The sequence below is a fragment of the Lineus longissimus genome, chromosome 10 (genome assembly GCF_910592395.1).
Source record: "Lineus longissimus chromosome 10, tnLinLong1.2, whole genome shotgun sequence".
In the NCBI taxonomy this organism is placed as follows: Eukaryota; Metazoa; Nemertea; class Pilidiophora; order Heteronemertea; family Lineidae; genus Lineus; species Lineus longissimus.
Window position 1 is genome coordinate 14295457 of NC_088317.1, and position 72089 is coordinate 14367545.

The 72089-nt window shown below is 41.0% G+C and overlaps 1 protein-coding gene and 1 long non-coding RNA gene across 3 annotated transcripts; one reads left to right on the forward strand and one right to left on the reverse strand.

The window, feature by feature from the left end:
- Window positions 1-6069: 6069 nt before the first annotated feature.
- Window positions 6070-33837, reverse strand: LOC135494880 (uncharacterized). Of its 2 annotated transcripts, none has more exons than XR_010448480.1 (5): window positions 33727-33837; window positions 26936-27074; window positions 24863-25051; window positions 23753-23854; window positions 6070-7156 (listed from the first exon to the last, which is right to left on the reverse strand). It is a non-coding gene; the product is annotated as an uncharacterized LOC135494880 (long non-coding RNA). The 2 variants fall into 2 exon arrangements; XR_010448479.1 differs by lacking the exon at window positions 6070-7156 and adding an exon at window positions 21583-23218.
- Window positions 33838-64727: 30890 nt separating this feature from the next.
- On the forward strand, window positions 64728-71965 carry LOC135494833 (monocarboxylate transporter 13-like). The gene is made up of 3 exons (XM_064783120.1): window positions 64728-65027; window positions 66689-66832; window positions 69204-71965. The coding sequence occupies exons 1-3, from the start codon at window positions 64820-64822 to the stop codon at window positions 70799-70801; spliced, it is 1950 nt and encodes a 649-aa protein (XP_064639190.1). The 5' UTR covers window positions 64728-64819; the 3' UTR covers window positions 70802-71965.
- The last annotated feature ends 124 nt before the right edge of the window (window positions 71966-72089 follow it).

Genomic DNA, 72089 nt, shown 5'->3' on the forward strand with positions numbered 1-72089 from the left:
CTTCGATTTGTAAAAGTCTATGACCATGTGTTCAATACATTCATGGTTGAAACTACTTCTAGAATAAATGCCAACTGCTTCTAGAGCTAATGTGGTGAATGGTTGAAAAATGAATCAAGCTTGTTGGTGTTGTCTTTCTACAGCTTATTGAGAAACGAAAAAGGCAAGTGTGGATAAAATCACCGACGGCGTGATACAAATAGATTGGGATCGTCTTCATAGGACGATATCTCTATATGGATAGATACCATTGCCGCTAAAGCCACATAATGAGCCACTCTTTCCATGAGGTTTTGAATTATTACACAAGTCCGTGTTACACTCGACAACATAGTTCAGAAATTTGTATCAGAAATAAGTAGAAGCTTACAGATAAATTCAAACTGTGAACTCAAAATTCGAGTCCACGAGTGAACTCAAAATTCCATGAAGAGCTATACTGTTGTAAAATCGGGCGTATAGGAATACTAGCCACTTGGCGCGGCGCTGCTTAGCTGGTAATCCGACAGGTGGCGCTGCGTCAGGTGATGACGCCGATGGCGGAAGTTAGTTCGTTTACAGCGATGTAGCTGGTCTCTTCAGGCAAATCGGTTGTTCTCTCGACAGGTATATTTTTGGTCCTTCTCCTTTCGTGTCTCGTGGCATAAGCAACCCTCAGTCTCAGCCCCTCCCCAACCCCTGACACCCTGATGCAATAGCCCATGTTCAAGGGTGACTAAACGGCCCCTACTCACCCAGACAATACCTAAATTACATATATACATAACTTCATCCTAAATGCCCAGTCAAACTATGTACACTACACCGTGTACCAAACATGTATTACATACAAAGTGAATGGCTTATAATCCCCAAATAATCCCATAATAGCAGAAATATACGTTCCCTCACCAAACTACATGTATTTAGCTGTGGATCATCCCAGAATGAGTATAATAAAATCAACCCAAGGAAACACTGCATATTGCACTGAATATGCATATATTTCCACATTTCCACATTTTTTCCACACTGACTAAAACATTCGAATATTTCTCAATCAGTACTGTTGTATAAATACTGTGATGTCGCATGAATGTCTCACATCCAAGGGTATTATCATCACCCATGTCTGACCCTCTGATCTAAGTTCTGTGCAAGTAATTCTTTATTTTTCATAGTTACATGCTGATAAATCTTACTGAAATCAAACCTCCCACTCGCCATGCATGTATAAGGCATGATTAATCCAGGTACATTTCAGCCTGTAAATAGCTCTGTGGCAAATATCAGCCGACCCGTACAGAAGACCTAGTCATACACCTTTGTACTTCACATGCATAATGTGGCCCTCCTTTGGCCAAATCATGAATGTGACGCCATACCAATATCTCTCATCATCGCAGTCAGAAATTGATTACACTTGTATCTGTGGCCTTCCCCAGGCTAAATCATGAATGTGACCCCACACCAATATATCTCATTATCGCAGACAGTATTGTTAACACTAGTATCTGTGGCCTGCCCTTGGCTTAATTTATGAATGTGGCGCCACACCAAGCATCTATCATTATAGCAGTCAAAACTGTAACACTTGTATCTATGGCCTTTCTTGGGGGCTAAATCACGTATGTGACGCCATATCAATATCTCTCTTTATCGTAGCCAACAATGTAGCAATCGTAACGTTTCTCCGACCTGCCCCTTTAACTTTTGAAACTTTTTTTTCCTTCTAGCGACCCAACTAAACTCTTCTCATCGGCTATTAAAAACTTCAAACCAACTCATAAGATCTTTGGCCTTCTTGGCCCATCCTCAGCACGATTCCTTTTTGACTCTCATTAGCCAAAACTGCTACCAGTACCATCAGCCAACACCTATTCAGCACCCCCAGTTGTCACCCTGATAGAAACTATCTCGAACCCAGCAGCCACTAATTCCACACAATTCTATATCATTATAGATATCGTCTCCTATTCACTATACATTACCACAGGACCTCACCATTCATTCATTTTATCCTCCAAAAATAAGCACATCCTACCTCAACCACAATTACATGTACCAATTCCATGTTTACCAAAAACATGCTCTATCATCATTGTTCAACTTATCCGTCATCACAATCAATTTCATCCCACCACAACATTAAAATCGTTATCCATTTAATCCACCCGACAAGGCCTACCGGCCCACTCACCACGATCACTTTCGCCACTCATAAACTGTCTCGCCCTATACAGGGCTATGCTTAGACGCTCTGCTTTCTACTTCTTCGTTTTTTTTGTCATTCATGCACCAATGCACCACACTTCATCCAGGCACGCGCCTGAAGCTAACCGTTTTAACCCCTTCTCAATCCAGTCCTACATCACCCTCCAACAAATATCGTTTTCGTTCATCTCTTCGAAACGCAACATCAAGGCACTATCCTTAAAACTAAATGGAAAATTGAGCACAAACAGGTGTAACACATCCCCTGACACCATGCCCTCGTACATTCTGTATATATTACTCCTAGCTTCGCTAGCTTTCTCCGTACATTGCATTCTACTCGCCATCACTTCTCCATCGGAACATGCTGGGACTAGCGTCACGACAATCCCAACCACACACTTCAACTTTTCAAATCTAATCCTCTTATCAGGAGACGTGGAATTAAATCCCGGGCCCAAACTTTTCTCTATCAACATCAACAGCCTACGCAACAAAATTGACAACCTCTACGCGGAACTTCCACCTGACATCGACATATTATGCATATCCGAAACCAGACTAGACAACTCCATCACAGACCAGGATATCCTAGTACCAAGCTTCCATGACGTATTCCGAAAGGATCTGACCATTGCAAGTGGTGGAGTCTGCCTCCAGCTTTCCGACACCCTCATCGGCGAACGCCTAGATCACCTCGAAGAACCAGAACTGGAACTGCTATGGGTCAAGGTGACCCACCAAACGGGCCACCTGATCATCGGTGTGGGCTACAGAAATCCGGCACTCCCCGTCGCCTACTGGGACAAACTTTATGCTAACGTTTCAAACGTCGTCGGCTTGTTTGGTCAGCAAAAGGTTATGCTCGTTGGAGACTTCAACCAAAACCTACTGAAAGACAACCCAGGTCACCTATCACTCCTCATAGACTCCCTCAACATGTTCCAACTCGTCAATGCTCCGACCCACTTCACTTCTCACAACCAATCCCTCATTGATCCAATAATTGTAGGTCAGCCCGACTTCTTCTCCGATGTAAACGTCCTCCCTCAGGGCATCAGCGACCATTGTCCCGTGGTAGTCGACATACCCCAAACCAACCCCAAAGCAGCATTCAAGCGCCCGATCTGGCAGTTCAGCAAGGCAAACTGGAATGACCTCAAACAAGAAATGTCAAGCGTGGATTGGGACAACCTTCTACACACGGCCAACCTCAATGTAGCGGTAGAAGTCTTCACCACCACCCTACTTGAGACAAGTAAAAGATTCATCCCCTTCCAGCGGATCAAATTCTCTTCAAACGATAAGAACTGGATAACCGCCGAGATCAAAATAGAAATCAACAAAAGAAACAAGCTCTTTGGAAAAGCAAAGAAATCCGGTTCTAACATCGATTATGATATTTTCAAAAAACAACGAAACCACGTTATCTCACTGATCAAGAAGGCAAAGGATTCCCACCTTTCGTCGATAACGGACAAATTGAAAAATGGAAGAAAGGATAAAGACTGGTGGAAACTCGCCAAAAGCATCTGCGGTCAAAGCAAAAACAACACAACTCCTTCACTAAATGTCAATGGTTTATCCGTAGACGACCCTACAACCAAGGCCAACATCCTCAACGCTCACTTTGCCAAAATCTGCAACGTAGATGAGACAAACATACCCGCCCAAGGAGAACTCCCAAACCTCACCAACAACGAGCTCAACGACATCATAATCACAGAGCAGGATATCGCCGATCAAATCGCCATCATGGACACTAACAAGGCCATCGGCCCAGACGGCATCAGCCCTCGCATAGTTCATTCATTGACGCTCCAATTGACCAAACCGCTCCACATCCTCTTCAACAGATCCCTGAATGAAAACATATTCCCAGAAACATGGAAAAAAGCAAACATTACCCCCATATTCAAGAAAGGTGACAGGCATGATAAATCCAACTACAGACCCATTTCCCTCCTCAGTGTCATAGGAAAACTTTTCGAAAAAATTGTCCACAGAAATGTCTACAACCATCTCCGTTTGCTCATCTCGAAGAACCAATCTGGATTCCTGGCTAACCACTCTGCAGTTACCCAACTCCTTGAAATAAACCATCAATTACTAATGGACCTCGACGAACAGAAGGAAGTTTTCTCACTATTCTGTGACATTTCCAAAGCTTTTGACAAGACTTCTCATAAAGGCATCGCATCGAAACTTTACCAGTTTGGCATCAGAGGAAACCTGCTATCATGGTTCAAGAGCTACCTCCAAGACAGGAAACAACGGGTTGTAATCAACGGAAAATCCTCAGAGTGGCTTCGAGTCAACGCTGGCGTCCCCCAAGGATCTATCCTAGGCCCACTGATGTTCCTGGTCTACATAAACGACGTCACGGAGGAAACCAACGGCAGAACGAGACTGTTTGCCGACGACACTTCAAACGCATTCGCATCACGAAACCTCTTAGCATGCACGCCCGAAATCCAGCAGGATATAAACAAACTTTACGCATGGGCAATGAAATGGGCCATCACCTACAACGCAACAAAAACGCTGTATCTGATTATGAGCAGGCGGAGACAACCCTCTGTTATCCACTGTCATCTCAACAACGTCGCAATTGATCAAGCCAAGTCACACAAGCACCTCGGATTAACTTTCAACGACAAAGGAACCTGGGAAGACCATATCCAGTCAATCGTTACGACTGCAAACCGCAGACTTGGCATACTACAAAACATCAAATACAAACGGATAAACAAACTTTACTAACGCTCTACAAGACATTTGTCAGAAGCAAGCTCGAATACGCAGACGTAGTATGGGACGGACTCCCCCAGAACTTAGCAGCAAAACTGGAAAAAACTCAAATCAATGCAATGCGATGTATAACAGGATTAACAATCAGCTCTCACCACCGCGACCTTTACAGAGAATCTGGCCTTCTACCACTCGAAAAGCGCAGGAAATTCCATCGCCTCGTAATGTTCTACAAAATTTTAAACGGACTTGCACCAACCTACCTCAAAGACCTCATCCCAGAACTAACCGTCGATAGTCACTACCATAACACACGTTTAGCTACAAACAACAATATAACACCTTTCCTTTGCCGCACAAATAGCCTCTACTCAAGCTTCTTCCCTTCTACAATCCGTGACTGGAATGCTCTCGACCTTTCTGTACGTGCGAAACCAACTCTAAACTCTTACAAATACTCCCTAACCAAACTGCCAGAATTCTCTATCAAACCAATCCCCTCCTGGCTAGACATCGGCCCTCGCCCACTTAACATCATTCTCACACGTATGCGAAACAACTGCAGCGGACTAACATCTGACCTATACCTAAACCACGTTTCGGAAACCCCCACTTGCCTCATGTGCCCAATGCATGTTCCAGAAACCTCTTCACACTTTCTTCTCGACTGTCCTAAGTACGAAAACCAACGCAACTCCCTAATCGCCAATACCCTCCAAATAACACACATCCATAATGCAACTCTAAACTCAAACATCCTTCTCAACGGCCATCCATCTTTCTCCAACCTCGAAAATGCTCTCCTTATCAAATCAACCCTAAAATTCATTTCATCCACAAATCGTTTTCCAATCTAACTCAAAGAAAAATATCTGACCCCCCCCCCCCCCTCTTTTCCGTTTCCGCCAACCCCAAACTCGTATGATCATTCCTAACTCTTGCACCCCCGCCCCCCTGCACTTTCCAAACTATCTATCCTTTTTTTTTTCTCTTGTTTGCGAAATTCACTACATATCAACTTCACATGTTTCTCAATTATATATTCTGTATATCTCTTCAAATTATCTTTAAAAAACTTATGTCACTATTCGTATCTTCATAAACTTATGTAACTATTTGCATATATTTTTATTTTGCAGTAGTTTAAGCCTTCGGCTTTTAACTGTAAAATACATGTACAATATAAACCGAATAAACTCTTTGTAAAAAAAATAAAAATATGCAGATATATTTTAGTTAATACTTTTAACCCCACAACAATACAAAGGAAATACCGTGTATACATTGGTAGAAAACCGTTAAAAACAAGTAATATTCAACAATAATGCTGTATGAAGTGAATATATATGCTGCCTAAAGAGAAATAAAACAATAGGGATGTATGAAGTGAATAGATCCGAAGACCCAGGTGTAAAAAACCTCGATGTGACCTCAACCTTGACCCCATGGCGAGATTTCAAAATAAGTTACATAATATGGTTCTGAATAAACACATTGCCGTTAGTCCCGCAACTAACATCGATCCAAAAAGATCGGACATAACATTTATGAATGGACTATAGTATCAATTTCAACCCAAACCTCGGTTTTTCCCTACAAACTCGTGGTGTTTGCATGGTGAGACATCCAATATGTCTAATTCGGTATCAGTATTTCTTTAATCACAAATAAAATTGTTTTGCGCTAACATGATTACTTACCTTTGCATAAAGCACAATTCAATGGCTTTGTCTGGATATGCAGTGTATATTTAGAATATTGCAAATCACACGTAGTTTGTTTTATGTAGTTTAAAACATTTCTAAAAAAGACCCATTGTAGATGCAGCATTCTGCAGTTATTGTACGGTGGCAATTGGGTGCCCGAACCGATTTTTGCCACGAAATGAAAATGAAATTAAATAGCACGGTCGAAAAATATTTTAAAACAAATATTCGCTGTAACGAATCACCAACTTTCTTCTGAAAAATTGTTCCACTTGGTCCTTCTATCAGAAAGGGTACACACATGTACAAACTAGGAACATAAAAAATTCGAAAATTGGAAAACTAAACATTAAGTTTAGTGTTTGACAGTCCCTTTCGACGTTTGTACAAAATGGCTGTAGGCACTATCATGAGGCTGTCAGTTTGCCCTCGCATGCGTCCTTAAGAATTGCCATACTGTCCAAACTGAATTTTCTCGTCGCTTGAACTTGGAAATCTCTCAAGGTCTGAAATCCCAAAATATACACATGCATGAGGTACATACGAGGTGTAAGTTAATGCATTGTGTTAACTATGTCGTCAATGTGTACCGTCGGCTAATTTTCTAGAAACGTGTAACATTTTCAATACTTTCACTAAATTATATATTTTGCGTTATGGTATTTTATTGTAGGTACGTGTACCAGGCCTTCGATGACCGGCTCTCATTTGAAAAAAGGTCTCTCAAAATACAGTCCCAATGCAAGCAACCGCGCCTCTGATTATTCCATGGAACTGAACCGAAACAAATAACAATTTATAGATTTGTAGAAGTTATCAAGTGTAAAAAGTTATTCTATAGATGATGAGGATGATTGCCTCTGCCCTCGTTGGTTGGCCACAAATATGTATTTGTCATGTAGAAATAGTAGTGACACCTAGCGGCCAAAAGGACGGGTCATAGTTTACATGCCCTCGTAACTTGTAACTGTCCTAATGATAATAAATTAAAAACAATGACTGAAAGATGTTTTGGCAGTGTCTTATAAAAAAAAAATTACCTTGGACAATGCAGCATTGACATTCCTGGGTCGTTGGTAGGTATTTATCTGATGGCCATTTTACCGTTTTCGAAGTTTTGGGATTTGAATGCCAACAACACCCTGAAAAATATTCATTACATTTGATGCAGTAAATACACCTGGAAGCTTGAAGTGTGTTTGTCGCCGTAAGTTCATGATTGAGTCGTAAAGCCTTTATCTTTAGACAAGGACCAGAACAGATGGATCGAGGCCACGAACCCATGTCGGTGTGGGAGAATGGGTTAATGTCTTTAATAGTTGTGCTGCCCATTCCAGATGACAGCACAAGCTGGTCTTGCCTTTTTCAATACACTAGTTTTAATGCTCTTTAATACCTTTAATCATTACATAATATATATACTTATACCTATTTAAGTGAATGTTTGGTGTGGCCCAGTGCCATTCCTTGAGTTTATCACTCTACTATAACATTATTCCTTGCTTATCCTTAATTCTATGTGCTTGCAGGTATGTACATATTCGTGTTCTGTAAATTGTAAATATATTCCGTCATTCCGTCATTAAAAGCCATTCCTTGAGTTTATCACTCTACTATAACATTATTCCTTGCTTATCCTTAATTCTATGTGCTTGCAGGTGCCTGTATGCCTGCTAATTTGGCCACTGGCCGGAAATATCGGCCACATTTGTGTGATTTTGTATTGCAATGGTTGAGCGTATATACAGTGAGTACTTAGTTAACTGGTGCTGGTCTAAAATTTTCTAAGTCCATAATAGGTCATTATAATATGCATTTTAGGCCCAGATGGGTTGTGCAGGGCCTACATTCCTTTTGAGAAGCATGAATGGGCTAATAATGACAACTTGAGCCTACTGCACATGTCGGCATTGATACCTATTGACTATGATCACTTTCATCAAGTACTCAGAAAGTTTTAATAGCTTGAAATCCGACATGCAGAAAGTCCATCCAAGACTACGATCACTGGCCAGTGCTTTTCATGGAAAATGAATGTCGTTACAAGCTTTTTACAGGGTAAACCCTAAAAAAAGTGGCATTTGAATCAGGGAGGGGATGTGAGATTTTTGCCCAAAAGTTTAACTTGGGGGGTAAAGTAACTAACACTTACATAACCGATGCCATTAACAACATTTACTTATTCACTACTTTGCACTACAACTGTTTTACAATTCCAAGTTGTCGTCAAAATTTAAGTTATCATCATCATTATCGGAGTCTGACAATTCGTTTTCACCAAGCAACAAATCATCTGCAACATCATCACGATAATGACCATCTGGTTGAGGTGTTAAGCCAGCCACTTGAAATGACTTAGCCGCAGACTCAGGAGCTACATCATTCCATGCTCTACTTATAATGCCGAGTACATCCTGTAATGTAATTTTGCGGCAATTTCCGTCAGCCTCAGTTGCATCACATTTCCATAACTTCCAATACTTTCGCATTATAGCTTTAAATCCCCTCATAATAGTGAGATCTAACGGCTGAGCCAGCGATGTACACCTAGCAGGAATATTGTCTAACAGTATGCCTGCTTCAACCATTGGGTAACAGAAATCCTCTGCTTGATGCGGTCGGAATCTGTCCAAAAGCAGAAGGATGTCATTAAAGTCAAAATCGCCAATGTAAGGGAAAAGAACATTGTCCAACCAATGTTGCAGTGTCTCTCCATTCTCCCAACCAGACCTCGAGGATGTGACCCGTACGTTATCTGGAATGTTGTTCAAATCTCTAATCTGACGCACGAAGCCCGGCTGCCTGAAAACAACATGAGCAGGCGTTTTTTCTCCGTTGGAGCCAACTGTCAATCCAACGGTGCACCCGAGTTTGGCATTTCCTCGCGATGTTTTCACATTTACATCTACTGTACCTCTGGTCTCAGCTGTATACATCGGAGGGAAGTCCAACTGAGCAAACGTTTCGTTAAAGTTCAAGAGCGTGTGGACATGGTTGTCAGCTACAGTTTGCCTAACGCCAGTCTGAAATTCTCTCACTCTCTGTGGTGCATCAGCCGGTACAGTGGTGGAATCTTTCGTTTTACGGCGGAAAACAATCTTTTTCCGTTTCACAAAATTTGTAACCCAACCCACTGATGCAGAAAACTGGGACCTTTCGGGGCGACGTGCTGCAATGTCCTCAAGTTCATTGTGTGGGAGTTGGCCCCACCAGTTCTGAAATTCAATCGTTGCATCATTAACAATGTCCGACCGAGAAACGGGCAGGGCAATATTCCTCCGTTCTTGAAAATGCTGGTGCACGATATTCTCAACTTCCGGCCAACAACCATCATGGTCGGTTCTGACTCGCCGGCGTTCTGCATTTTCCTCCACTTGATCCGTCATTTCATCGATGTTCTGTATCCATCTCCTGAGCGTTGTTGGGGATAGTCGATAGCGCCTAGCATACTCATTGACATTTAGAATGCGGCCATGTTCAATTGCTGTTTGGCAATCCAAGGCATGTCGCAGCCTGGCTTCAACAGTGTAACTGTTACATCGTCGAGGGAGACCAACTGCTGCAGCACCATTCTGCTGATCGGCATCATCATCATCATCATCGTCATCATTGCCAGCATCCATCATAGACTGACACATGACAAAGAGCGAAAGCATCTGCAGTAACAACAACGTTGTGTTCCTCATGATTTGAACTTTCTACAGGAATGACCAATATGATTGTTAGGGTAAAGGGCCTAGGAAATTACACAACTGCAATTGCCTTTCATACCAACCATTGATTGATAAAATTGGCCACAGAAGACCAGATCAAGAAATGAACATGTAATCAAAACTCTGTCATTTTCTTCATTGAAATGTGATTAGTATAGGCCCTACATGGTCGTAAATCGACAATATCCCATTCTGGGCCTCTATTAGTGACTTAGAAAATTTTAGACCAAGCACCAGTTAACTAAGTAGTCACTGTATGTATATACTGTATACGTTGCATTTGCTGGCCACCACAAGAAGACCAGAATAGGCCTATATTACCCCTTATACATGTTTTAGGCCTTCATAGATCAACTGCATTGTTCAGGGAATTAGGCCTAGGCCTGTGGGAAAAACTGACATAATAACACATTGATTTGAACACACGGGGCTTTATTGGAGAGCATTACCCTATCAATCTCACTCATCTAAATCTTCAAGAAAATGAAGATCATATTTGGGATTATCAGCATCAACTTCAAAGTGTTCCTCATCATTTTGATGAGGCGGATTTTCTTGATTGCCTTCAAGCCCACTCACTCACCATGCTGTATTGACTGCTGCTTCTGGGGCAATTCTCTCCCAGGCAGTTGATACCATCTGAATTACAGCATCCCTGGTGATTTGTGGGGAACGACCATGAATGTCATTGTTCTCAATTTTCCACTCCTTCCATAGGCGTCTCATTGTACATTTGAAGCTGCGGATGATGGTCAGATCCAAAGGTTGTACCAGTGAGGTACATCTCCCTGGTATCAGCCCTATGAACCCGGGAGCGTCCTCTACATGGTCACGCACTTGTTGATGCCGGTGCGCTGGGAACATGTCCCAAATTAAGAGGAATGGAAAGTTGTCTCCCACAAACGGTATGAGGCAATCATTTACCCAAGCAATCAGTGTCTGCCAACTTGCCCAGCCTGTTTGCGAGCCCGTTACCCGCACACCATTGGGGGCAGTTGCCCGAAGTCGAGCGATTTCTGGACCATCATCGCGCAGACCCTTGAAAATTATACTTGCAGGGAGTTTTCTCCCACACGCAGTCATCGCTAAAGTCACCGTACACCCTAATTTTGCATTTCCTCGCGAAGTTCGTATGTCCACTTGTTTCAAACCTTGCAAAGAGTACGTGTACGTGGGTGCGATGTCCCAAAGAACAAAAGTTTCATCCATGTTGACGATAATCTGTATTCCATTATCATTGATAATGTTTCGGACCTCATTTTGAAATGCCGTTACCAACTCTGCGGCATTGAGCGGTATTGATGTAGAGTCTTTGCAAGTCTTCCTGTAGCTAATACCATGACGAGTCAAGAAACCTTGTAACCATCCACTTGATGCTGAAAATGGTATGAGATGAGGGCGCAGTTCCATCCAATGTTTTCTCTGTTCCTCAGGAAGATCGTGCCACCAAATGTTGAAGAACCGTTCACCCTGGAACATCAGGTCACTCCCAGCTATTGGAAGACCATGTTCTCGACGCTGTAGGAACCAATCATTTAAGAGTCTCTCTGCCTCTGGCCATCTACCTGAAATGAGAGAGGAAAATCGTAAGGGCCACATCACCTGCGGGCCTACCAGCCCCCACCTACATTTCACCTCATTCACCTGATTCATTTCCCCGATGCACCAAGGTCACCAGGATAACTAACCTGTGCCATCAATTCCATGTTGCCTTAGCCTTTGCATCTGTCGCAATATGTATGTGGATTCTCGGTGTCTCTCGCGCAATTCATCCTCCTGTATCCATCGCGCAATGGTCCTTCGGGGAATGCCATGTAGCTGTCCATATTTTGAAGGAGTAATCCCATTTGACCTTGCAATGTTCAGCTCATGGTTCTCATCAAGTCGCCTGATACGAATATCTAATGAGTAGGCGTTCAGTCTGCGAGGAATTACGACGTTTTCATTATCACCAACAGCATCATTTTCATTACGGTCCTCCTCAGCTCCATTCCCATTGTCCATGCACCAAAGACGGTGCAAAATCAGGAGAAAAAGAATTGTCCTTACAAGCATGCTGACAACATCAACTGCCTTGGCCTCAACATCTTGCTAATCAATATTGCATAAGATTGTTTTCAAAGGCCTAACTTTCATTGACAGTTAATGTCAGTGTGCCAGCAGACTGCTGACAGGGCAATCCGTAGCTTCCAAAATTATTATACAACATTTCAGTGAATGGTGACAAATGGAACTCTCCTCGTGGCCTTAAACATGTATAAGGAGTAATATAGGCCTATTCTGGTCTTCTTGTGGTGGCCAGCAAATGCAACGTATACAGTATATATATATAATGTGAGTCGAATTTTGTTTATGACTTCTTCGCCCCAAAGATGAAGAAACTTGGCTACCAAGGCGTATACAAGAAGCGGACACATGAGAAGGTAAATGGCCAAACAGTAATTTGTTTGAGGCCCACGAGCATTTCTGCGGTTAATGCTATGTAAAAGTGTGTTCTCTTTTCCATTAATATATATCACTTATCATAGCCGCCATCATCATTAATCACCTCGTCACTCACTCGTCATTATTGCCATATTATCATATTGTTGCACTACCTGCAATCTTATTCACTGACCTGACTCACGCCAACCTTTATTAAACTAAATTTCGGAACCTTTATTAAACTAAATTTCGGGAGAAATTTCTATAAGTAGGGGAGGGGGTGTATGTAGGAGAATGGGTTAATGTCTTTAATAGTTGTGCTGCCCATTCCAGATGGCAGCACAAGCTGGTCTTGCCTTTTTCAATACACTAGTTTTAATGCTCTTTAATACCTTTAATCATTACATAATATATATACTTATACCTATTTAAGTGAATGCTTGGTGTGGCCCAGAGCCATTCCTTGAGTTTATCACGCTACTATAACATTATTCCTTGCTTATCTTTAATTCTATGTGCTTGCAGGTATGTACATATTCGTGTTCTGTAAATTGTAAATATATTCCGTCATTCCGTCATTAAAAGCCATTCCTTGAGTTTATCACTCTACTATAACATTATTCCTTGCTTATCCTTAATTCTATGTGCTTGCAGGTGCCTGTATGCCTGCTAATTTGGCCACTGGCCGGAAATATCGGCCACATCGGTATCAAGTCGATTGTTGTTACTCACTCGTTGTGGGGCCCGGGATCGTATCGTAGCAGTAAGTTATGCCAGTTTCGTAAGTTACCGCCTGTGCCGCGCCCATACGCGCATAACAAAGATAACAGTATTTGTTTGGTTGCTTGTGATCATCAGCAGGCTACGGGAACCTAATGAATGGACTCTCCAACTAACTTTTACAGTAAAAGCTCAGTTTATATGTCTCTGGTTATTGCATTATAGCTGATTATTGTCTTTTGCCATGGTTCGAAGGATTCAATGCATTGTCAATGGAACCTGACATAAATACATGAATAAATGACTATTGATGACGTTGGACTGTACATGTTTTAGACCATCTTTTCAATGGCAAAAAATATCGTAATGGGCTCAATCATCCATATGGGAGAGAGTCTTTCCACATCGGCGTATCCGGATGGACGTGGCACAGCTAGAGACGCCTGATCAGGCTAAAACAAAAGACATGGCGAATTGTGAAATCACCATGGGATTGAAATCAACAAGGACATGGTCGAGCAGCTGTGCGCTTTTTATGCGAACAACCTTTTTCACGGATTATGTTTCGTTGTCGAGTTGTCGCCCGAATTGGCGAGACCACTCGTAAAGCAGGAATCTTTACCAAACTGGTGAAGGGCGAATTAGCTCAATCGGGTTACCACCAACCCCTGTCTTACTGTCTGGGGTGCATATTTATGTATCGCTGTCAGTGATTCGGTTAAACGAACAAATTAAATACTCGAAAAATCAGATGTTAAAGTTTTTGATAATTATTGCTGAAGAAGAGTACAGTGACGTCAACAAATGCACGTTTCTTCAGCGAATCTTATATCAAAAGTGGTACAAACCTTTTCTCCTGAAGAAACAAACAGTCACGGTGACAGTTAAAACGCTAAACACCACAATGGTAGTAAGTGCCACTGGTAACAAGATAGATGCTGCAGTGTCTGCCTCTTCGTCCATGATGCCATTGCTGCTACTGTAATTCACGGTTGCCAGGGACAATGTTGTCGTCGTTGACGGGTTTTGTTTATAACCTAAACATGTGAAACCGGATAATGCGTTGAACTTTAGTGCCGAAGGGAGATTTTGGAATTGAAGTGTTTGATCTCCATAATTGAATGAAGAGAATAAGTTCAGCTGCAGTCCTTCCAGAAAGTCAATGTCCACAGGTTTTTAAAAATATCACAGAGATAGAATAAGCTAATGGAATTGGTTTTCGGCAGGGAATGGTATATCTAATTGGCCATGTATCTGTTGGATTAGGGTTTAGCTAATCCTGCCTCTTTATTATGTAACAGGCAATTTAAAAATGTCCGAAAAGTCACTTTTTTATTTTATCACATTTTCGTTCTTTTTCACAATGTATGGGTGAACTATGATGCAACAAAGGTTTTTTTTGCTTTCATTACTAGAACATTCCTGCAAAATTCTTTCATTTTCAAGATTGTAGGTCGCTGCGGGTGATTGTTTTTTTCAGACAGCTGGTGACCTTTGAGAACACCCCCTCATAGTCAGCAATGCAGTCAGTCAGAGAGACTAGGCATGATGCCAGTCTCTCTTAAAGCACAGTCAATAAAAAATGTAGTTTCAGTATTAGGTCTTTCATTGCAGCAATGCGAAAATGTAAGCAATTTTGGTTAGGTCCGTCATAACATGGAGTCACTCAACCACTCTATTGATTACAGCGGCCGCCTCAGCGCCACCACGCGGGGCCTAAAGGTATTGACTGACACTGATTGACAGATGCCAAGGTGATAGTGAAGGTCACATTGCGCTGCACTAACATTGAATTGTTGACATGCTGTTTTGAATTTGACAATTCTCGCATTAATTGCGGCCGATCTCTTAGTTTTTTTGCAGAGTTGTTGATGCAATACCATAAGGTTACTCTTGAAAATGAAATCGGTTAATCTATCGCTGATAAAATACTTGTCGAAGAGTGGTTCACCTTTTGGGACACCCGATATATGAACTGAAACATCATCGAGTCCTACGTTAAAACCGCCGCTGACTATACATTGAATACACGCGGCTCAAGATAAAAATTAACAGCTAAGGTAGCAAACATCAATATAATAATTGGTGAGAAATAGCTAATGTTAATGCCCAAATCTTCCAGACAATATTCCTTTTAGCAGCGTCCCTCAAAATCACACTTGTTGCGTTATCAAGATTATTTGAGTTCCGAATTGTTTAAAAATTCTTTGGGGCAAACGTTTGGATATTGTGAAGGAAACCTCTAAATACCAAAGCAATCCAATAAAAATCCAACAAGTAAAAAAATGCAATTAAAAACAAAACGGTATCTGCCTCATTTCAACCTACCAAATTTATCCAGTTGACAGCCCATTACTTTGCAAACAGCTTCACTGAGACTGCACGGTATCTTGCACGATCTACAGCTCTCTATGGCTGCTTCGTAATACTGACCTTCCTTGCACGGCATTGTACTTTATTAAAATAGCTGAAAATGACAAAACCGAGGTTAAGCACATTTGTCTACTTCTTCTTCTTCACGTTAACCTCAATCACACGGTCAGTCTTGTTCGTCGCATGTACTCAGTCGTCCTCCGCAATCACGCCCATACAGTTGATCCTGTATGTTAGCACCATTTGGCCAGATTTATTGTCTGCTGTTGGTTTTCTTTGTGCAGAGGGCAGTCTGGTGGTCGTTGTCATCGGTCAAGTATTGCAAGAGCATTGGTTGGTGTCTCCTACTCTGTACTTGTGGAATAGGTGGTACCGCATCCTATTATGCCCGCTTCTTATGTTGCGTTTACATTGTCAAAGATTTTTCAGTTCAATTTAAGTGAACCGTGCTCGAACCGGACCGTCTGAAAATGGTAAGCACATTTGCAAAAAGGCTTAAATGATAGCTAGGCCGTACATCTATTACCTTTTTTGCCGTTACTGGCTTAGGCCGACCAACCCCCCCCCCCCCCCCCCCCCCATGAAACATATTTCACGAGGTTCGGTATCATCAAGCTTTGCCCCTTTGACCCACAAACGCGTATCAAGTTTGTGAATTGTCCATAATGCGACTCCTTTACAACCTCATAAATGGTTTTGAAGGATTCTTTCACACTTAAATCCTATGTCAGGCCACCAAAATTGTCAGTCGATAGTAAAATGGACAGACTTATGGCCAATAAAATAGTTGGGGGAGGGGGACAGGGGACTCAGTGGTGGCTATCTTCGATTTCCCCTGATTTAATTCCCCAACCACCTCATAATTAGTGTTGCAGAACCGATAGCTGGACACTAACATATATTTATCATAATGTCAAAAATAAACCGCGATATAGCCAAAAAATATGATGAGGCGGCCATCTCGTTTTTGACGTCTCATTTTGACCGTTTCCGGGGCCTAAATGTTCCTAAACGTTTGATATGTTGTTCACAAGACCCAATACTACCACGACTACACAGAAGCACCATAAAACGTTTTGTATAAATGTTTTCAGGGTTATGTGCCCTTTTGACCCTAAAATATCTTCTTTCTGCCCGCCCATGCCAAATTGCAACATTCTGCTGCGATGCTCATTTGGGAACTATACTGGTATGTAAAAGTAAAGTTTGTTTATTACAGTGTCAACCCTAATGAAAGGGCCAGCCAGCTTTTTGGCTTATGAGACACTCTTTACTTCCAAACTCTTATCTCTAATGCCAGGCGCCTGGCGAGAAGGCAGTTTGTTTAACTAGCTGGCGGCTAACCAACCGGCCGCATCGGAAAGAGGTTTCCAGCGGGCCTCGAACCTTCGACCTTACCATTCACGAGGCGGACACCTTAACCACTAGGCCATCGAGATCGGTTGATGTGTATCGAAAAGCTTTTTTTCAATTCAAATTGCCGAGAAGTGATGATGTTCAACAATTGTGTAAGGTAAACTAGGTACACGTTGTGAAAGAGTTGGCAAATTAAATAAGCTGGGATATCTTGTCTTCGTTTCTACCATTATGTTTTCTTTAATCGTAATATGAAAAGTTCCGCTGTAGAACCATGACTATTCGTGACTATTACACCCCTGGCTGCGAAAGGCCTACGATTGTGTGCGGCTGTTTATACGCTACCCATCGTGGCGGAGGTACAAATCGGGTATTGAAGGGCTTAGAATCTTATTGGTGAGTGGATCCAGTAATATTGTTCTGTGTTTTTATTAGCACTATTTTTGTGGCGAGTGGAAAGTGGCACTGTGATTTGCCTTGTTCGTGCGGAGCAATAGATATTCCCAATCGAGTGCATTGATCTCCCATTGTATAAGGTGTAGCCGATGATGTCTTACTTATAGGTTGTGTGTGGGGGGGGGGGGGGGGGGGGAGGGATCAACAGAAGAACGTCGTTGACCCGTCACATATTTCTGCTATTGCGACAGATAAACAACTTTTACTGCGACGTCTGTGCTGACAACATAATGCAATCTATTTTTAATATAAAGGTATAGACACTCATTTAAAAAATGTCCTAGTGACCTGCTTTCTTTGTCCCGGTGTAAAAGAAGAAAATGTCCCCCTGGAAAAAGTGTCCGGCCCTATTGTATTCCGCTATCTGGTTCTATAGAGGCCATGACCGCCAATAGCTCAGAGATTAAAGCGCATAATATAATCCATTGTTTCCCGGACATTCTATCCCAGGACATTTTAAACTTCTACACCGGGTGTGACTATGCACAAATAAGGTGTCAAGGAACCGTCCGATCTTTTCACCACTTTCTGCAAACTTTGAACAGATTTTTGCCGGAAATTTCAATGACTAACAGATGAAGACGTCGCTTCGTATGGACATGTTCATTGAGAAAAAAATGGTTAAGAAGACACAAGTCGATGTATCTGAGTCTTTTACCTCCCTCTTAACGGTTATTCTAACTTTTTCCTAATTCATCCGAAAAGAGTTCCACACTGTCCGACCTATCCCTATTATTTTCTTTACTGTTTTTGTCATTTTTCTCATTCTATGTAATTAATCGAGCTTAAGATACATTTTTTTACGCTTTGTGTAATACTGTACATACAGCTTTAAAGAAATGTCACGGTAAAGGGACAAGGAAGTACGGTAAGGCTACTTCAGACGACGTATATCATTATTTTTCAAAGCGAGGTTTCACTGAAATGTAGTGCGCTATAAAAGTACTTTTTTATCATCATTTTTTAAATTATCATTTTTAGAAACTAGGTCAACATGTTCTAACGAGAGGTCCTCTTTCTTGTTGAGAATTTAAGAGGTCGCTCTTTCGATAAGCTTATAGAGCACATTGCTGTGCATCACTGATTTTCTTTGGACTGAGTGGCCAATGTTTATTTTACTAATGGTTCCATTGCTGCGAAATGTATTGAAATAGTTGCGAAATAGTAGCCCCTGTTACCCTGTTATATAGACATATTGCGTTTTAAATTTGCGGTAACCACAATGTGTCTTTATTAGCGTGTCTGTGATGTTATGTACACTTCTGTCCTGAATAATCACAGGTCCATTATGGTTTATCAAGAGTTGGCGACGTTTACTTTCATATCACGTCTGTTTATCTGTTCACCAGTAAACTTTTCTTTTCTTAAAGTGCTTGAATATGTTTTAAGTTTCGACCTATTTTTACCACAAGACCTGTGTTTTGTATCATATATCGCAGTTTGTTCTTTCGTAAAAGATTCCCTACAGCTTCTTACCCAAGACGAGTCCCAAAAATCATCATGGGTGTTGGTAATCAGCTTAAGGGTTGACCATAGGTATCGCAAATTTGGCTGACATCAAAATCCTAAAGCAATTAAAACTCTTTTCAAGTGAATTGAATGCTCATTTAAAACCCAAGAGTCAGTCCTATGGAAAACAAATGAAATGGCCAGGGCCATTGTGCTCACCTCATGTGGAGGAAAGATGGATAAAGAGCATGGTATTGTGTCATGTAGTGTTAGGTTTGATGTAGGTCCAAGCAATTACAATTTCCCCAAAATGGCCAATTTACAGTTCATTCGACCTCTGTGACCTTGAAAAGTAGGTCAAATCAAAGAAGACCCGGGTGACACATTGAATGGTTGTTAGAATTAGATGTACCTATGATATAAAATTGGTGCCAATCGGGCAAGTCATTACTGGGAATAATGGCATTTTGAAGAATTTAGGATTTGGCCCCCTCCCTGGAGGCCAAACGGCAAATCAGATCGCACCAAACTTCGGTACCTGAGATCACCTGACCAAGGGGTACATGTGTACTTAATTTGTGATCAATAGTCATTGCAGTTAAGAAACGTGCCATAGTTACGGCCTGACAGCGAATTTACGCCATTTGACCTTTGTGACCTTGACAAGAAGGTCAAATTAAAAACATGTGTGACATATACTGTATGGTGGTCAGATGTACCCATGATATCAAATTGGTGGCAATCGGGCAAGAAGTTAAGGAATAATCACATTTTTAAGGTTTTTGGATTTTGCCCCCTGGTGGTCAAGTGGTGAATCATATTGGACCAAACTTCGGTCCCTGAGATCACCTGACTAAGGGGTAAATGTGTACCAAATTTGGTATCAATAGTCATTGCAGTTTAGAAACGTGCCATCGTTACATCCTAACGGCCAATTTACACCATTTGACCTCTGTGACCTTGAAAAGGAGGTCAAATCAAAAACCCTTAGGATATATGATGCACCTTTGCTAGAAGTACCTACCATATTTTTTTCAAAATTTCCCGACTACAATTAAGGGAGATATTGCATATTTTCACTTTTAACGTTTGGCCCCCTGGTGGCCAAACCATGAAACAAATCGGATTGAAACTTAGTCTCCAAGGTGTCATTACATAAGGGTACATGTGTACAAAGTTTCAACTCAATAGCTCTAACAGTTACGAAACGTGCCCTGCTAACGGACGACGGACGACGACGGACGACGACGACGACGACGAAGACGACGACGGACGACGGACGCCACGGTATTGGATAAGCTCACCTCTGCTAAGAGGTGAGCTAAAAACAGCCTTCCGCCTTTGAAATGAGTATTCACTCTGTTTTGAAAAAATGGCGGTTCCTAAGGTCAACCGTTAACAGGACAGTCATAATGCTATATGTTAACTCAACTCAGGTTAAAACGAGCATCTCTGGTAGCCCAATAGGCTGTTCAGCGATATTTGGTGCAGAGGGGTTTTAGTTGTCAATGCATCTCGACAATGTTTTACGAACATGTTGCTCTCTACTACCTCAAGAGCCTTTTAGGCCTCAACTATACCCAGGAATTTCTAGTTTCTCGTTTTCCAAACGAGATCATCCGCAATCTCCCAAGGTTCTAATCGGAGTCAATTCGTACCATCTCCCAGATCTCCATTATTCGTGAACCTGACACTCTAACCCTCGAACATATTATCTCCGAACCAGTCTTCTTTAACCCGGATATTCTCACTAACTTCTCTCCAGTAAACTCGCTCTTAGCCAAGGCTGGTGTAACTCTACTTAGGCATCTTCTCCAGTCGGATCTGTCCTTCAGGAATATTGATGAAATTCATCGAACTGTACCTGGCAACTCCAAACGACTCCTTTCAAAGGAACTAAAGGCCCTAGTTGAGTCCCTTCCTAGGAAATGGGTAGATTTCCCCCCCCCTCCAACTTCAAATGTGAGCTCCTTTGATAAGCCTCAGCTGAGGGATGTTCTAGTTACAGTTCCAAGGATTCACGAGAAGGGTGATGATGTCTCCCTTAACGGGGACAACCTCCCCTTCGCCTCCATAACGGTCAAAGGCATATAAGGTCCGCTGTCTGACTGCCTATCAGGAGAAGTATTTCAGAAGGCCTGGCCACAGGTGGGATGATGTTTTTGGCCGAGTCTGATGTTGCTCCCATCTTCACCTCTACGTTTTCAAAGCCTACCAAGGACGACCACGCGTTCATTCATTTTAGACTTCTACATGGTGCAATGCCCACTGGTTTGTTCAGATTTAACGCAGGTTTTGTAAACAACCCCCATTGTCTGTTTTTTGGGAGTCACGACGACCTACTACATTCCTTTGTACAATGTCATCATCTTACCCCTCTAGCTCAATGCGGAGCAAGCTTAGTGCTGAAAGTCAACAACGAATACTCTTTCTCGATAAAGGACTATATATCTTTATTACCCCTCACCTCTCTCGCAAACAGGTACATCAATTACATTTTTGTCACCGCCCAAGCAGCAGCCTACTAGGCCCTTGTGCATAAAATCTTTGGTGAAGGAGCCACCGATCCGCTAGAGATCTTTAGATCATTTCTAAAATACCGTATCAACATAGACTACCTCTATTACAAACTAGAAGATGAAATCATGGTATTTGACAATATGTGGTGCAGGAATGGCGCATTCTGCACCATCAATGATGCAGAAGAATTGATCTGGAACTTCTGATTTTCACATCTGCGTTTTACAATCTACCATTTTAGATGTTATCACTTTCGTTTCAGAAAATTCCCTCTAACACTTAATTAGGTAACGTCTTTTTTTTAGCAGACAATGTCTTTTTCTAACCGCTTTTAATGGACTTTTCAATATCTAGACCTCAAAATCAATATCAACAAAGGCCAACCAATTGTTATTCACTCCATGCAACACCACTCCCTGGAGAGGTGCCGCAGCCTAAATGTACGTACCTTGCATTATATTAGTTCAGGAGTGCTTGGATAGGACTGTATTTATCAGTAGAGGTCATGAAGTCATTATCTAATTGTCTAATTATGTATATGAAATGTACCAACTTCTCGTTTGGTTAACAACATCTTAACTTTGCTTTATACATTCACTATGCTAAACAAAATATGAACATGAACATCAGACATAAATTTATATTCACAAAATACAACATGGCACAGTAGGGATAGTAAATAGGCTAAAGCCTTTAAACAAATGCCCTTAAAAGACAACAATAGCGTTAATATCACCCTTTATACATTCACTATGCTAAACAAAATATGAACATGAACATCAGACATACATTTATATTCACAAAATACAACATGGCACAGTAGGGATAGTAAATAGGCTAAAGCCTTTAAATAAATGCCCTTAAAAGACAACAATAGCGTTAATATCACCCGTTATACATTCACCATGCTAAACAAAATATGAACATGAACATGAAACAAGAAATCAGAAATAAGTAGAAACTTACAGATAAATTCAAACTGTGAATGGAAATTCGAGTCCACGAGTAAACTTACCGTGTATACAAAACCGTTAAAAACAAATAATGTTCATACAAATAAGTTACATAATATGGTTCTGAATAAACACATTGCCGGTAGTCCCGCAACTGACATAGATCCAAAAAGATCGGACATAACATTTATGAATAGACTACAGTATCAATTTCCTCGTCGCTTGCACTTGGGCTCATAAGCCAAAAGCTGTCTATGAGGCACCTATTCCATAGAGCTATACCCTATACTATACTATACGCGAACAATAGTTTCATGGTCATGCACCCTTTGTGAAGCCATTGTTCGCGTATAGTGTAGTATACCGTATACCTCTATGGGGAAGGTGCCTATACGCGAACAATGGCTTCACAAAGGGTGCATGACCATGAAACTATTGTTCGCGTATAGTATAGTATAGGGTATAGCTCTATGGAATAGGTGCCTAATAAACAAACTTTACTTTACAAAACGACTGTAGGCAATATCATTAGGCTATCAGTTTGTACGGAGTCTATACGGTCCATACTGAAGTTCCTCGTCGCTTGAACTTGGGCTCTCAAGGTCTGAAATCCCAAAATATATGAGGTACATACGAGGTGTAAGTTAATGCATTATGTTATGTACTGTCGTCTACGTGTACCGTCGGCTAATTTTCTAGAAACGTGTAACATTTTCAACACTTTCACTAAATTTTATATCTAGCGTTATGGTATTTTATTGTAGGAACGTGTACCAGGCCTTCGATGACCGGCTCTCATTTGAAAAAAGGTCTCTCAAAATACAGTCCTAATGCAAGCAACCGCACCTCTGATCAATCCATGGAACTGGACCGAAACAAATAACAATTTATAGATTTGTAGAAGTTATCAAGTGTAAAAAGTTATTCTATTTGTGATGAGGATGATTGCCTCTGCCCTCGTTGGTTGGCCACAAAAATGTATTTGTCATGTAGAAATAGTAGTGACACCTAGCGGCCAAAAGGACGGGTCATAGTTTACATGCCCTCGTAACTTGTAACTGTCCTCTATTGCTAATGATAATAAATTTAAAAGAATGACTGAAAGAGGTTCTGGCAGTGTCTTATAAAAAAAAATTACCTTGGACAATGCAGCATTGACATTCCTGGGTTGTTGGTAGGTATTTATCTGATGGCCATTTTACCGTTTTCGAAGTTTTGGGATTTGAATGCCAACAACACCCTGAAAAATATTCATTACATTTGATACAGTAAATACACCTGTAAGCTTGAAGTGTTTTCGTTGCCGTAAGTTCATGATTGAATCGTAAAGCCTTTATCTTTAGACAAGGACCAGAACAGATGGATCGAAGCCACGAACCCATGTCGGTATCAAGTCGATTGTTTTTACTCACTCGTTGTGAGGCCCGGGATCGAATCGTAGCAGTAAGTTATGCCAGTTTCGTAAGTTGCCGCCTGTGCCACGCCCATACGCGCATAACAAAGATAACAGTATTTGTTTGGTTGCTTGTGATCATCAGCAGGCTACAGAAAACTAATGAATGGACTCTCCAACTAACTTTTACAGTAAAAGCTCAGTTTATGTGTCTCGGGTTTCTGCATTATAGCTGATTATTGTCTTTTTGCCATGGTTCGATGGATCCAATGCATTGTCAATGGAATCTGACATAAATACATGAATAAATGACTATTAATGACGTTGGACTGTACATGTTTTAGATCATCTTTTCAATGGCAAAAAATATCGTAATGGGCTCAATCATCCATGTGGGAGAGAGTCTTTCCACATCGGCGTATCCGGATGGACGTGGCACAGCTAGAGACGCCTAATCAGGCTAAAACAAAAGACATGGCGAATTGGGAAATCACCATGGGATTGAAATCAACAAGGACATGGTCGAGCAGCTGTGCGCTTTTTATGCGAACAACCTTTTTCACGGATTATGTTTCGTTGTCGAGTTGTCGCCCGAATTGGCGAGACGACTCGTAAAGCAGGAATCTTTACCAAACTGGTGAAGGGCGAATTAGCTCAATCGGGCTACCATCAACCTCTGTCTTACTGTCTGAGGTGCATAATTATGTATCGCTGTCAGTAATTCGGTTAAACGAACAAATTAAATACTCGAAAAATCAGATGTAAAAGTGTTTGATAATTATTGCTGAAGAAGAGTACAAAGACGTCAACAAATGCACGTTTCTTCAGCGAGTCTTATATCAAAGTGGTACAAACCTTTTTTCTTGAAGAAACAAACAATCGCGGTGACAATGAAAAGGCTTAGCATCACAACGATAGCAGCTGTCAATGGTATCAAGATGGATGCTGAAGTGTCTGCCTCTTCGTCCATAATGCCATTGCCGCTACTGCTATTCAGGGTTACCAGGGACGATGTTGTCGTCGCTGACGGGTTTGTTTGGTAACCTAAACATGTGAAACCGGATAATGCGTTGTACTTTAGTGCCGAAGGAAGATTTTGGAATGGAAGTGTTTGATCGCCATAATAGAATGAAGAGAATCAGTTCAGGTACAGTCCTTCCAGAAAGTCAATTTCCACAGGTTTTTTTTAAAATATCACAGAGATAGAATAAGATAATTCAATTGAATTGGTTTTCGGCAGAGAATGGTATATCTAGTTGGCCATGTATCTGTTGTATTAAGGCTTAGCTAATCCTGCCTCTTCATTATGTAACAGGCAATTTAAAAATGTCCAAAAAGTCACTTTTTTATTTTATTACATTTTCGTTCTTTTTCACAATGTATGGGTGAACTATGATGCAACAAAGGTTTTTTGCTTTCATTACTAGAAAATTCCTGCTAAATTCTTTCATTTTGAGGATTGGTTTTAGGTCGCTGCAGGTGATTGTTTTTTTCAGACAGCTGGTGACCTTTGAGAACACCCCCTCATAAACAGCAATGTAGTCAGTCAGGGTCTTTATCGCCAGCTCGGCTCATACATGAAGGATTGGGGGTCTTTATCAAAGGTTATGGAAGAGATTTTAAAAAATAACATAAAAATCCTAAGCAAAAGTGTGCATTTGTCATGACAAACGAACACACTGTATGGAACTGCAAGTGCCAAAAAATGATGATCATAAAGCACAGTTCATTGGCTCATTTGAATTTTTGAAAAGGCACATGAAAAAAAGGTGATTTTTGGACCTTTTTTTAAATGTTTGTTACATAATGAAGGGATGGAATTAGGTGCATCCAAATATAACAGATAGTTGCACCCGAAAGTAAAATATTGTTTGACTGTTCCATGAGTTGCTCCGTTGACATGGTGTCACTTGACTGCAGGAACAACAAGACAGGTTTAAAAGGGGCGTTCTCGTGAAAAGCAATATTCTCTACATTCCTGACACCCAGAATTATAAGGTAGCAGGAAGGGGTGGGCGTTTGTGGTTTGAGGGGGTTAGTGGTGTCTGTTGACTGTGCTTTAAGAGAGACTAGGCATGATGCCAGTCACTCTTAAAACACAGGAATGTAAAATGCAAAATGCGAAAAATGTGAAATGCGAAAATGTAAGCAAAATGCAAAAATGATGTGTAAACGTGATAATGACGTGAAAATGATGTGTAAACGATGTGTAAATGCGAAAATGTAAGCAATTGTGGTTAGGTCCGTCATAACATAAAGTGACACAACCACTCTCTTGATTACAGCGGCCGCCTCAGCGCCACCACACGGGGCCTTATGGTATTGACTGGCACTGATTGACAGATGCCAAGGTGATAATGAAGGTCACATTGCGCTGCACCGACATTGAATTGTTGACATGCTGTTTTGAATTTGAGAATTCTCGCATAAATTGCGATCGATCTTTTAGATAGTTTGCAGAGTTGTTGATGGAATACCATAAGGTTACTCTTGAAAATGAGATCGGTTAATCTATCGTTGATAAAATACTTGTCGAAAAGTGGTTCACTTTTTGGGACACCCGATATATGAACTGAAACATCATCGAGTCCTACATTGAATCCCCCTGACTATACATTGAATACACGCGGCTCAGGATAAAAATTAACAGCTGATGTAGCAAACATCAATATAATAATTGGTGCGAAACAGCTAATTTTAATGCCCAATCTTTTAGACAATATTCCTTTTAACAGCGTCCCTCAAAATCACTCTTGTTGACGTGCGTTATCAAGATTATTTGAATTCCGAATTGTTTGAAAATTCTTTGGGGCAAATTTTGGGATATTGTGAAGGAAACCTTTAAATACCAAAGCAATCCAATAAAAATTCAACTAGTACAAAAATGCATTTAAAAACAAAAACGGTATCTGCCTTATTTCAACTTACCAAATTCACGTGGTAGGCAGCCTACCGCTTTGCAAACAGCTTCACTTAAACTGCATGGTATCGTGCACGATCTACAGCTTTTTATGGCTGCTTCGTAATACTGACCTTCCTTGCACGGCATTGAACTTTATCAAAAGAGCTGAAAATGACAAAACCGAGATTAAGCACATTTGTCTACTTCTTCTTCATCACGTTATCCTCAATCACACAGTCAATCTTGTTCGTCGCATGTACTCAGTCATCCTCCGCAATCACGCCCGTACAGTTGATCCTATATGTTAGCACCATTTGGCCAGATTTATTGTCTGCTTTTAGTTTTCTTTGTGCAGAGGGCAGTCCAGTGGTCGTTGTCATCGGTCTCGTATTGCAAGAGCATTGGTTGGTGTCTCCTACTCTGTACTTGTGGAATAGGTGGTACCGCATCCTGCTATGCCCGCTTCTTAAGCTGCGTTTACATTGTCAAAGATTTTTCAGTTCAATTTAAGTGAACCGTGCTCGGACCGGACCGTCTGAAAAGGGTAAGCATCTTTGCAAAAAGGCTTAAATGATAGTTAAGCCGTACATCTATTACCTTTTTTGCCGTTACTGGCTTAGGCCGACCGACCCCCCATGAAACATATTTCACGAGGTTCGGTATCATCAAGCTTTGCCCCTTTGACCCACAAACGCGTATCAAGTTTGTGAATTGTCCATAATGCGACTCCTTTACAACCTCATAAATGGTTTTGAAGGATTCCTTCACACTTAAATCCTATGTCAGGCCACCAAAATTGTCAGTCGATAGTAATATGGACAGACTTATGGCCAATAAAATAGTTGGGGGAGGGGGACAGGGGACTCAGTGGTGGCTATCTTCGATTTCCCCTGATTTAATTCCCCAAACATCTCATAATTAGTGTTGTAGAACCACTAGCTGGACACCAACATATTTATCATAATAGAGAGGTTGCGGACCGTCCCCACTCCCACTCCCACTCCGAGGTGATTCCGTTTTGGCGTATTACGTCATCACTTCACGAGGGATTTCCCTGTCTTGCTCCATGAACTCGGACGATTTTACGAGTTGGAGGCCGCGAACTCGTAAGTGTTCTCCCACTTGCATTATCTTAGCTTTTAGACATCTAAATCAAGTGACAATGAAGAAGCAATATCTCTTACACACTGTTCTAGCACGTCACCTAAGTTGTAACAAGATTTTTTTGTGTAAAAGACGTTGAAAACTTGTTGTTTTTGAAGTGTTCAAAATTGTGTAGAACGGCCGTGTACTGACTGTGCGTGTACATGTACACATGTACATTACGTGTTGGTTTGTTTGAAACTCTGTTCCCGTCTGTACTTTTTGGATCTAGTTATCTTAGGACTGAAGTAATTCGTAGTTTTACAATAGAAATACGCACATGTTACAGAGGAAACGGCTTTTTACTAGCTGTAAATCACCAAAATTGTAGAATATTTCGTCTGCTTTTTTTACTTTTTTTCTCGTACGTCGTTAATTTGGTTGATTTCCAGTTTGGCCGTATGACTCGCAGGCTGGCTGAATGACGTCTCTCAACTCGGTTCCCGTTGGTGCGCGTAACCTACTTTTCGACGTCACGAGTTCCGAGAACGACTCGAGTAGAACTCGGAGTGGGAGTGGGAGTCGGGACGGTTCGCAACCTCTCTAATGTCAAAAATAAACCGCGATATAGCCAAAAATATGATGAGGCGGCCATCTCGTTTTTGACGTCTCATTTTGACCGTTTCCGGGGCCTAAATGTTCCTAAACGTTTGATATGTTGTTCACAATACTACCATGACTACACAGAAACACGAGATCGGTTGATATGTATCGAAAAGTTTTTTTTCAATTCAAATTGACGGAGAAGTGATGATGTTCAACAGTTGTTTAAGGTAATCTAGGTACGCGTTGTAAAAGAGCGGTGCGGGCAATCAAACTTGGGCGCAGTGATAGTAGCGGCCCTACATTGACTGCTTGAATTGGCCTTTGTTGAAATTTCAATGTGCTATGGCTAGGATCGTTCGATCGCTCATCCACGTAACAAACAGGCTTTCTGTGCCTTTATTTTATTTTAGAATGTCGAAAAAGGCTGTTGAAGTCTACTCCAAGTCTTTGTCCGATACATATCATATATAACACATGTATAATCCACTCACCAATAAGATCCCAAGCCCGACAAAACCCGATTTCTACTACCGCCTCGATTGGTACTAGAGTCTAAACAACCGGGCATAATAGTCGGCAAATTAAATAAGCTGGGATATCTTGTCTTTGTTTCTACCATTATTCTTTAATTGTAATATTATGAAAAGTTCCGCTGTAGAACCATGACTATTCATGACGATTACGTTGTTAACTCTTAAATAGATATCCCACCCCTTTTATGGCTGCGAAAGGCCTACTGTTGTCTTCGGCTGTTTATACGCTACCCATCGTGGCGGAGGTACAAATCGGGTATTGAAGGGCTTAGAATCTTATTGGTGAGTGGATCCAGTAATATTGTTCTGTGTTTTTATTAGCACTATTTTTGTGGCGAGTGGAAAGTGGCACTGTGATTTGCCTTGTTCGTGCGGAGCAATAGATATTCCCAATCGAGTGCATTGATCTCCCATTGTATAACGTGTAGACGATGATGTCTTACTTATAAGTTATGTGTGCGTGTGTGTGGGGGGGGGGGGGGGTCAGCAGAAGAACTTCGTTGACCAGTCACATATTTCTGCTATTGCGACAGATAAACAACTTTTACTGCGACGTCTGTGCTGACAACATAATGCAATCTATTTTTAATATAAAGGTATAGACACTCATTTAAAAAATGTCCTAGTGACCTGCTTTCTGTAAAAGAAGAAAATGTCCCCCTGGAAAAAGTGTCCGGCCCTATTGTATTCCGCTATCTGGTTCTATAGAGGCCATGACCGCCAATAGCTCAGAGATTAAAGCGCATAATATAATCCATTGTTTCCCGGACATTCTATCCCAGGACATTTTAAACTTCTACACCGGGTGTGACTATGCACAAATAAGGTGTCAAGGAACCGTCCGATCTTTTCACCACTTTCTGCAAACTTTGAACAGATTTTGCCGGAAATTTCCAGGACTAACAGATGAAGACGTCGCTTCGTATGGACATGTTCATTGAGAAAAAAAAGGTTAAGAAGACACAAGTTGATGTATCTGAGACTTTTACCTCCCTCTTAACGGTTATTCTAACTTTTTCCTAATTCATCCGAAAAAAGTCCCACACTCAGTCCAACCTATCCCTGTTTTTTTATACTGTTTTTGTCATTTTTCTCATTCAATCTTATCAATCAAGCCAAAGGTACATTTTTTACGCTTTGTGTAATATATACAGCTTGTCACGGTATAGGTTCAAGGAAGTTCATTATATTTAGAACAGTCAACATGTTCAAAGGAGATGTCCTTTATTCTTGTTGAGAATTCAAGCGGTTGCTCTAGATGAGTTTATAGAGTAGATGTTTACAATTTAAGTTTCACATTGCAGTGCAGCATTGATATTCTTTTGACCGAGTTGCCAATGGTTATATTGCTTATCGTTCTGTATTGTTGCGAAAGGTTTTTCTGATTAGCGGCCTCTAATATCGACATAATACTTGGCGTTTTAAATTTTCGGTAACCACAATGATCCTTTACTTGGGTGTATGTGATGTTATGTACACATCTGTATTGAATAATCACATTTCCATTATGGTTTATCAAGAGTTGGCGACGTTTACTTTCATATCACGTCTGTTTATCTGTTCACCAGTAAACTTTTCTTTTCTTAAAGTGCTTGAATATGTTTTAAGTTTCGACCTATTTTTACCACAAGACCTGTGTTTTGTATCATATATCGCAGTTTGTTCTTTCGTAAAAGATTCCCTACAGCTTCTCACTCAAGACGAGTCCCAAAAATCATCATGGGTGTTGGTAATCAGCTTAAGGGTTGACCACAGGTATCGCAAATTTGGCTGACATCAAAATCCTAAAGCAATTAAAACTCTTTTTAAATGAATTGAATGCTCATTTAAAACCCAAGAGTCAGTCCTATGGAAAACAAAAAACAACCTCACGCCTTTGAAATGAGTATTCACTATATTTTGAAAAAATGGCGGTACAAAGGTCAACCGTTAACAGGACAGTCATAATACTATATGTTAACTCAGCTCAGGTTAAAACGAGCATCTCTGGGCTACCAGAGATGCTCCAATAGGCTGTTCAGCGATATTTGGTGCAGAGGGGTTTTAGTTGTCAATGCATCTCGACAATGTTTTACGAACATGTTGCTCTCTACTACCTCAAGAGCCTTTTAGGCCTCAACTATACCCAGAAATGTCTAGTTTCTCGTTTTCCAAACGAGATCATCCGCGCTCTCCCAAGTTTCTAATCGGGGTCAATTCGTACCATCTCCCAGATCTCCATTATTCGTGAACCTGACACTTTAACCCTCGAACATATTATCTCCGAACCAGTCTTCTTTAACCCGGATATTCTCCCCAACTTCTCTCCAGTAAACTCGCTCTTAGCCAAGGCTGGTGTAACTCTACTTAAGCATCTTCTCCAGTCGGATCTGTCCTTCAGGAATATTGATGAAATTCATCGAGCTGTACCTGGCAACTCCAAACGACTCCTTTCAAAGGAACTAAAGGCCCTAGTTGAGTCAACAATATCAACAAAAGCCAACCAATTGTTAATCACGCCATGCAACACCACTCCCTGGAGAGGTGCCGCAGCCTAAATGTACGTACCTTGCATTATATTAGTTCAGGAGTGCTTGGATAGGGCTGTATTTATCAGTAGAGGTCATGAAGTCATTATCTAATTGTCTAATTATGTATATGAAATGTACCAACTTCTCGTTTGGTTAACAACATCTTTACTTTTATTTACCTAACAACTTTCTTTAACCCTCCTAACTAACCCAAACAGAAATGAGGAGAATGTACTGACTGCACAAGACAGTCCAAATAGTACTACATACTGATCTGTTAATATCCTCTCTTTCTCTCTCTTTCTCTTTCTCTTTCTCCTTCTCTTTCTGTTCTCTTTCTCCTTCTCTTTCTCTTTCTCTTTCTCTTTATCTTTCTCAATGAGATGGACGCCCTGCGGTCTGGTTTGTATTATAAGCCCCCCTCTTAGGAGGGGCTCTTAAGACACACGTGTGTGCGGGAGTACATAATTTAAATGAATGATGAGAAATAAAGAGAGTAACTATTGTATATCCTACAAACAATTTTTTTTGGTATTTTTCTGAATTAACTCCGTTGAGTTTACGATTTCTCCGCGATCTTCCGGTGGTGGTTGCTATCCCATTGGTTGAAATTAATTTAAATTAAATTTAAATTAATTTAAATCTTCATGGGAATTCGCTACATCATATGCCTAAGAAATTGGCCAATTATATTAATATTTTTATTAGAGAAATATCCGTCCTAAATAATTACAGAAAAGGGTGGTTTATTTCAATTTTGTGTCGACATGGTCGAGGTCACGTGACATAAAAACAAAACAATCGCACACACCCGTCCAAAAAAGGCACTTTAAGAAAAACAAATACGTTTTTCCAGCTTAAAACCACACTGACGACTAAGTTATATTGGTCTACTGCCCAAATCTGAAGTATCAAAATGAATCACAAACTAGAACTAGCTCTATTTAGCTATAGTTGCGTGAAAAATTCGGGTGAGCGACGTACATTCTGTACCCTAGCGGCCAATAATTAAACTACTTTCAGCCGTCTGCTCCGGTCTCGTTAGGGAGTTTTTCCCAAATGTACGCGATGATGACGTGCCCCATTAACAGGACGTAACATCTATTTTAAAATGCGTTTCGAAAGTGAATGCATGAGGACAACCCATTTACCGTGAATAAGGACAATCACAATGTATTACATTACCAAAACAAAAATGTGTCGGAAGGAACTATGGATGGTCCCAACATGGGGGGTTGGGGGGGGGGGGGGGGGTTCCCCTCCATTGTACTGGGTAAAAACGTTACGCTATCGTAGGGGGGTTTTGGGGTGCTCCCCCGACCTAAAGGGGGGCTCACCAAGTCCTTGACTTTACATATTAGGCCCTATAAAGGTCAGCCAATGATAGCCGGGTCACATGATGTTTACGGTTGCGGGGGACTCGTGGCAGGATGCCCGGACTCAACCAACAACTCCCTGCGTTAACAATGATTTCAGTCTTTCATTTTAACACAGGTCCTTTCATTGACACACTGAAGTCATCGTTCGGGTGGGGCAATCACTGGGATTAAGTCATAGCTGATTCCCTGTGCTTCGGATAAAGTTGAGTTTGGTGTTTTAAGGCCAAGTGCGGTAATTGGTAAGCAGTGCATTATAGTGAGTAATTCATATGATGCTGACTCAATAGGTTTGTGGAGCATTTACCGCGAATTTAGTAACCGGGGTCAAAATCGAAAAGAACCTTTATCTAATCATTACAACTAAGCCACAAAGATTCGCGAGGAACCAGTCAAGCCGTTTGTGAGTTATTCAAGTTTTCGTTCTTTGCAAAACAAAAGCGCCACCTATAGATGTCAAAGCTATGTCTAAACGAGCCCAAAATCAACCCTATCTAAGATAATCTGGATGACAATCTTGGCCCTCAATACATTGACATTGCTCAGCTTCCAGACAACGGGCGGGTAGAGGCTACGGAGTGTAAACGTACTGGGCGGGAACCGCTCCCAGTCGTCACTGTTGGAGGGGGAAAATATCCACGGCCTCCCGGAGGTCCGATGTTCGATCGTCTATAATACAAAATATGGTAACTCGAGTTTTTGGACTTACCCCTTGTTCTTTAATTGGTGAAATACGATTGACTCTCGAGGTCTTCTTTAAGTGTTTTAAGGTGTTTCTCTCTCTGCCTCTCTCCCTCTCTGTTTGATATAGACGATTGATTTCTTGTTTTTATATAGGCCTCAGGAACAGTCAGTGAAAACTAGGTCATATTATTGTTAAGATATTCGTGGGACTCGCATGGCAGGTTGCTGGACTCGCCAAACGATTCACCAGGTTAACAATACATGTAGTTTCAAATTGATTTTAACACACATGGTTGATTCCGTGTGATTATCATAAGGCCGTAAAAAATAGCTATGCATTTTAAACACAAATGGCTTCCCATTGAAATATATTGGCCTGAAAGACATCAACATGGAAAATCCTCTGATATGTATATGTATATATACTGTATAAATGTTTTTTTCTTCTGGAATCGTGTTCTTTCCTACGGGCAGCAGGCTACCATCCCTGCCTGTTTTTCCTTTAAGTTTCGGAATAACACAGCAGAAACAAACGCTCTGATTCAGACCAAAATAAGTCTCTAAAAGAAACTATTAGCGAAAGTAAACCATGATACGTAATAAAAATAAGATGAAGAGAAGAATACTGTTAATCGAGGTTACATTTTATTCGTATATTCGCAATATTAATGTTTTTTCTTTTGCAATATTCGTTTCCATGCAACACAAATCTTCAAATATGCTGTGCATAGGCACATACAAAATAATAAATGAACGAATCTATCTAACACCAATGTCTTTCATGAACGTTCATGCGAGTCTTTCTCTTATAGATACAGCTCTTTTGCTTTTAAATCACTGGCTTCTTGATGATCTCTTTCGTAGTAGTCCGTTAATGAGTCGAGAGAAAATACGTGACGTGAGAAATGTTGCGTCGTATATGTCGCGTTTTATTCGAGAACCCCTCTATCAAGGATACCCTCTGACTGACTGATGAAGTCCTTAATAGATAAGTGTTCTTATTAGAGAGGTCAAATTGAATGGAAACAACTAACTTGGGACCAGAACTAGTGTCTTTAATAGAGATGTTGTCGTAATAGAGAGGTTTCCATACGGGAAGTTCCACTGTACATTTATGTTACGGCAATGTACACTGGTTTTAAGAAAACTGTATTAGTGTGTGAATAAACACGTAGCCACATGCTCACCTTATTGACAAACCTCTATCTTGGATTTCCCCTGCCACCTCATAATTCCCCAACCACCTCATAATTAGTGTTGTAGAACCGATAGCTGGACACCAACATATTTATCATAATGTCAAAATAAACCGTGATGTAGCCAAAAATATGATGAGGCGGCCATCTCGTTTTTGACGTCTCATTTTGACCGTTTCCGGGGCCTAAATGTTCCTAAACGTTTGGTATGTTGTTCACAAGACCCAATACTACCATGACTATACAGAAACACCAGAAAACGTTTTGTATCAATTTTTTCACGGTTATGTGCTCTTTTGACCCTACAATATCTTCTGAGTTCTTTCTGCCCGCCCATGCCAAGTTGAAACATTCTGCTGCGATGCTCATGTGGGAATTATACTGGTATGTAAAAGTAAAGTTTGTTTATTATAGTGTCAACCCTAAGGTCCAGCCAGCTTTTTGGCTTATGAGACACTCTTTACTTCCAAACTCCTATCTCTAATGCCAGGCGCCTGGCGAGAAGGCAGTTTGTAGCCTATATTTATCTAGCTGGCGGATAACCAACCGGCCGCATTGGAAAGAGGTTACCAGCGGGCTTCGAACCTTCGACCTTACCGTTCACGAGGCGGACGCCTTAACCACTAGGCCATCGAGATCGGTTGATATGTATCGAAAAGCTTTTTTTCAATTCAAATTGCCGAGAAGTGATGATGTTCAACAATTGTGTAAGGTAAACTAGGTACACGTTGTAAAAGAGTTGGCAAATTAAATAAGCTGGGATATCTTGTCTTCGTTTCTACCATTATTTTTTCTTTAATCGTAATATGAAAAGTTCCGCTGTAGAACCATGACTATTCATGACTATTACACCCTTGGCTGCGGAAGGCCAACGATTGTGTGCGGCTGTTTATACGCTACCCATCGTGGCGGTGGTACAAATCGGGTATTGAAGGGCTTGGAATCTTATTGGTGAGTGGATCCAGTAATATTTTTCTGTGTTTTTATTCGCACTATTTTTGTGGGGAGTGGAAGTGGCACTGTGATTTGCCTTGTTCGTGCGGAGCAATAGATCTTCCCTATCGAGTGCATATTGCTCTCCCATTGTATAAAGTGAAGCCGATGATGTCTTACTTATAAGTTATGTGTGTGTGTGTCAGTGGGTCGTCGACCCGTCACATATTTCTGCTATTGCGACAGATAAACAACTTCTACTGCGACGTCTGTGACAACATAATGCTATCTATTTTTAATATAAAGGTAAAGATACTCAGTTAAAAAAATGTCCTAGTGACCTGCTTTCTTTGCACCGGGTGTGACTATGCACAAATAAGGTGTCAAGGAACCGTCCGATCTTTTCACCACTTTCTGCAAACTTTGAACAGATTTTGCCGGAAATTTCCAGGAACAGATGAAGACGTCGCTTCGTATGGACATGTTCATTGAGAAAAAAAAGGTTAAGAAGACATAGGTACAAGGAAGTTCATTATCTTTAGAACCTAAGTGAACATGTTCAAAGGAGATGTCCTTTATTCTTGTTGAGAATTCAAGCGGTTGCTCTAGATAAGTTTAAACAGTAGATGTTTACAATTTAAGTTTCACATCGCAGTGCAGCATTGATTGTCTTTTGACCGAGTGCCAGTGGTTATATTGCTTATCGTTCTGTATTGTTGCGAAAGGTTTTTCATGAGATTATTTTTCATGAGATTATTTCAAAGGCCAAGCGTTGGCTTGGGGCGAGGAGACATGCCACCCACTGTCAATGGCGTGAATACTGATAGCCGCAGTGAACAAATGCCGTTAATCTCAATCTTATTAAAACACTAACAACCCGATGCAAATTTTGTTGTTTTACAATCGTTGGTAAAAACAAATGGACATAGTACGAATATGGTGTCTTTATGAATACTTGATATTATCAATTAGGTTTATGCCTGTTTCGCCTATTCCTGTTTCGCCTACAAAATTCCTGTTTCGCCTATTCCTGATTCGCCTATTCCTGTTCCGCCTATTCCTGTTCCGCCTATTCCTTTTCGCCTATTTCCTGTTTGGCCTATTTCCTGTTTCGCCTATTCCTGTTTCGCCTACTTCCTGTTTCGCTTCTTTCCAGTACCCCTACAATAAATCGACTCTCCCACGGGGAACCTTAGGGATGCATGTCCATTTTATGGGGAAAATGAGAGGGGACAATTGGATGATGTTAGCGATGTGATGACAATTTGACTAATCAAATGCCATCTTAACAAACCATGCCATGACCGTTTTGAAAGAGTCACCTTGAAAGCGAGGACAGTCCGGGACTTATTACCATAGGACCATAGGACCATACTGACACACAGTAAAAACTAATAGATTAAGTAGAGTAAAGCAGTCGTTTATTTTATAAAAACTGAATTCATGAGTTTTTGATAAAAGTACATAATACTGTACATTCTCATAATTATTTGATCAAAATCAGCTGTAAAATTGACATGTCGCTAAATCCATTATTTCAGACTTTATTCTTAATGATAGCCTTTAACAATATAGTAAGGGACGGTTCATATTCCTACGTCTGTGGGGAGGTTAGCAATACATTTGAATAGGCGAAACAGGAATAGGCGAAACAGGAATTAGGCGAAACAGGAATAGGCGAAACATGAATTAGGCGAAACAGGAATTAGGCGATACAGGAATAGGCGAAACAGGAATAGGCGGAACAGGAATAGGCGAAACAGGAATACACCATCAATTATTTATATCATCAAATAAATATTTTTGTTATTATGTTATTCACTTCAAATTGCAACACCACGCATATTGATCATCTTGAAATTAAAAATGTATACAATGTTAAGATAAGATGTGCACTAATTTCTTGTTGACGCCTGACTGAAACTATTACTCGAACGAGTTGATGGTTTGGAATTTCTTCCTCGACAGCAACACATCAACAAAATATATTTCGCGTCGTGCCGAAATTTATTTCCGCCCCCGAGGATATAGATATAAAAATTGGTCGCGAAATTCAAATGCCAAAGTTCTACTAATAGCCACCATTCAAACGAGTACCTCGCCCGCCAATAGGGGTCGTTCAAATCATATACTGCCAGTGTGTTGTAAATTCTAAACGGACACGAACAGACAAGGTAGGCAATTGACGTCATCAACAACATGATGGTCAAATTTTTTTCCTGGATTCTTTTGGCGCTGGAGTTGGATTCGAATTTTTGTCTTTCGTTCGCGGCTTGTCTCACCTTGATTATGATGATGCAGTTGCAGATAATGACGACGCTAAATGGAAGTATTGTCCCAAATAACAGGATCCCGATATTGAGGAATTCACCTAACCATTCTGCATTCGGGATATATCGAATAAGATTCCCGTTGGGAGTGTCGGGGACCTTGAACGTGAAGAACATTTGTGAGTTGCAGACCATCATGACGATGAATGTGACCGTGACCACCTTGGTTGCCCTTGACGCGGTACAGATGATGACGGCCTTCATAGGGAAGCTGACAGCAATTGCTCGGTCTAAGCTCATCTCGGCGAGTAAAAGGCCCGACGTCATTCCAAATGCGTTGCCGGAAAACTTCATAAAACTGAAAGAAATTATAAATGTATATCGGAAGGCTAACGTAATATACTAGTATTTTGCAAACTGTAGCCACTATAAATGCCCCGAAAACTTACAAGTTGCTTTACTCACAATTGGCGCTTTATACTTGATAACAATAATGACATCATAATGACACCATGCCTATTTTGCGGCTAACAAGGTTGGAGCATAATTCTATATGCATCAACTTGTCTCTTCCCCAAACTAGGTTAGACCAGGCCTATTGCCATACTGGCACCCTTTTAGGTCGCGTTTTGCAATTTAACGCTCAATTTCTGCTGGCACTGGCCTTTGGCCAATCGATTGACTCTGTTGGTGTGAACACTTTGGTGCGTCAAATCAGTGTATAGTTGGCCAGCATCCGAATGAAATGCGTTTAATGGACATGTTAGGCGAGAGCAGTTTTTTGCCGGGGACGCAATATTCCGGAATACGACATAAGCCTATCGTATCCCGGAACCTGGACTAGCCTCAATCCTCATAATGGCCGGAGTTCAGTATTTTTATTCTCCGGGTTGAGAATGAATGGTAAAGTTCTTGAACCAAAAATCGTTCATCTATTAGTTTCTATATGACATTGTTTTGATACTTACGCAAGGAACACGAAATTGGAATAGAATTCCGGCACGAGATTATGGGCCACCAATAACCTGTACGTAGCATCTGCTATTAGCACAAATGTATCGACGACAGCTAAACCGGACATGTAAACACATGTACTTATCCTCCTGTTGTCTTTCATACAGGTCACGCAGAGAGACAAGGTATTTCCAAACACACCGAGAAACAAGGGCCCGAGAAACCACCACTTGAGGAGAAAATCCGCACCTGCTAAGAACAAAGTAAATGATTGCTGGTCAGGGTCCGTATCAGAGGTGGCCATCGTGGTAATGAAGTCAGTGGTCAAGTCCGATGCGTTTGTCCAAGCATAGGTTGTATCATCATCGACTGAACTTCGACCCGTGGCTGTGACTGATGTTATGATAGCAGTAATATTATCTGCTTTGTCCATTTTAATAAACTCCGTGACTCCGATTATGATGAGAATAGTGCAACATATCCCGCAATGACAATTGCGTTTGGAGTTGGTCAAAACGCATCACCATGTACCCTCGTAACTCCTGATATTGTTACTAACAGTTTTGTATCTATCCAGGTACCTCAGGAATGAGAAACAATCGTCACATTATTCCATCGAATTTGCAGCGAGGACACGTTTATCTTGCCACATGATGATTTTATGGTCGAAGTTTAGGTGATCTGCCTTACACTTTCGTACTATCCATTGCACTCATTTTGGCCGATACGGCAATAATGCAATGTCAATTCTGCCCGCCTTTAGTGATTGTCAATCACTGAACGTGTCATCCAATCCGTCATCCACCGATGGCCAGTCACTGATAGGTTGCCTTGAGACGATAGAATTATGAGAATCGATTGACCGTTTGGGACCACATGGTCGCGTCAAATAGAAAGGGACTCTCATGTGTAATTATTCTGCAGGGCTGATATTTTAGATGAAAGTAAAAAGAAACGGTGAATGAATTCTCCAGATGAGCTTTCATCAAACTACGCTATAAAGTTATTGCGATTGGCAACTCGTATCTCAAACATAACGCGACAGGAATTCTACGCTCTGGCGAAGTACCCGCCAGAAATTTGACAGCTGTTTTCTGCAAGGTCGCTAGGAAATTGACAGAGGAAAAATGTTTAGTACCTCGGTACCCGCTGTCAATTCGACAACCAATCGGCGTCGGTCCCTGACCGGATGGGTTGGGTTCAGATTTCGACTGCTGCATTATTCATAAGTGTTTAGATCCGTGCATTTGTTTCTTGGAATAACGTCAGTCTTGTTATTCGTTCGTCTCAAGTAATTAAATGTTACCCCGGCGCAGCACAACTGCCAATAACTAACCTATGGTGCAGCGATCAATTATTTAAAGGGTATGTTTGTACAAGTCGATTGGAAGATTAAGAGCAACACAACATCGAAAAAAGCAAATACTATTGTATTCTGTCATGGCATGCCTCGGAAATATTTAGTTGTTTTCGATTAGAACGTACTCGTTATTGGTAACAAAAACCCACGTTCCCTCTCGGTGTAATATTCAAGGTTTAAGTGACCATTGGCATTATTAAGGGCAATATTAACAAGCTGTCGGCTGCCAAGTCACCTCCTATTCTACATAAGTAGTTTCCATCAACAAATTGCACAAAAAAAGGACAAAATTCGAAATCTGACTGAATTATCGCACTTTTCCGATGTTGACTCCGATTTGACTAGCTCTTCACGCATCGACTCTTTCCACGTGGAACGATGCACTAGTAAGGCGTTTCCTAGAGCGAGGATCTACCCCTTGACGTCATGCTGCCGATGTCAATTTTTCCGACGTCACGCTGATGGCGCTTAATAACCCCGCAACTGCGACGATAAATGGAAAGGACGTTACGTCTTAATAGCGGGGTGAGGTGAACTCGGATCTAGGCGTGCACTCACGTGGCGGGAAAGGTCTTTCGCGCCAGGACTTGCACGTTCTGAAAATAACGAATAACGCGTTTTTCTACAAACTAAGAGCTAAAACGAAATTGGAAAAGCATCAAACGATCAGAAAAATAGTTTACTGATGAACCAGCGGAAGAACAAACATACTGCAGCAAAAAAAGCCGACGTCTATTACTTTAAGAAATTGATATCGAACTCGTTGTCTCACCAAACCGCTCGGGTGGAACTAAAATGTAGACCGAAACCGAGGCGCTGCCGAGGTTGTGGCCACCATTTTTGCTCCATCCGAGCGGTTTTGGTGAGACAATCAGTATCAATTTCTATTCCAAGACATCTCAAAGCAAATAACGATTAATGTGATTTAAATGCTTTTTGGCTGTTTCCACATGTGGCACAAACCCAATCGGTTATGGTTGCCTCTATGACAGGCGGAATGTCCAGTTATTCAATAAACTAAGTTTATTCGTAATAAACTAGGTTTATTCGCGAATAAACTAGGTTTATTGATAAAGAAACTAAGTTTGTTTTCAAAAAACTAAGTTTCTTCACGAATAAACCTAGTTTATTCGAAAGAAACTTAGTTTACTGAATGACTTGACATTCCGCCTGCCATATGCCTCGCCATAACCGTGACAACCGTGAGAGGGGTACCATATATATACTGGAGGTTAAATCCACCTTCCAAATGCATTAGAATGCCAAACAAAACTCCTGTTTCAGGGTTATACTTCCCATACTTATCATTTAATCATTGTCTTAATAAATATCGAGAACTCTAAACATGCTAAATGTTGTACAGCTGTTATTGTTATCCAATGGGTAAGAATGATTATGAAATGAGCTTCATGACCTTTGTCATTATAAGGCACATCTCATAACCGTATTTAGCCCATTTTCTAAGCTACATTTTCACTTACTTATTACACTTTTATTCTCCTTTCAGCTGTGAATTTTTTCGAAGGTTTAAATTGTGTTTGACTTGAACAAAAAAAATTTTTTTCTGGTATACTACTCCGATCAGTAACAGTGTACCATTCGTTTTCACTGTATTGTGACTAATTTCACTACATGTAAGCATTTGGGTATTAAACTTTAAAAAAAAAAAAAAAATTTTATTAATATTATTCAATGAGTTATTACCCGATACATCCGTGTATGCGACCTTATTTTCGCCAACCTGTTTTTTTTTCTGGGTTGATAATGTACACTCTATCAACGCTATTAACTTAGACTCTAAAGGGTGCCTGTACAAAAAGCCTAGTGTGGGGATTCGGACAGTGTCAGCAAGTCCCTGCCCACTATGGTTACAACAGCGCCAGCAGACGACATTAACAAATTTGAAATCTCCGGCAGATTCTACAGCGAAGAACTCAATTCCCTAACCATGCCAGTCCCGACCCGAACTGGTGCCATGAAATACATGATGAGTACATTCGTCACAGCAGTCTATGAGCTTTTCCTTCATAGAATCTAAATGTTCGAGTGGGCCCCCAAGCCTTAACCAACACCATAGAAATTAGCGACTCGGTGCATGTTCTCGCGATCGAACGTAAGAACCATGGTGTCCACAAAGACTTCTCCCCACAAATATGGATGTACGGTCGTTAATGGCTCTAGCCAGGCCTTGATACAAGATTATGTTCATTGAGGATTCAGGTCCGCCCGTCTCGTGGCTAATAAGGCCCATCCGAGGCGCCTTGGTCGCCGTCACTTCTTTTCTTAACGTTGTGCATGTCTACGCGTAGTGATACTTCAGACAAATCATGAATGATCGTACCCAAAAGCTATCAAGCAGCAGGTTTGGAACGAAATCTTATCTTTATTTAAAGTTTTACATCGGACCCCGACAGAGGTGATGGGTCACCACATATGCGCGATATAATGGGAGAGATAATACTATCCAGTACTTAAAGGGGCAACTTGGACGTGGGATTTCCTGCCCTGGAGGATAATTCCTCTGGTTAACACCATGCGCTACTACTTGTAGTGTCGCACTAATGCTGATCTCTAATAGTGATTTTCGCCAGTGGCGCGAGGCAGTTTTGGCCATGGCTTCTGCATTTCAGGCAGGGCTATGGTTATATTAGGTTGCAGTGCATTGTTGTTTACCTGTATGTTGATCGAGAAGTCACGGCCCTGCTGGAAGCCAGTTTTGTATGAAAAACTAACATATCTAATGCCCAAGTTGTCCCTTTAACGTGGACTCTAGCTACATAAAGTATGCGAATGATGTGCGTGGAAATGTTTTCTGTTAGCAACACTGGATACTACTTTGCGGCAAACAAACCAACGCGGGTCACATATAGTAAATGAGCTAAACAAATGAAATTCAAATGATGAAATAAACTATTTGTCAATTAACAACTGAGCTCATTTCGCAATAGTTGAACTGAAAATAAAAAATGGCCTCTGATCGAGGCCCGAATACGAACAATTCCACTACCACTCCTCGCCGTTGCCAGTTATCAGGATAGCAAACATCGCCGATTCAAGTTCGTCAAGATTTCCACCACTGTAGAATGACAACGTGATGTGAATAAGCTGCTGTACTCCCACGGATACTACATGTATTACAGAACACACTGGTCTGGCTATCCACAGAAAATTGTTGGTCATTTATACCGCGCTAGTCCCATTCCAAATGCTGGTCGTTTTTGTAAGTAACAAGATGGTTTTACCAACATTACGCATTTATCTGATTTTTGGCCAAGGCAAACGAAAATTAAGAGGTAATTCATGTGAGAACTGTAATCAGGAAATCACCGTTCCTCAACACCTCCACAATGAGAAGGAGACGAAGCAAATGTATTTAACTGTTTGATTCATCATCACCATTATCACTTAGAACCTGAGCGCGAGAGCGAACCCAACGCCGTTTTGGTAAGGATAATTACGGGAAATAGACAGCTAATCAGGCAATCACCCCATCTGTGCTATTATATTGCAGGATCCAAAGTCGAGAAAGGCCACGGGAAATATGAAGCGCCGGGAGACATAATTACATACAAATGTCGCTAATGAACATCCTATTACATGTATCGTATATCACGAACTCGGCGCTTATCTAAACTGCGGCGGAAATACCAATTCCAGAAAATCTGGACTTCTGCCTAAAATGACAACTGACTTATTGCAAGGAATCAAATCCATATATTTTTTTGCTCGACGTAGGGGAGTCTATAATAATACTGCAGTGTCCGTCCGTCGTTGTCGTCTGTATCCTGTTTCAAAAACAGTGGCCCGTTTCTTAACCGCTAGGGCTATGAACTTAACCTTTTTTACATGACCCCCTAGGTCAGGTGACCTCTGACACCGAATCTAAGGAAAAACTCCGACATCCCTCATGTCAGTGTACATCGAAGATGTCAAAAATAGCATGGGACTGCGCCGAACAGGAGGAGCAGAGGTGTTTTTTTTCAGAAATATTTTTATACACACATGTACCGTCAACTTACTGTAGGCGAGAATAAAAAGCAAGGGTTTGAAATTGTTCGTTAATTTCCTCAATTTTATGGTCGTCGGTAAAAAAAGGGTGTGAAAAATTGAGTCGTCGAGACTTTCTTAATTTTTTAACTTTCGGGAAAATGACCCCCGGCAGATTCGTAATCCAACTAATTAAAAAAGTGTGGCCTTATTGGATGTAACAAAATAAACATTGTAGAGATGTTCATGTTGATTTAAGCTAATTATCATATTCGAATCCTTACCTCTGCGCGGAATCAATAGCGGAGGGCGTTTCTTCTTCTTCTGCTGCTTTCAATATGCATAAACTATAGCTTCAGTGAAGCGTTGTTGCATTGATATATCATCAAGTCATACCGAGTTTATACATGTAAATGGAACCCTATCACGGATCTTATTGTCCACATGTTCATCAGGCCATATCTCGCTAACTCATCTTCACCGGACTTATAAACAGGAAATGAGAAGTTTCATTTTCACCGCCCGATGAAATGTAAAAAGTAGGCCGAAGCGTTGGTCGTGCTAAATCTGGTTCAATCAATCTGTCCTATTCAATATTCTTTGAGCATGATGTTTTCCAATTGTGTTGATATACGAAGATGGAAGAAAAACACGATACCATTCAATAATCTTTATTCAGCGCAAAAGGTCATGTCAGATTCGAGCGAATGAGTACCGTTCGTGCCTTGTAGGCTACACTTTGCTTACTTACTCTAATAACAGGACGCCTTTGTTGTCAGTGAAGTCATCCTTATTATTGGGATGACCGAGAGTTGTTCTAACGTTAGATTGAGACAAATAAGCTCCACACAGCGATAGTCAGTATGCATCAATCTTCACAACGAGACAATCACTGTCTGGAGCTAGATCCTGTCTTCTTCTCTTTTCGGAGTTAGTGAAGGAAACAGCGGCAGTGTACTGGTTCTGGCCTTCCCGATGTATTCTGTGTTCTGTGTTCCCCCAGTTAGAGGAGAGGGTTAGACGAAGGCCGCTTGTCCGGGTTAGAGCCAGGCTGCCTAAAGAGAGCTGTAATGCTATACCCAACTCACACTATACTTGGTCATTAGGTACACATAGATCAACCCGGGAAAAAAAATCGTTTTGTTTAGGAGACATCCCGAGACACATAAATCGTCAATACTGGCACTGTAAAATTCGTCTAATCAGTCGACAGAAAAGTTTTTCTGTTGCCAATAATGACCTCGTCCCATGTCAATGGCTCACTTCTTTGGTCAAATGTAGATGGTATTAAACTAGTACGAACTGTTTCCAAATTGCATACTTTAAAATTACCAGTGAGACTGCAGTATGACATATCACTTTCATGGTGAACGGAACGGACCATCGATTTAGCAGGTGTCAATCGTGCGCATCTCTTGATTACCTTAGGTTACACACTAGTAATTCAGTGCACGAGACTTGGTTGTATAGAAAAATTGAATTTGAATTTCTGATACATGGTCTCATCAGTCACCAGCGTGGATATGTTTTTCATTACAAATACAGTCATATTTGTTTATGAATTTCTTCTCTATCAAGAAAAAATCGTGATGAAGTTTCAGTTCAGTGGCCTAAATATTCTGGTCTCGGGGGTCATATTAACCCGTCGCGGCCGAAAAGTATTAGAAAAGAAAAAATCATGATGAAGTTTCAGTTCAGTGGCCTAAATATTCTGGTCTCGGGGGTCATATTAACCCGTCGCGGCCGAAAAGTATTAGAAAAGAAAAAATCATGATGAAGTTTCAGTTCAGTGGCCTAAATATTCTGGTCTCGGGGGTCATATTAACCCGTCGCGGCCGAAAAGTAGATTCACAGGTAATTTTTTTTCGAAAATGACCCCAAAACCTCAGACCCCCAAACCCTTAAATTATCACGGTCAACGCACAACGAAAATGTTATGGTTTGAAGAACTACCGTAGGTCTATTAGACCTCCTGGTATTACTTTCTCCGGAACGTCTGGGAAAAAGTTATGAGCCGCTAGATGACGCCAAATTAACTGGTTAATTCATGGCATTTTATTGCTAGTGTGTACCCCTAGGATAAATACGTTTTCCATCTAATGAACCCAGAAAAAAGTTTGATAAAAGTTCAATCATGACATCACGCTTTATACTCGACATCAAGTGTCACCACCGGTATTTCATGTCAACAGTACCACCAGCGACATCTGAAGGAGAGTACAGCAGACACGAGGCACACCATTTTTCTCGTGAACATTGTACCACTTTCTGATCTGGCTGACTGATCCGTATTCCCTGCATTCCGCGTCAAACACCATGAACGAGACGGCATGTCGCATGTCCACTCGCCACGTCACAGGCCAATGCTGGGGCTTGTGGAACCATCAAAATAATTTTAGAAATGAGCTCTTGACAATGGTAGTATTAATATAGAAAATAATTACCATGTGGTAAAGGGTATCCTCTATAAAACACATATCGAATAAACAATTTTTCCGCTCTCAACAGGGATATCAGAACATTACCTGCACGTTCTTATATATTTCGTTACAGACTGAGAAATAGGTAAAAGCTATTGATTGGTAACTATCATGGAAAAAGCCCACGTCGCTTTGGACACAATTGACTTGTCTGAGCAGCTTTCGTTTTAGGATTGAATACTTCAAACAACCATTACCAATGGCTGATGTTCGAACATAATCAAAATAACCGTGGTCATTATCAAGTTAAAAAACGGGGTTGCATTAGAATTGTGTCCTGCAGTGTTAGCTATAATGTCATATAGGTTTTTAAGTAATTCGCCAAAGTAGTGTTAGACATGTTAGAGGAAATTGTTTGCCATCACGAGGCGGAAAACATGCATTAAACTGACAGCAGTGGCATGTCGGACTGTCATGCATCTGTACACAACGTCCATCTACTTCAGCATTGTTTTAACGAACCTGTCAGAGAATGAATAATTCAATGTAAACACATGAAATGTTAATCGATTATTCATGTAGCCGAGATAAAACGGACAAAGTAAATCGTTAACTGTCAGAAAAAGACGCATTTTAAAACTACTCGTCGATCATCGAGGGCTATCTAAGCGTTGAAAGAACGAGATGCGAAACTCGAACTAAGTACTTTTGGGTTTAAACCGCAGCATCCAAAGATAACGGACTTGGCATCCTGGCGAAACTTTCGTCCTCCACCAAGAAAATAAATGTAAAAATTCACAGCGAAGTTCAGATGCCAGAGTTCCGCGCACAGCCACCATTCAAATGAGTATCGCGCCAACCAATATGGGTCGCTCAGGTTATAAACGGCCATCGTCTCGTAGATTCTCAGCGGGCATGAACATACGAGATACGCGAATGACGTCAGCAACAAAATGGCAGTTAAGTTACTTTCCTCAACCTTTTTCTTGTTGCTCGGCGGGTTCGATTCGAGTTTCAGTCTTTCCATGGCTGCGCGGCGGACTGCAAGTATGATGACGCAGTTGCATACAATAACGACGGCAAATGGAAGAATGGTCCCGAAAATGAGGAGCCCGATGTTGAGGAATGGTCCCAGCCAAGCGGCGTCTGGAATATGCCGGATAAGATTTCCATTAGGGGTATCCGGGACCCTGTATGTGAAAAACGTTTGCGAGTTACAGACCATCATGATGACGAAAGTGACCGTGACCACCTTGGTTGCCCTTGACGCGGTGCAGATGGAGACGGCCTTCATGGGGAAGCTGACAGCAATTGCCCGGTCTAAACTCATCTCGGCGAGGAAAAGGCCCGACGTCATTCCAAACGCATTGCCGGAAAACTTCATAAAACTGAAAAAAATTATGAGATGGAGCGACATTTACGTAATGTTGAAGTCGTTAAAACACAACATGCATGAGTAGCTTACTGCTATTGTCTTCAAAACAACTTTTATATTGTCTTTAATCAAATGCTCATCTGATACGATCGCAAATGTTTGCCAATGAACATCCATGTAAAGAACGGGTCGATTTTTCCATCCTGCCGCAGATGCGTTTCTTAAAAGTGCAACGTGTGTTGGTGCGAATCCACCTCCTCTCAAACGGAACGACACATTTTCATTTTGATGTCAGCTTGTAATATATCAAGTTACGACTCCTCACACTACAGTCAGACAGTTCTTAACATGTCAAAGCAGCAACGGGAACTACAACCATGCAACGACACTAAACCAAAGTTTGCATGATATTTCGACAATTATCTGCAAGTACTGGTACTGAAGAAAGTAATAATCAGAGATTCATCAGTAACCACTCATAAATCACTCTTGTTTATTCTCGAGGGGAGGGGGTTAAGATACACGACGATACGTTTATACATAATTGTATAAATGTTTGAACTTGATTTAAAGCAGGTACAATTTTTTAATAATTATTTTTGTCGTAGTTGTTATCAAGATCGCTCGGATTTTTGTCTCAAATTCCTTCAGATCTTCAAAGCATTTTCTAACGAACTTGCAATACAAAAATACGTAGTAGGAGTGTTTTACTTACCCTAGAAATAGGAAGTTCGCATAAAATCCCGGCACAAGATTGTGAGCTACACACACCCTGTACATAGCATCTGTTATGAGGACACATGAATCCACGACAGCCAGACCAGACATGTAAACACAGGTACTTATCCTCCTGTTGTCTCTCATAGTGGTGACGAACAAGGACATCATATTTCCCAACACACCAAGTATCAAGGGTCCAAGGAACCACCACTTCAACAGAAAATCGGCACCCGCTTGCAGCCAGGCATAAGATCTTTGGTCAAAGTTTTGGCCATTGGTCAATACGATTATGATTGAGGATGTCGTATTGTCAAATTCCATTTCAGTATGAAAAAAGGGCCGAGAATACGTCTCGCTGACCTACCAGGAAAAGCATATATTCTAGTGGTCTAAGAGTCCGATAAGAGGTTACTTGTAATATTGACTGTGCTCAGCAGCCCTAAAAAAATTCTTGATTTTTTTCTTTCACAATGAACATTAATTTATGATTTCTCAAAAACCAACTATCTTTTCTCTGTGAAGTACCACACAACGGTGTATGTGGACACGCACGTCTCACTTATAACTGTCCTGAACGTAGATGTTTTGGATAACAGGGCAAATTTAATATTGGAAAGAATGTCTCTGCCGTCAAACTTCAGGTCATTAGTAAGGCTGGTAACACTGGTGACGATAAACTGTAAAATAAGGACAATGTTTTCTTTCGACGAAACCCCGCAAAAGGAAGCTCTGCTCATGGTGGGACTTGGCTTGTGGACACTTGCTTTGAACACGTTTGATCACTTTGTGTCAGTTTTTAGTGTACTGGCTCGGACTCCTATAGGACTCTGCAAAGTGCCCCCGAATTATCAACGGATTACTCACCTACGGACTGAGATTCCATTAGCAATATACGATTCAAATAGAACCCTCAAATTGTCCAGTGAGTGATCTTTCACTACGGGTTGAGAATCCACTAGCGAAATATATGAAGTTGCTTATCCAAAAGTAGCCCTCGAATCGTCCCCTTTTCCAACTACGGGTTGAGAATCGTCTAGCGAAATATCTAGATTTGGACAATCCAAAAAGTGCTCTCGAGTCATCCACCTTTTATTCAACTGCGAGCCGAGATTCCTTGTACGATCAGAAATAATATTTGACGATCCAAAGTATCCTCAAAGCATCCATTTATTCGAGTGCGGGATGAGGGTCCTTTATCAATTCCAGCGGAAAGTATCACCTCTGGTGTATCCAATAAGATCCAGCAACTGTAAAGTACTGTTGCGTGTAGCACGGACCTCCACTTTATGACTACAGCCCGGCCACATGCAATTTCTTCGTATACGCTATTAAAATAAATAGACGAAAACACACTCTCCGCCCCACGTCTTGCCCAAGTCCGGATATTAAAGTCGATGAACCCTTAGTTATAACGGAAGAGACAAGAATATTATTAGTCTTGTCCAATGACGGTAACCACCTCATTTTTGCAGGTGTTTTAATTTCGCGAATAATTTCAATTCGCGAAAATAAAATTCGCCGAAATAAATATTTCTGTTCAAAAAACTGAAAGACATGCCGTAAGATTCTTTCACAGATATAAAATTTTAAAAGGCGTAAAAATGTGCAGTTGTCGTATAACAATGATTGCGAGTGATGCGTTAATCAATTAACTTAGGACACCACTGACCTTTGTCCTTCGTAGTTTGTCGTTTCTATGGGTTGCGAAACCTGCCTATTTTGAATGGCAAAACACAGCGACACCTCAAATCTTGAATATCGTAGCGGTATCGTGTGTTTAATCAAATGTGCACAAACCTCAACGAAGATCACGACCAATTCCAAAGCTTGCACGTTGTAGAATACCTGCATTGCGTATCCCGTGCGTCGCAATAACTACCGCTCCGTCTGCGAACGCTGATGTTTCTTTCAACAACCAGGTCAGAAGCTAGAAATGCGCTTCAGGCATGCCTCGAGGGCAAGTAACCACACGGCATTTCAACTCGATTATTGCGAGGTGCTCCTATTTCCTCGTTCAGTCCCATTATTTCTAATCATGTTGTTAGACAATGTATTTCACCATCGCAATCATTGCTGCTGCGTGAACTATCAGACCCGCATGGTTTCTGTTATGTCAAATAAGCGTTTTTCGATTTCTCGTTTTCTTTGTTGTTCTTCGCTTTCTCCACTGGCATTGGCAAGAAATCATTAGGTAATTGTGCTGGTGAAAATCATTAGCAATCGAGTCTTAGTTAATGAGGTCTCCACAGCATGACAATGGGAGTACCATTTACCAAGTAAACGTGTGCGATCAGGTGTCTGTATCAGGTAGTTTAGGGCCAGGGAGTGCACTTAACGTGGTCAGTTTAGTAGAACATGGCCTCCAATCAAGGTTCTATATAATTAGTTACTGGTTACAACAAGTTTGTCCCCAAAAGTCAGTTTTTGCCTTCCAGATTTTTGATTTGCCGCATAAATCACCCAACGTAAAATCTTGCTATGATTAAACGCGTGTTCATAGAATGGACATGAGGAGAACAGAGGTAGAAATCATAAAGAGATATATGTAAAGGAAGGGACTGGGCTACAGTATAACAATTAAAGCTAGATTAACCCATCGGGCCCTTTGATTTGTTGAAGGTGAGATAATGATGAATTTGGCTTAGTGAAGAACTTTCCCCACAATGCAAAGAAAAAAGATTAACTCGATGAAATAAAAAGTTCGCCCGAAATGGAGAGAAACAAAGTTCGAAATGGCTGGCACGCCGGCCAAAGATATCGGATGTCGCCAATTTTCGAGAAAAAAAACGATCCTTGCGGACTTTCCTTGCGGACAGAAAATTTAAGATGATTGGCTCCAAACCTTTGCCGCGAAATTGACGAAAAGGATTGTCAATGAAAATCGACGGAAACCGGACAGACGATAAGATGGACTAAAATCCGGACTTACATGACTTACACTAATCATCTAGTCTATTATATTTGACGATAACCATCTAGTCTTTTTGGGTTTAGGGGTTAAAAGCAAATATTTGAGAATTCCACCTCTTCTGTTTTTCTTTGGAGGGGAGGGGATACACACATGCATCCCTTGACTAGCCAACGCCTTTTGTCTTTCCACTTCCAATTTTATGATTGTTGATTTTTCCAAGAGAATTTTGTTGACTCTAAGCCTCACATTTTGGTATGGCGGATACCCAGGCCTAGAACAATTTGAGGGGAGGGGGGGCTTCTCACACTTGTTTTTACAATTTCTGTTTTCAGTGAGGTTTCCAACACAACGAAGAACAACCTTGATGTACAAGCCTTTCAAAATACACACTGACTAAAACTGAGATCAATGGATTTATTGTTATGAACTAATATTTCACCCTACAAAGGCCTGGTATATTGTTCCAACTCAAACAATCCGATTGGTCTTGATAATATTTGGATACCGATTCAAATTGTTAGTGAAATGACGGAAAGCTGCCATCAGCCTTTGTATTTTTCTCTTTGAGCTGTAGCATATAGCTGATATGATATTATGAACTAAATGTATTGTGACTGGCCAAACTGCTTACAGTAAGTGGCGATTATAAGGACAGTTAACTGTTTAATTACTCAATTCTTTTTACTCTCCGTACGTTCAATCACAACGATCTAATCCACGGACAGGGACCCTCGTTCCACAGTACTCTCCGTATCCGTCTAGGCATATGGCCGTTCATATACTTCAAGCAGGAAAGCTTGCCATATTGCCACGATTGGACATGTGGCAACTAAACCAAACGAACTAAAGAAACACGGGTACACCCATCAGCGAGCCTCTCCGTCCGATTTTGAGTTGTTGTTACATGTAGTAGGGAATAATAATTGCTAAACGTGAACGTGAAAAATGGTTCTTTCCATGATAGACGGTCAATGACGTAGATGATAGACGATAGAAGTACATGACATGAAGTTCGATCGTCGATTGACCGTCATTGACTGTTCATCCAGTCATACAATGTATGTCTACACGTAACATGGGGGTTATATCGTCCTACCGTTCGTAGTTGAGAACGGTCTATCGACGGAATCTAATTACTGGTACGTGCGAAAAATGCTGGACGAATATTACGGCGGTGGGCGCAGAGTCCCAAGTTTATTTTAAAAAACAAGATCTTTCGGAATTACAAATCGTGATCGATGCATATTTTGTTTCGTCGTTCAAAGAGAGAATAGTGCATCTGTGATTAGGTTGTAACGTAAATTAACGGAACTATATCAATGCACAAATCATGCACATTCCTGTTTTTTCTAGCCACTGTAAAAGCAGGCACCCGTCCGATCCACCATCATTGAAAAGATCGTCTACAGATAGCGACATGCAATTGAATGAAATGATAAAGTTTATCACGGAAGAAAACTGATGTTGGGTTAGGTTATACGCAATTGGATACATCCAGCATGTACGTTTTGGTGTCCATTTGCTGCTATCAAAACATTTATCATTGCATATATGTACGAGGACAAACAACACGAATATTCGTATGCACGTTGTGCATGTCAATATCCACTACCATGCATTTTCCTGTTCACTGTGTTCAGAGTGGTACATATACAACTCAGCAACACCAGAAAAACCTGACCAACGCCGTCCGATAGAGGCCGCCAGTGTAATCAGTCACGTGCCGCCATTGACGAATCAGCTCGCAGCAATCAATCACAATGGCAGCCTCAACGAGACGCGGTATCCGTTTGAATTACGCTTTGTTATCTGATATAAAATTGCCGAATTACAAGAGAGAAAAACGAGTAGTCCATAATAACACCAGTCAAGAGTTTTATGATATCTCAAGGATCATATGGAATGCCTACATCAATTTCAAACCTGGATGCCAACAAGACCAACCTCCACCCCACCCCACCCCCAAGGTAGGAGAGGCCAAGACCACAGTACACTCCCCACAAAATGCCCAACTTTTTTACATTAGACAATTAGATATAGGAAAGCTACCATCAGTAATAAACTTTGGGTGCAGGGAAACTGGACTCATGCAGTCATGATTAGCATGATCATCAAGTGAAAAATGAATTTTCAAACTTCATTTAAAATCTAGAGTGAAAAATTTAAATCTCAGTAGTATCAGAATGATGGTGTTTCACATTAGCATGAAACAAGCACGATTTAAAACTAGGTATATTGCATAGATCAACCCCCCAAGCTCCCTAGTGACCCCCTCGCAATGACCAATTCAATTTTTTGCTGTCACATCATTAAAACCTCCAATTTCGGCATGCAAGTGGACAAAGAAAAAAATGTTCCAAAACACCAGAAGCAGTGTTATTATGACTCTAGATGGTATTGCCCTCTCGCGGATCTATCGGCAACTAAAATATTATCGCTAGAAATGCCAGTTTTTGAGCCGTAAAAACGCCTCAAAGGCTTATTTTCCTGATTTTCCCTGTTAGAACTTCATCAATGCATGCAAAGCGGCGGTACAAAGGTGGACAAAGGATTTTTTTGACTAAATTCACTGAAATTTCGCACAGTATTAGCTAGACATTAGAGGAAACCAATGGGCTATCGGCAAAGTGCGTAATGCTCCCCACCGCCTGATTAACTCTGCTTTTGGAGATTGCCCTAAGCTAAGCGCACTACTGCGTTGATCGGCCGAGATGGTAATTAGTGCGCATGCGCAAGTTCGAGGTCGGGGATTTCTGGTATTGGTCGGATATTTATCGTCGGAATATTTGCATTTTCTTGTTGCATGTAATGATACACATTCACAATGCAAACTAACACATTGTGCGAGTTGGAAAAACCTATCGTTTTTCATCAAATCGACCGCAGGAGAAACTACCTAGCTATCTTCAGCAAAGTTGACGAGACGGCGCCGCGACAAGAGTAACGAGGCTACGCTCTGATTATTGTTAGCAGTCAGTACTATCTGCACGGTCATGTTTGTAGTATCCGCGCAATATTAGCTGCCAGTTGCCCATGCGAGAAGACCATGGTGCCTTCCACAGTACTCTTATGTGGTGCTGGGACATTTTAAAGATCAATCCGGGTGTTTATCAATCATCAAAACAAAAATATTTGTTGTTTTGATACATTTTGTTGTACGTTTTTCTATTTCAAAGTATCATGAGTTTTGCACTACGGATTGACCATAGGCACCACAATTTTGGATAGAACTTGAAGTCATAAGAGCTAATTGAAATCCTTCAAAATGAACTGAATGCCCATTAAAAACATGGGAGGCTGCTCCAGGAAAGCAAAGAACAAACTCTCACCCTCGTAATTGGCATTCACTTCTTCCTGAAATAATTCTGATTTCAAGTTCTCGCATAAATGGTCGTGGTGCCTGTGGTCAGTCCTAATCTAGATCTGGCTATTAGTACATTAAGCTTTTGTATCGTAGATCGATCGCGCCCATCAAGATAATGATATCATTGCGTGATAATGTGTCTATTCACTATTCACATGGCGATTTCAATGAGCAACATTTTTCACCCAACCTTGGTACTTTCACTGCGGTGACACTGCTTCACTGCGGCGTAGCATGCTCTATATTTGCTGCATGCCGCGTGTATCACCTCAATTCATGGGGAGTCTGCGGGCTCAGTTCAGTAACCGTCAGCTGGTACCCTTCAAAAGGAAGTGACAACCTTGGACACATACGTCTCTGGCATAAAAAGGTAAAACGTTCTCGTAAATTTAAGCTAAAAGCGTCTATTCGATTTCCTTGTAAATTTTCAGATGATAGGGCAAATTTGCATTCTCTCTCCTAATTTTTTTTTGGTGCTCAAAGGTTAACCAAACCTTTTTACGGAATGCGATTCATTTTTCAGGATATAAGCTTTAGTATTTTACTAAAATGTATGTTTGTAGCCTCAATACTCTACATGCAACGCACCAGAAAAGTACACTTTTGATATATTTGATGGTAAATATACGGTAGGTTGTAATGGGCATTTTTGCTCTCCATTTTTATTGTATTACAACTTTGGTTCTTTTTGTTTCGACAGGAAGGCTTTAAGCTATTACACAGCACGGACACCATCAATGTGAAAAAGCCGCATTCTGTCACATCGACATACTATCACAGGGCGTTGGACGCCATTGTAGTATACAACGCACATGCCTCGTCGGATAAACAGTTCTTTGTATACAAGTTCAAGGGTGATAAATGGATTGTTAAAGACTTTAAGGTTTCATTTAAACACTTAGGTATGGATAATTTCACACCCTCATATTTCCACAAGTCCACATATCGGCGATACTTATACATTGCAGGCGAAATTGGCAGAAATATCGTATGTGTGTACGCAGTCAAGCCTTTCAAAAAACACGGGACTAATGAAATCGCACAACAAGACAAAACAATTATATCGGTATTTGACGAATTTGGAAACAATATAAGACATATCAACGGATTAAAGCAGGTAAAAGGTAATGACCGAAACCCAGATTGTTATCGCGTATTCGCTTGCAAGGACCAATTGGTTGAGCGCTGGATAGAACCTAAATTGCGACTAACTATCAAATTATACAGCGTGCATGAAGAAGGATTTTTACTGATAAAAAAACTAATCAGGGAACTGTACGCTAGGAAATATCAGAACGAACATGCCCTGGGGTCTGATTCCTTGAATATATTTGGGTGCGAAGTTGACGGAAGTTTCTATATCTTCATACCGTGCCCAAAACCTGCCGTCTGGTATTTCAGCAGAGGGTCGCTTCAGCCCATGAAATTGCAGCTCCACGATGGATTTTACAAATTAGATCTGCGCAAATTTCGAACAGGTCGTCACCTTTTCACACTTACACAACTAAACCTTGAGCTATTACTGAAATGTCTCAACTTTCGAGGATATCTACGAAAGATTAGAAAGTATTCCCCTACCTACAGTGAAGAGACTGGTAGTGGCGGATTTCTCCTGAAATCACTGATCAACAAGTTTTATGTTTTCAGCAGCAATGTGGGCAATCTGGTAGTATGGTGGAAGCCTCATGTCAAAATTGAAGTATTCCAAAGTACTTTATAAATACTGTATCCCCCCTGTATATCCACCAAAGCTTAACATCACGGGACTTACGTTACGAAAACTAGGCCCAAAGAAGAAACGCGTCCCTGCTAAGAAATTTCCCTGAAACTCACTTTTAGCTGAAGTTGGAATATTTTCCCAAATATCTCCTTTTAGAGTTTTGCCGAAGTCATTGTGTGAAAATGAGTGATACGAAAACGTGAAATAGCCTCAAGATTCTAACTTTATACCCGATCGCGAGTTCGGCAATTTTACAGCAATCCAATTTACCTGAAAATGGTTTATTACCTACATGTATTTAAAAAAACAGATGTTGATCTCTTTGCATAATAGCAGCAGTGTATGACCGGGCATACACTACTGATAATAGGGAAGGATGCGTATGCACAGTGCTGCTTTGCAAGTGCCTAAGTCATTGATAGTATAGTCAACGAGAAATACAATTAAAGGCCGTATTGCCAAAGTCAAGCAAAGAAAGGACGATTTTATACTATTTGTATTTGTTTATTTATTTATCTCAAAAGCTGAACAAAACTCTTAAGCAATTATTTTCAAATTGTCTATTCGCACGGAAGAATGACGGCTTTTAATGATCCACCTGATGATTTTTTTTCCGTGAAGGGATCCGGATTCACAATATGGTCATGACACACGTACAATAGAACCTCTCTATTAAGGACACCCTCGGCACTGACAACTAGAGAGAGGTGTCCTGAATACAGAGGTCACATTGGTTGGAAACAACCAATTCGGGACCCGAACTAGTGTCCTTAATAGAGGGCTGACCGCTAAGGAGGTTCCACTTTACTTGCCGCTAACGATGGATGTCTGTTAATCTCAGTCACTTCCGATCTTTCCTGCTATAGTATCATGAGGTAGGATTGTTGTGTGGCCGATACGGCGTTCAATAATCGTACATGTATCTTAACTGCACTATCATCCAAGAGCATTGTATAGCTCGTGCGAAGTTCGCTTTAACAATAATGCACTTACACAACAAATATTTCTGACGAATGTTTCAAATTAGGACTCACACGTAGTTGCAGAGTCTCTGACCGACGACATTCGGTGTTAACGCTCCGTGAAGAATGGAATATCAAGAAGCAGTTGATACCGTCTTCCGTCGGCAAAGGCGTTTAACTGACGGAGTTTTCTTGATAAAATTGTATATATGTTAAAAGTAGCTCATTGTGTTCTGGACACCCCGCCGATCCGACTGATATCGGGCATAACTCGAACATGGCGGGGTCAACGGACAAAGAATTGACGACGAAGTGCTTGTTCGAATGGGTGCGTGGCAAGTGCCCCGAGTATACCCGTTTATTTTACATAAACGAAGGGCCCAAACCCTGATTGGACAATTGGTAATAAACAACTCTAAGAACCTAGTTACATGGGTCATGGTGGAAGGTTCAGTGTCGTAACAGTAGACAACATTCCCCAACGCATGGAGTTCGTCCTCAGATAACTGGTCTAAGGATGTTTCGTCCGTAGAATAATTTGTATAAAGTCACAAAGTCATCCTGCTAGTAATACAATACAATACAATACAATACAATTAAATATTTATAACGCGCCTTTCCAGGTCGCCCTGCTCAAAGCGCGGGAAAAAAAACTCCTACTAAATACCGTAGTGTTTTTTGAAAAGCCAGGATTTTAAAGCGGTCTTGAATGAATTGATGGTTGGGATTGATCTTATTTCAGATGGTAAATTATTCCAAAGTTTTGGGGCAGCCACGGAGAAGCTTCGGTCCCCATAACGTAATTTTGAGCGTGGGACAATGAGAAGCTCTGAGGAGGACGACCTGGTATGACGCGCTCTGGTCTGATTATGCAGCAGACAAGACAGATATGCGGGCGCAACACCACATCTGGCCTTGAAGCAGGTCAAGAGAATTTTAAATTGAATCCTGCACTTGACTGGGAGCCAATGTAATTCCCGAAAAGTTGGCGTGATGTGGTCGCGCTTTTTAATGCCACATATCAGTCTTGCTGCTGAGTTTTGCACTTTCTGCATTGGTGCTGTAACATCATCTGGGAGTCCATAGAGAAGACCATTGTTTGTAATAAATACTATTAGAACAGGGATGGGTACGAGAACATAAAATGACACTATGGACAGTCATGGGGTGTATTCGACTCCCCGTTTCTCCAGCGTTCCGGAACAGGCGATCACTTTCCCGAGTCTCGAACGGGTTAGTGCTGTAAGTCATAGCTACCCCACCGAAAACACGGGAAAACCCGGCCGGCAAGTTATTTTCGTCAACAAACAAGGCGCGATAAAATCCATTTTTCCGTCTCACGTCTCGTCGACTATGTTAAAAATTTAATAAGTACAAGTGCATATTTACATTTTTAAGTTGTAGAGCGGGTTAAAGCTGTTCAATATATTGTTTTCTTGTTTAAATCTCACAAAAAATAACGTAAAAAGCAGACGAACTGTACTTGTCCGTCATCTTTGTTCTTGGTCCGTTCCCGCTGCACCAGCAGACGCGGTGTTTGGGATTTTGGAACAGGAACGGTTCCCAAACGTGTTCTCGCGTGTTCGACTCCTTTGAGAACACCGTTCTTGGTTCGGGAACGGGGAGTCGAATACACCCATGGTGAACGTGTATGCAGTTTAGGCTGTCTGGATGTTCTAAGTTGTTATGATAAAAGTGGCTCATGGAGTTCGTCCTCGGATAACTGGTCTATCTTCGTTTTTTTCTGGACTGCTTAAACTCATTTGCAGGAATCTGATGTCTAATTCTACTTCCAAATGCATCTATCAAAGCAATAGTCGTTTTGTCCTGTACAGCGTCGCCATTTCTATTGAGGGGCCTATAACTGAATAAGCGCAAACGATATAGTTTTTTAATTCGCCTGCGATGTATACATATGTTGGCATCATTCTCCAATCAATAAAACAGCCGAACACAATAGTAGGCCTTTCGTAGCCATAAAAGGGGTGGGATATCTAAGGGTTAACAACGTTATCGTCATGAATAGTCATGACTCTATAGCAGAACTTTTCATTTTACAATTAAAGACCAATTGGTAGAAACGAAGACAAGATATCCCAACCCTTTTATGGCTGCGAAAGGCCTACTATAATGACAGGTTGTTTAGGCTCAACCCATCGAGGCGGCAGTAGAAATCGGGTATTGTCGGGCTTGGTATCTTATTGGTAAGTGAATCCAGTATAATTCAATGGTACAATTTTGAAGAATTCCCTCAATGAAATTTTTCTTTGCCCCTTTCATTGGTGAACCACTTTTCTGAAAGCGTTTGACATACCTGCAGGTTATAAGGCTAACGCATGAGCAAAGGTCTCGGCAATCATTGCGATTTATTGGCCATTGACATGATGGACGACGTTTTACTAGTGTAGTGGAACAGATCGGTGCGATGTGACAGTGGTACGGTACCTGCTGGTGGACACGGGTTTGGAGTTTGGGTAGCTTCCTGGAGCCATGGATCTACGGCGTTGCGAAAACACGGAACGGAACGGAACGGAATAATGTTACGGAATGTGGTCTGCAGACGCCCCGTAATGATCATGACAGTTGTTGTTGTTGTCGTTACAGTAAACCCCGGGTGATGGCCCGGTGCTAAGCGCCCAAAAAACTGACAATTGTCGGCAAGATTGATGAAAACACAACAAAATTATAACTTTGTTCAACGTTTGTTGTGTTTCATCACACTTTTCTTCGCTATGTAGCACCAGAGCTAGAGTAGAACAATGTGGGCCTGGCAAAGTCATCTCCGGACTCCCTCTAAGTGCTCCCCGCGGAGGAATACCTTATCGATCAATACTCATTTGCATACACATTTGCATCGAGTGTACCAGTTCCAGGAACCGGGTAGCCGGGTATGAATAATGAAGAGAAAAATACAAGATTACTTCCGAATGTGCTTCACTTTATATTCAGATGGAAAGGGGATGCGAAAATACCTTTTAAGCTGGCAAAATCGGGCCAGGTTCATCATCAATAGACCAATGCCCTTGTCCCCTATCTAGTAAATGGCCGCACAATCAACCAATCAAATCGACTCTGGCCTCATTAACATTGCAAATGGGCTAGTCCGATGGGGGTGTCAGGTGGTGGTGGTGTAGTGCGTCTCATCGCTTCCTCGGGATATAGGTTCGACTCCGTTATAATGAAGTTTCCTTAGCATGCGCATTTTTTGTAAAATCGAGGTGGAAAATTATGGTACATTATCAACACACGTTTCCCACAATGTTCCGAGTACACATTGGTGTATATTCCGAATGAGAACAACCAAACTGCATTGAGTGACTCTGGAGATGCAATTTTCTTGGAAACGTTTGAAACATTATTAATGGGATGCGGACTTGTTATCAATAATTACTAGGCACCCTGGCTGCCAGCTGGGGGTGGCATTTACACCCTTTAGCTAAACATACTTCGATCAATCATTCCAACAATGAAATAAATCCTCCAACCCTGGTGTGGCCTTCAAATGGCAAGGTCTGAAGTCCGGCAGGAATGCTGGGGATATCCTTGGGGGCTGGGGGAGGGGGCTTGGGGCCAATGTACTAGAATGAAGGTTTCGGGAGGGGGGAGTAGGAGTCAGAGGTGAACCACACAAGAAGCAGCAGGAGTCACACCCCTCCAATCTACTGGGAGAAGTCATCATCAGCTGATCATTGGACTCTGAATGAAAATTGAATACCAGTATCATTTGATGGTTTGTTTTTGTTTTTATTCAGAGGGCTGCAATTGAAAATATTGAATAAAAGGCACGATTATTGAAGAATAGAAATTATATTCAAGTAATTGCTTTGATTTAATCCCTGGACAGGACACCATGACATCTCAAAATGTTGGCTAAAGCCCCCAAAAAGGGTTTTTAGTCTCTTTAGTGCTCCCCCACCCCGCGACATACTAAGGAGACACCACCATCTCATTTTGGTGGCAAGCACACTGAGAAGTGGTTATCACGTACAACCACTGAGTGTTTCCTTGTTTGGAATGTCTGCCTGGTTCAAAGATGACATGGTGTATAGAATCAATATTAAAAATATACCTTTGATTTTGGAATAAACATGTTTCAACAAAATTTTGAGGGTTCATAAACAATTTTTCAACATTTTGCACAAGTGTACCGAAACAAACCAATTTTTCCATACACTACTGGGGGTGGGGGGGGGGGGTAAAACAAAATGTACTGTACTCTCTAGTAGTACAAATCAACTCTTTTTCCTGTTCCATAAGGTTGGTGGTGACACATCTCATTTTGATAATGTGCCACTAGCAAGCAATTAAAATTCACTGCAACTGGCCATCCACGTGACCCAACATCAGTCGAGGGACATTTCTTTTTCTTGGCCTTCCTTCTCTTTTCATGGACAGGGTGTTCAGACTTTGAATCTGAGAACTCCAGTCTACGTTTCTTGTTGTTGGCCTTAGGGCGGACAGGATGAGGTGGGCTGTATGTCTGTCTTGCATTATAAGATTCTTCAGCACCAGCTCTGGAATGAACAGAAATTGATTCAAATCACTGTTAAAACAGAAACACCGGCCATCAATGCTGTATCGGCCAGATGTCAGCAAGTTTATAGACGTTTTGCCTTGGACTGAAGAAAGGGCAACTAAGTAAAGGGAAAACCCATTGTAAAGTTCCAGAAAGTATCTCAAAAAAATTTCACCTTTGCATGATATTTCAGTTTTTATCTGAAAAAAATGGTAGCCTGGGGCCTACTCATCATAAGTTATGCGCATTAACTATGATGAGTTCAACATTTTGTTAGAAAAAACCCGAAATATCATGCAAAGGTGAAAGCCATGAGCCCTAACATGTGCCATATCATAGCATGTCTCCCCTTGTCCGGAATTAGATACCAAATACATGCAATTATACACTACATTGCACTAGGTGCCTATTGTCGGATTTTTTTGCCACTTCAACAGCACCGCATAACAAAATTTAGGAGGATCAGCATGAACTTGTGAACTAAAAAACATTTATAGGAGGAAGGCCTGCGGTCTTATTGAAGTATTAGAGAGGAAATAACCTAAATAGGCCGCGTAAACAGGTGGCATGCATGTCAAGACATGATCATGACATGGTCCATGGATCATTGGAATCTGTCATTCCTGTTCAGTCGGTCGGGAACATCGGGTCCAATAAACACCTAATCAAGACGAAGTTCTCCTAATGCACACATCATTATTGACAACAAACACTAAGGCTATTCAACTATCATGATTTACCTGTGATCAGCTACCCAACTTTCCCAAAATCTTTTGTAGAACCCTGGGGATTTCTCCTCTCTGGAAGATGTTTCGTCCGCCATTGCTGCTGTGTGACAAGCGCGCCAACAATCGTAAGGGAGTTCGGAAATGAGCCTCAAAGTGCACTTTTTTTAACTCATGAGCAGTGGAGAATTTACTTCATCGCGACGTTAAATGGCTAAGAATCGACTCTTCGTTAGTCACTACACTCTTAGCTACGATGTAGCTGAAAAATAGACCACAAAAATAAACTCGAAACCTGGAACTATATTTTGAGCGCTCAACCTTGCCTTTTTACGTAGTTATAAGCTACAGACCGGATTTTCACCCTATTCCGTAACATTATTCCGTTCCGTTCCGTTCCGTGTTTTCGCAACGCCGATGGATCTACCCTGTGACGACTTGGTGTAGATATCGATTTTTTCCGACGTCACGCTGATGGCGCTTGATTACCCCGCTAAAGGCATCAAACACGTTCAGAAAAAAGGTTTACTGGTGAACCAGTAGAAGAACAAACATATGGCTGTAAAAAGCCGCCCATTTTTTTATGAAGACTTGTGACATAACAAGCATTCCTATGTCAAAAGCCCTGATCAGATTATCATAAGACTTTTTGTTAGATTATTATTCAGTTTTCTTGTACATAAAGTATAATACTTACGTGTATATCTACACGTAGTAAGTTTTCCTGTAAGATTCTGATCTGAATCTAGATTTTGACCAAATTCTTGTAAAGTAATGTATATCATGTATGAACAATGTATAAAAAAACGTCATTAAGTTATCAGTTAAATGTAAGAGTGAACAGTCCAAATCACAATTAACATCTCGTAAATCGCGTCATTGGCGCGTCACTGACGCGCTACCCAGCGCAACTCGCGGGTACGTTGCACGTCACTGACGCAAAGCAGGAAGAATATCAATTGTGATTTGTACAGTGAGAATTGTAACGGGATTGCTCGATCTGTAGGTAAGATAATACAGTGAGGTACTCGAAATATATCTGTTTTTGCGATATATAGGCATGACGTACAGGGATGACAGCATAAATTCTTATCAGAGGTAATGCTTGCTAAATTTTGCAATGAAGCAACAATTTCAATCCCAATCTTGTTTATAAACTGCATTCCTCATATTTCATTACAACTTTAGTGAACACCTATATGTAGGCCGCTATATATCAGGCAGTGATATTGAAAACCTCGATCGGTTTATATTGCTGAATTTCTGCACAAAAAGCAACATTATTCCAACCGATCAAAGACTCGGCTGCGAAAGGAAAAATTGTGCCGTCCATTACGCGAACGTGGCGAAAGATTTGCACATAACACGTCAACACGTTTGCTCTATCTGTCATCACGAGGGCGTTTGAAATCTGTGGTGTTTGCCGCTGGGTTTTTCGCAATGAAACAACTTTTAAAATCAATACCAACAAAGATGGACGTTTTCCAACGTGATTTCTAAACAACCAACCGTCAGCAGATCTGTATTCATCATGCATTAATGTCTTTTCAACTATGTATGATCTTTTGTCAATGTCGCGACCGTGTCACATCGACCTTGATATTGACGCCAGTGATATGTGGAAATGGTAGGCAGTTAGACAGAAAAGACCTACATATGTCATGAACAGCGACAACCAGCCGAATGAAGACATCTTTTATCAACAATGTGTGGCAATTGTGTAAGGAAACTGGACCAGCCAAAGTACTGGGGCTGGATCATAGTCTTGGCAAATTTTGTCTGTTTATTCCTGATAGTCGGAACGGTGCGTTCAATGGGGATCTTCTATGACGAGTGGCTGGAATATTTTCACGATGCAAGCTCGGTCACCTCATCCGTTGGGACTATGATAGGGGCAATGACCTGCCTTGCTGGTAAGCGCGACAATTATATACTGGGTATTGATCCTTCAGTGTATTTGTTCATCTCCTGTTCTATCTATTAGGGAACTTTAAAACAATTTCTAAATACATGTAGGTAAATTAAAATTTTGAATGAATCAGTTTTTTTCTCCTAAGAAGGCTTGAATAAAATCAAATGGCCCCAAAAAAAGAATATTCGAATAAATAAACAATGTTCAAAACATTTGACAAAAAAATTATTTTGAAAAAAGAAAGGAAATCACTTGAGTATGTAGCGTGTATCTAGAAACCTGGAGCGGTTTTTATGGAGCGGTTTGCCTCACCACTAGCGTTATGGAGCGTGTTTCAAACAAACTTTTCATCGTGTATCATAATTATAAATGAATGATAAAATTAGCATTGTATTTTGAAGACAGTGACCACCAGCTGGTCATCTTAGCAAAGTTTGTGGATAAAAACAGACTTTACCCAAAATATTTCCAATGATGACGTCATTTCGTGCAGCCAATCATAAGTAAGCATGGCTTTTACTAGCAGCAAGTGTTCAGTTCTGATTTACACCATACCAGGGCCCGGTTGTTCAAAACACGTTTGTCACTAACGCTGGCGTTATCTTAATTTGGCGTTAAGTCTCAGGGCTTAACTGATCGAAGGAGTTAACGCTATGTTAAGTTGACGCAATCTGTTTTGCACAACCAGGCTCTATCATTCAAAACAAGAATTGTCTCTACATACTTATGCTTAACTTGGCGCTAAGTCTAATGGCCATAACTGAATGAGATATCGTCAAGTTCTTATTTATAGCACCAGCATTTAATTGGCGACAAAACTTGGTTTGAACAGCTCAGGCCCTGATATTTATATCAATCGTTATTGAACTCATATTAGGACCTTTCCAGTTATCAGCGACATCAATTGGCCAGTGATGGCACGTTTCGTAACTACTGGAGCTATTGCTATGGGGTTGCTATATCTCCTTACCTAAGGGCTTGATCATTGGTTAATATTTATCATGTAACAGCCTGCCTGCGAGGGGGATGAGCACAATGGACCAGGCCATTTCATTTTTTACCATGAAAAAGTAGGAAAGCTTCACTCATGTCACTTTATGCACTAGTCCGGTATTGATAATGTCAATACCTAACAGGTATGACTTGATGAGGCAAGACCACAATTGATTTTTTAAGCCTTTTAGCAGTTAAATTGTCAATGTTTGACCGCGACGCATCAAATACTGCGTGCGGTTGTGAATCTGAAATTTAGATTATGTTATTCCGGACAGTCGGGCAAGTAAATGGTGAAAAATAAACTGGTGGTTGACCACAAAAATTTTTTGATAATCGACAAATTAGACAGACTTTGATATTTCCACTCTTTTCAGCCAACTGGCAAAAAAAACTCAAAACACGCCCCCTATTACCCAATTAGCAAAATTCCAAATTAATTTTTTCATCAAATAATTTCTTTATATCTGTAGACTTGCCACAGCAAATATTTTTTCAATACCTCTCCAAATATGTACTTGAGAGTTAAAAACATGCACTCGTCTAATTGATAGGCCTCGACCCTCCAACCTATGAATATTCATTAGTGGTCTTGTCTCTGATCAATTTAGAATGTTTTAAGATGTTGCTTTCATTGTAAGTTCGAAACGTTTTACTTTTTTTTGACAGGTCCGATAGCCAATACTTTGGCCACACGCTTTGGGACGAGGCCTGTTGTCATCTCCGGTGGTGTCATATCTTCCGTAGGTTTTTTCTCAACCGCGTTTGTCCCTGATATCTACGTGCTGTTTGTGACGTATGGATTCATGACCGGTAGGTAACTCTGCAACAGGCCGTTTGATGTCGATGTAGTGTGACCAAGATTACGCACGCGAATTTCTTTGGCAAGCGTTGTGTTCAGCTATTTAAACAATCGAAATTCAATCCTTCAACTTATCGCCCGAGAATATGTAAAAAGTAGGCTACAATAATAATACTGGGAGAGTGTATGATACGAGTCACCATATGACGTGACAAAAGACAGTAATGAATATATGACGTGAAGAACAAATGAAAAGGGGCTTTTTCTGGATTGCGCTTAGTGCAATCCGGTTACGATTATCCACATATCGCAGATTGCATCCTAGCTCGTGCGGAGACTTCATTTTAAAGCAAAAACATTCCTGAGTACACTTTCCATGATTTTAGAGAGGTTTGCACGTACTTTTCGTGACAACTTTCAAAGTATGTCATCGCATTTTTGATGGATCAGCGCATTTATATAGGGCACTAGTATGATAAAGCGCTTTACTTGTCGTGTGAAATTCCTTTGAAGTTAGTGAGGCCAACAACTTGTTCAGGAAACAATGTGTATACGGTAGCCTATAACAGGTCGCGCGTGCTATATTTCAGACTGGGCCCATTGTGTAACATGGACAATGGGTGATTTCAATGTTGGTTTTGGTTTTAGTGTTGGGTGTTAGTGTCAGTTTTATTCTTAATTTCTACCCCTAAAAACCTATGTCTTGATAAGACCAATTCGAGGTTTTAGTTTAACACCAACACCTGGTTTTATCTAAACACCTAAAACCTGGGCTGAAACTAAGAAGAGGTTTTATTCTGCAGGTAAAACTAACACCAAGATGGACAGAGATAAAACCTTAAACCAAACATGCATGCTGTTGTCGTTGTTACTGTTGTTTCCCTATTGTAACCGCTTCTGATCTTGCCTGACAAGAATTTTAGCAGACGCCTCAAATAAAAATTGTCAAAACATTGAAAACATTTGTCAGAAATACAAATTTGGTCGTCTTCTGTCACGTCCATCATCATTCCCATCAGCGTTCAAAATACCAGCAACTACTCCTTGAAATGGTACAAACAACATGATTTTTTTCCCTTCTTAACACCAACACCAACTTTGAAATCCACTCGGTGTTAATGCCAAAGGTGTTAGTTTTATTGGTAATACAAAATGCACTACAAAACTTCCAAATATAACACCGAGCTGGGATTAAGATCAGACCTTGGTGTTCCAATTGGTTTCAGTGTGAAACTAAAACCTAATTTGAAATAGGATAATGCTAAATCTGAGTGTCAAAACTAACACCAGAACTGATTTCATTTCTGGTGTTGTGGAGAGTTTTAGTTTTAGTCCCGGTGTTAGTTTTTGCCACTAAAACCATCCCTTAGCTTTAAGCTAAAACCGGACATAATGCTAAAACCAACAAACACCGACTTTGAAATATGATGAAACTTAAACCCACTTCATTTCAATACTGGTTTTATCAAGGGTTTTAGTGTTCCATTTAGTTTTAAAACTAAATCTAAAAACTGACTTTGAAATCACCCAATGTACCTCATATTCATAACGATCGGGTTCGTCTCCAGCCGTTGGATATGAACATACACCGAATCTATGTAACAGTTCGGGAATTTTAGCGCAATCATTCATCTAATGGAAAATACATTAGAATGTAAAGACGTTTTGTAGTTTCTACGCTCTATATTAGAGATTATTTTATTTTGTAATAACAAATTCTGAAGATTCCAGGTCACCGTGTGTCCGAGTTGGTGCAAATATTGCCCCAGTTACAGGGTATATCCCTTGGACCTGCATTAACGGAGGAGAAATAAAGAATAAACCGCTGGGGTTCTTGAAATGGGTATACATCGTGCAACGTTACATTTGCCGACAACCACATACCGGACGCGCAAATATTGCAACGCGTGCCGCCTAATACGCCTTTTGAGATTGTTGGAGCCCCGCTTTTCTTTACCCATTATAAACCCCGTCAAACAAATGCGATAAAAAAACCATCGTTTTATATATCGTCCAATCAATATCATTCATTGATTGTTTCGGTTTTAGAGCAGGAGATATCCAACCTAAAATGCATCAAAGTTCAGAAAAAGAATCCCTTGTTCGTCTTGACATCTTGCATGCAACTCGGTCATAGATCCCTGTCAAGCCGTTCCCAATACACCTTTCCAAAAATGGGGCGCTGAGTGTCCGAAATAGTGATGTCATAAGGGGAAACTAGGCCTTATGGTGGAGGGACAAAGGAGATAGTCATGGTTGACCAACACACTTGAATGCCTTTAATGACGGACAAGGGGGAAAAAGTTACTTCCAATGCAAGCCACCAATTTCGGGAAGCATGTATATGAATATCATTTCGGTATGCTCTTTTTTCTCTCGTAGGTTTCGGGTTTGCCCTGGCCTACATCCCGATGCTGACTGTCACGTTAGATTACTTCAAGGAGAGACCAAGTCTTGTCATTGGTTTAGCATCAACGGGAGTCGGCATTGGTGGAATGGTACTACCAATTATCCTCGAATACCTAACGGAGGCTTATAGTTGGCGAGGCACCGCTATCGTAATGAGTGCTGCAATGTTGAATATTTGTGTTTGTGGCGCGGTGGTCAGACCATTGCAGGAGGCTGAGGAGCACAGGCCAAACGCACCCATCAAGGCGCATGGGAATGCTGCCTCTGGTGTAGTTTGTTCAGACAACACGAACATGTCTGGCGGGGTCATCAACATGACTGTTCCTGAAACACCACCCCAAGGTTATCATGATAATACAGAAAGGGTGATCCTTTCACCTGATTGCAAGAGTTTAGAGGCAGCAAAAGGATCGCATGCCGAAATTATTAGCAAGTACAATCCTCGTAGTTCATCATGTGGTAAAGCAGATGACGTACAAGTCGGGGACCAGCCTGATTCCGAAGCCCCACATACTGCGATAGGTAAAAATAAGAACAAAACCCTAAAAAGATCCTTTAAACATCTATTTACAAATGTGTCATTCATTTTGATAAACATCGACATAATTTTTTTCAGCGCTGCGCTCTTTACTATATTTGCCCATTTGAAATCTGCAGTTATCGCTGTCGGCGGTGTCAGCGTCCACGAAGGGACGTACGCCCTCACCGTCTTGAATGCCGGAAGTCTTGTGGGGGCCCTCGTTACTGGATTTATGCTTTACAGGTTTCCTAAGATTGACGCCCTTTTTGTGATAATTGTTGAAACGACAGTTTGTGGGGCTTCAATGATACTCATACCTTTTGTATCATCGGCGTACAGCTACGTATTGGCTGTGTGTTTTGTGGCCGGCTTTACTCTCAATCCGTATGACTATCTCTTGCAGTTAGTTTATAAGGATATGGTAGGTATCGCAGATGTGACTCTTGCCTTTGGTATAACTTATGCCTCTTATGGAATTGGTGGTTTAGCCGGATCTGCCCTTGCCGGATTTGTGTACGATATGACCGGAGACTACGCCAATTCATTATACATTGCCGGAGCGTTTTACTTCGTTAGCAATATTCTGATCATACGACCTTGTATTTCGAATATTAGTAGGGGAAAATGTTTTGTAGCAAAACAGGCTCGAGCTACTCGCAGTGGTGATGTCATCGGTAAAGAAGACCTTGATGTGTTTAAGTCCAAAAGTAGACAATTTGATGCTCAAAACACCAACAGCAAAAAAGACATTGATGCGTCCAGCGCCAACAACGAACAAGACACTGATGCGTCTATTGCGAACAGCAAACATGATTTTGATGCGTCTAATTCCAACAGCAAACATGACTCTGATGCGTCTAATGCCAATAGCAAGCATAACTTTGATGTGACAAATGCCAAGAGCGAACTGTACTTGGAAACGGGATGTGAACATGACATCACGGGAGGTCGCGATAACCCCTCGTTTCTTGATATCAACGACGAGAGCACCGTCCCCCAGCACTCTTCTCCTTCTGCTGTCGAACAAATCACTATTGCTACACACTTTTAGCGAGGCTGCACGCTGTAGAAACCAAGTTGAAGCTTTAATATCCTTATCCCCTAAGGTAAATATTGTTCTCTGTGAGCAATCAAAACCACCACTAAAGCTTCTCTCTTTACATACTGTAAAGCCGCCAAAATTGATTCGGGCGTTTTGTTTTATAATTATATTAGTAGATTTGGTGAATAACCAAAATTCACGAGAAAAAAATTTAGAAAATTTTTTGGAATTGAAAAACAGAATGAAATTTTGTAATTGGGCAAATTGAAAATGTCAAATTTCGTATTCGCAGAAATAAAGAGGGGTGACTATTTTGCAGTTTGTAGTAACACAAAAATACAACACGTATTTAAACCGTAGTGTAATCAACGTCCGTGGCTGCTGCCTCTCAATATTCCCCAGATTGGAGGGCCCAGAATTACCTGGAAGGAAACCAAGGAAGGAAGGAAGGAAACCAAGAGAAAACGCTTCTTTAAGACAGGACATCTATATATGACTACTTAGCAGAAACGACGCGAAAACCATATTTCATACGAACAGGCCAGGCTCAACGTGGACACCTGAGATGGATATAATAGGAGTGGGAATGGTGCGTTCAATGTAATCCCTGCACCCTCTAGCTGGTCAGGGGTTCGACACTTTAATCAAAACACTTCAAAACTTCTAATGTGTACCGGGATAGACATTTTTCAACTTGTTTTCGTGGTACATACATTCATCAAAACTTCAACACCCGAGGTTGGTTGCGCTCACTGGTAAGACATCCGACTATTTTTTACCATTGACATGATGGGGAAACAGGTGTATGTCAGGAAATCTGAAGGATTAAATTCGAACTTAAAGAGCCAAACAATTAATGCATAACCATTAAATTTGGCCGCCAATGCATTATGTGAGTCCTCCTTTATCTAAACACTCAGACGACTGTACTTTCTGAATTGCGATGTAAGGATTTGTTAAATGTACATGTACTTTGTCTGTAGCACTGGTTCAACTCATGCAACATACTTTCGGATTCATATTTTGCAAATAGATTTGATTATGGTGTACAATTCAAGAAGTTTAATATAAAAACAGCTGTTTTACCAATGGTATTCACCATACATGTAGGTATTAGTCTGTATTATGCATATAAAGTACTGTAAATTATATACATGGAGTTCCGTACTTGAATTCATGAGCCCTTGTTTTTTATGCTTTATCATGTCGGACCCATTTTTGTTAAAGTTTCCCCTGCTTGAACATGGAGTGGGACAACCCAGATGCAACCATGCGTGACATGCAACGGGTCCAAGGA

Excerpts from the sequence above, each read along its gene's own strand:
- LOC135494833 (XM_064783120.1), top strand. The coding sequence starts at position 64,820 with ATGTGTGGCAATTGTGTAAGGAAACTGGACCAGCCAAAGTACTGGGGC. Across the intron at positions 65,028-66,688 it reads GGCAATGACCTGCCTTGCTG|GTCCGATAGCCAATACTTTG; the intron begins GTAAGCGCGACA and ends TTTTTTTGACAG. Across the intron at positions 66,833-69,203 it reads GACGTATGGATTCATGACCG|GTTTCGGGTTTGCCCTGGCC; the intron begins GTAGGTAACTCT and ends TTTCTCTCGTAG.